The sequence below is a fragment of the Rhinopithecus roxellana genome, chromosome 21 (assembly GCF_007565055.1).
Source record: "Rhinopithecus roxellana isolate Shanxi Qingling chromosome 21, ASM756505v1, whole genome shotgun sequence".
Taxonomy (NCBI): Eukaryota; Metazoa; Chordata; class Mammalia; order Primates; family Cercopithecidae; genus Rhinopithecus; species Rhinopithecus roxellana.
The window spans coordinates 69,764,071-69,836,159 of NC_044569.1; positions in this window are offsets into that span (position 1 = coordinate 69,764,071).

Here is a 72,089-nt window from a genome sequence, read left to right on the forward strand (position 1 = left end):
AGTGTTCAGTGGATGGCTCTGGTAATCATAGATGGCTGCAAAACCACCTTTCCCTCCAGGTAGCAAGTGAACCATCAGAAGTGTCTTTCAACTACAAGCAGCATGTTTAAAAGATAAACTCAAGTGTGACTCAAAGCTAATATAAATCAATCACCATTAAAACTTTTTGAAATACATCTCTCTTTTTCCTTGGCTCTTTTATGTCAATACCAATGAGCATATTATAATTTCTCAAAACCTTAAGAGGATGAAGATATCAGTAGCCATTTAGATAAGCACAGGCACAGAAATGCTACTAAAATGGCTGGAAACAAATCCTAACCAAATGGTAAGTATTTTAAAACATCTTTAAACATTTCCCAGAGGTAAATCATATAATCACTCACTTAATAAATGCATTGATAGCTTTGGGAGGAAGAGAGCAGATTAAGTGATAAGGAGTGTTGGGAGAAATGAAATGTTTTCTATGCTGAGAACAGTAGCTTTGAGATTCAATAGGGCTGAAAAAAAACAGGAAGGCAATTCTAGTAACAGGCACCTGCTGAACAATGGACTCAATTGCAAACTGGAGACTTCATAGAAAGTGTGGGGAGTTTTCTAATATGGAGGGAATTCATATAAAATAAAGTTTAATTTAGACTTAGAAAATGTACCTAGTGTGGGAATAATTCCCTGATAATGCAGAAAACTACAGAAAATGTGTTAAAATAATTTATAGGGTCCAGTTGTACTGGATCAGATGATTAATGCTATTCCATCTGCTTTCTAAATATTCCCACCTTCCACTAATTCCTCTGAAATTTTGCCATTTCGGTCAGGCTGAAATTTATTAGCACCCACTTACTGTGATTTACATTCAGAATGATTTGCATGCCTCTTGCCTGGGCTCCTGCATGGCTTTATTAGGAATGCATCTTATTTGGGGTCTCATGTGATTTATAAGCATTTGGCAAGTCTGCCCTTCTATTCTTTTTTTCCCCTTTTGATTTATGCAAGTGCAGAGTTATATTCCTGGGGCTCATTCATTTCCTAGGAAATTAATTTTTTTAAACTGAAATCTCCCCATTTGGTTAAAACCAAATGTGACAAATTAGATTCAAGATCCTTTTCTTGGTTAGAACAAAAACATTAGTTAGAATTAGGACTTCTCTTTGGTAAAATTTTGAATTAGGTGAAGCTTGTATACAGTGGCTGTGGGGTCACCATTCAATGACTACGTTCTCTCCCTATTAACCAACCCTGTTTTTATACTTTATCTCAAAATTACATTTTCTTGTTTTCCTATATGAAGTGCCCTCCCCTCACATTGTCTGTCAACTACCTTTTACACCCTAACAGGACCATTGTTCACTGGCTTGCCCTCAACTGTCAAGAAAAAAAAAAAATCTAATAAAATTATACCACCAGAATGAGAATCCTGCCCGCCTCCACGAGACAGCTGGGATTTGAAATGGGACACTTAGAGAAACAATGCCTTAATTATAACTTCATAATTTATAATGAGCCATTCACATACATTATCTAATTTGATCTTTAAAACATTCTTCAAGATAATTCTTATACATACATCAGTATTACATGTAGAGAAACTATGGCTCGGGAAAAAGAGGAAATTTAGGGTAAGACAGTGGGCAGGGGGTGTCCCAAGCCTAGTCACATACCAATGAATTCTATTTGTTCCCCACTCCTCCACTGGCTCCTTTGTACTAAGAGCCAATCTATTTAACAGAGTTTTGGTTTCTGGAACAGGCTGTGAGATGCGTTTTCCTTTGGGCTGGAAAGGTTTCTTATATCTTTTAAGTCAAATTACCTAGGTAGTTTCCCATTCTGCCTAAAAGTAAAAAAGAGCAGGAAAAAACACGGTTTAAGAAAAGTTTGGGTGAAACCACTGAGGAATTTTTAATTTAGGAGACTATCTCATGAGACTGAATGCAACATAAAACAGTCCACAGAGATCATTCTTGTCAGGTTCTTCAATCAACCTATTTCCATTTTTAGTCTATCATTGTTTAGTGACCTTATCCTATAGCATAGTCAGACAATATTACAAGAGAAACGTGAACAGTGCTAGCCTAATTAGACCATTATATATTTATTTCCCCCCTAGAGAGTCTAAGGCTTTCCTAAGAGCCAAATAAGGAGTGACTGGCGGGAAAATCATTTTGAAAGATTGTCTGACTTCAAGACACAAAACTTATCCATATATGACATAGGCAATTATCAGCTGAGCTGCACTAGTAGATGTTGTGAGAAAAATAAAATTACAGAAGACATATAAAATTTATAAAATTGTAACCAGATTTGGAAATTTATAATCAAATCTGTTTCATTTGGCAAGTTCATTTTATCAGTGGATGCCACGTCACACCTGGAATGTATCCAAACATTTTCTTATTTGAGCAAGTCATCATCAGGACTGTCTCCTATTTTCTACCTGTGCTAATTTTACTCTTTTATGGTATTAGTGAATAAGAGATGGTAGGAAAAAGTAAGCCTTCTAAGGAAAGTGAGGGAAAGAAGAGAGAGAGAAAGAGAGAAAAGAAAGATATTACATCATACAAAGAGAATGGAGTCCAGTATTGTATTTGTCTGTCTTAAAAACTGGCCAATTTGTTAGTTGCCCAAGTTGTCTTTTTTTGATAGTGCTAGCTTGTGCTACCATTTATAGGAAGGTTGGTGAACTTTTCTTGTAAAAGTCTAGGTAGTAAATATATATTTAAGCTTTGTAGACCACATACTCTATCCCAATTCTCAACTCAATTCTGCAGTTCTAGCATAAAAACAGCCTTATAAACTATGCAAATGAATGAATGTGGCTGTATTTCAAGAAAACGTTATTTACAGGAAAAAGCAAAAGGCTGTATATGGCTCACAGATTGTATTTTGCCAACCCCTGTCCTATATAGTTCACAGGGCATGAACAGCATGGTAATATATTTTAGAAGATAGACAAGTTAGTGTTTTTTCCAATGTCTCCATTATCAAAATGATTGTAATAAACTAATTAAAAGACTTTAATAAGTTTACTATTTTCATAGTAACCTTGAAATTTAGTATGAAATGCCTCATTAAAGTAATGTTAAAAACAATCATTTTGCTGAGCAAATGTCAAATGTCAAGCATCTTTAAGAAAATCAAAGAAAAAGCCCGAATTTTATTTTTCCTTCAGTGTCAATTCAATTGATGAAAGTTAATAAAAATTTGGGCCCCAAAATGCATTTCTGAGATTATAACCAAGCACAAAATTTGCTTTTTTCTTGTACCCTGTACACACTTGACTTTTGTTTATGTTATGCTTCTGTTCTTCAGCAGTTCCTTCCACCTAGGCTACACCTTCCTGTCTGCTATTAGGTTGGTGCAATGGTAATTGCAGTTAAAAGTGATGGCAAAAACTGTAACTACTATTGCACCGACCTAATAGACCCATTGCAATCTTTCAAGGTCAATTTATGTCCCATAATTTTCCATAATGCATAGTTAGTGTCCCCTACTGGCCTTTTCTTTTCTTTCCTTTTCTCTGCTTTTCTTTTTTTCTTTTTTTCTTTCCTTCTTTCTTTCTTTCTTTCTTTCTTTATTTCTTTCTTTCTTTCTTTCTTTCTTTTCTTTTTGGTTGTTATACTTGAAGTTCTAGGGTACATGTGCACAACGTGCAAGTTTGTTACATAGGTATACATGTGCTATGCTGGTTTGCTACACCCATTAACTCATCATTTACATTAGGTGTTTCTCCTAATGCAATCCCTCCCCTTTACCCCCACCCCACGACAGGCCCTGATATGTGATGTTCCCCACCCTGCGTCCAAATGTTCTCATTGTTCAATTCCCACTTATGAGTGAGCATATATGGTGTTTGGTTTTCTGTCTTTGTGATAGTTTGCTCAGAATGATGGTTTCCAGCTTCATCCATGTCCTGACAAAGGACATGGACTCATTCTTTTTTATGGCTGCGTAGTATTCCATAGTGTATATGTGCCACATTTTCTTAATCCAGTCTATCATTAATGGATATTTGGGTTGGTTCCAAGTCTTTGCTGTTGTAAATAGTGCCGCGATAAATATATGTGTGCATGTGTCTTTATAGTAACATGATTTATAATCCTTTGTGTATATCCCCAGTAATGGGATCGCTGGGTCAAATGGTATTTCTAGTTCTAGATCCTTGAGGAATCACCGCACTGTCTTCCACAATGGTTGAACTGGTTTATACTCCCACCAACAATGTAAAAGCGTTCCTATTTCTCCACATCCTCTCCAATGTCTGTTGTTTCCTGACATTTTAATGATCGCCATTCTAACTGGTGTGAGATGGCATTGTGGTTTTGATTTGCATTTCTCTGATGACTAATGATGATGAGCATTTTTTCATGTGTCTGTTGGCTGCATAAATGTCTTCTTTTGAGAAGTATCTGTTCATATCCTTTGCCCACTTTTTGATGGGGTTGTTTTTTTCTTGTAAATTTGTTTGAGTTCTTTGTAGATTCTGGATATTAGTCCTTTGTCAGATGGGTAGATTGCAAAAATTTTCTCCCATTCTGTAGGTTTCCTGTTCACTCTGATGGTAGTTTTTTTGCTGTGCAGAAGCTCTTTAGTTTAATTAGATCCCATTTGTCTATTTTGGTTTTTGTTGCCATTGCTTTTGGTGTTTTAGTCATGAAGTCCTTGCCCATGCCTATGTCCTGAACGGTATTGCCTAGGTTTTTTTCTAGGGTCTTTATGGTTTTAGGTCTAACATTTAAGTGTTTAATCCATCTTGAATTAATTTTTGTATAAGGTGTAAGGAGGGGATCCAGTTTCAGCTTTCTACACAGGACTAGCCAGTTTTCCCAGCACCATTTATTAAATAGGGAATCCTTTCCCCATTTCTTGTTTTTGTCAGGTTTGTCAAAGATCAGGTGGTTGTAGATGTGTGGTGTTATTTCTGAGGGCTCTGTTCTGTTCCACTGGCCATTTCTTTTTATGTCTTCTCTACCACGTCTGTAAGCCTTCAAATCTAGTTCTATTGTCTCATGTTCTCATGATCTGAGGGTGGACACGTGTCTTTGCATGTTCTCAGAAGCAACTTTTTGCAGAAAGAAGGACTTGCGGCCGGGTGCGGTGGCTCACGCCTGTAATCCCAGTACTTTGGGAGGCTGAGGCGGGCGGATCACGAGGTCAGGAGATCGAGACCATCCTGCCTAACACGGTGAAACCCCGTCTCTACTAAAAACACAAAAAATTAGACGGGCACCTGTAGTCCCAGCTACTCGGGAGGCTGAGGCTGGAGAATGGCGTGAACCTGGGGGGTGGAGCTTGCAGTGAGCCAAGATGGTCCTACTGCACTCCAGCCTGGGAGACAGAGGGAGACTCTGTCTCAAAAAAAAAAAAAAAAAAAAAAAAAAAAAAAAAAAAAAAAAAGCACTTGCATTTTAAATCATTTATTCCCCGTTGTAAGGGTGGATTCTACAGAATAGCCATACTACCAATTGTATTGCATGAAACAATAGGCATCTATGAGATGGCTGGATGAAATATAAGACAAAATTTGGAGACTTACATACTTGTTGTCATGTTTTTTATAGTATATTTAAACTTTTTATATCAGTTAACCCACATGAAGGGTAAAACCATAATTTTCATCTCATTGTACAATATTCTAATCATCTCCTCTAATCCCTATCCTTGAGAGTGAGCTTGGGTATATAAAAAGCCTGAATATTATTTCTACCTTGCAAATAAATATAGAAGCCAAGAAATTTAAGGTGACTCACCCTATATGGCATAGTTGTAACTCTTGTTATGGACTACCTACAACATTATACAATCAGTCAAATGGAGTTTTTCATGATATTTTGCCTTTTTGAGGACAATACAACCCTAATTACCAGAATTAAATGATCAAAGATAAAATTGCTTCCTAGAAACAATTTGAAACAAGCAAAAAGAAATGAACAAAAGCCTGAAAACATTTTTGCAGTAAAAAATGTAAGCAGAACAGGTGCTTTCTCATGGGCACTTTGCAAAAACACAGCCTATTTGAAAATGCTCATTACATTCTCTTAATTTCTCTACCCTCGTTCCTTAATAATTAAGGAATCAAATGCATGGTGATGGTAACAGGACCCCATGCCTTAAGTGACCATCCCCATCTGCTCCTCATTCCCCACCTGAAGCTATCATCTTCCTTTTAGGCCATCGCCTGGGACAGCTGGAAAGCTGAGAGCAAGCTCATAAATATGAGGTTTCGAAATGCAGCCAGACGGTTGCAAAAACCATAATGGACTTGGGGTTTCTAACTCCTGGGGTATTGGCTTTCTTTCCTTTAGTAAAGATGCCTTTTTATGTTTGGTGCTCCCACCACTTCTTCAAAAGAGTGCGGTATAGTTTCCCCATTGAGGATGAAGAGATGTCAGATTTCCTTCTACTTACAATATTCTTCCTAAGCCTGAATAATGAAGGAAGGTTTGGGTCTCTTTCATTTTATTCTGTTGGTAAAAAAAATGCACACACACACACACACACACACACACACACACGTATTCCTAAAAATGCAGCATAGGATTATCTGTTTTCATGTTTAATGACTAAGATCAAGTGTCTAATTTAAAAATCCCACGTTTGCTACTAAAAGAAAAGGGGGAAAAGGAAAAATTCAAAGTATATTTTTGAGCCTGGTATCAAGGAGGTGAGGGAGAGATGGACTCAGGAAATACGTAACGTTGATGTCCTGACATAAAATATAAAAGGAAAAGAGGAAAGACATATAAAAGGGAAAACATTATGACAAGAGAAGAAAAGCAAGCCAGTGGAAGTTATTGATATAACTGTAGAAGAAAGGCACCTTGATTGAGTAGACAATGCCCCTGTTTGTAAATCTCTAGCCAACAAGCTATGTAGACTTTGGCAAGTATATGAAACAGTTCAGAGGTTTGCTATACTCATCTGTCCTGCAGGATTAGCAATAATATCCCACGTTTGAGCACCAAGCAGGAAGATTCTTGGCCAGACACTGTTGGTTACATCCTAAGAGTCATTCCACCTAGCTTCCTCCTTGCTAAAGATTTCTAACCTTGTTTAATATTGGATGATTGTATCCTCCTTGGCTCTTTCTTCTGCTCTGTGATGAAAGCTAATTAGTCTAAGCATTCATGACCATTTATTCAGCTTTGTCTGCTCTGAGTTCACTCAAGGACATATGTCACAGCCAAATCTCACCAATGATGTGGAAGGAGACTTCTGCTGGAGAGATTCAGGAAAAGCAACTTGCCCAAGGTTAACAAAGTTGTAGGCAGCTGAGCCAAGATTCAAACACAGGAAGTCTGACTTTGTCTTATTTTGAGAAATACATATGAGAGACCAAGAGTTCATGTCTGATTCTACAGTGAACATTCTCAGATTGTAACATGAAAAATAATATTTTGCAGAGCTTGTTAAGTACATATTCCAAATTCCACCTTAATTTTATTATCAAACTCCCTTGTCAGGTTACTGTGTTTCAGATGAACTTGAGAACACAGCATGAGATGAGGGTTTACTGATTTTTGTTTTGTAAATGGTATTGAGAAATAGACAGTTCCTTATCTTTGTTGTGTACAGTGGCTTATTTAGTGGGGCAATTACACTGATTATTCCCTAGACTCAGGGACATAAGTGTATGATTTTTAAATGTCTTGTGTTTGGTGATAAATGCTAGATTTCAGTCCCTTGATTAGACAGAACAGATACCAATTGCTTATTATTTATAACACTCTGTGTTTGATATGATTACTGGGGGAGTCATTGAGGATGGTAAATTTATTGGCTTATTTTTCTAGAAAAGTGCTGTCCAACAGAACTTTGGAAAATGGTGGAAATGTTCTGTATCTGTGAGTGGCCTTCCCTCATACATGGCTATCACAAACTTAAAATGACTGGTGCAACTGAGGAAATAAATGAATAGTTTAATTTAATTTTTATTTATTTATATTTTAATAGTCACTGTGATTAGTGTCTAAACTATGTGGCTTTCAAATAATAGGTACCCGTGTACACACAGACATTTTAAAAAGCTGAACAGTTATTTTCTTATTGGTAAGTCTGATTTGTAGAATGGTCTATGCCAAGAAGTTCACTTCTGTTGAGAAATTAACACGTGGCTTTAATTCTTTATGTTTGTTGGGGCAAAGTATGTGTCTTCACAGCCTTGCCATTCCCAGGCCTCCCCACCCCCGTCCCACCTTTGTTGGGCAATGTAACCTCAATGTCAGACACATTCATGGGGGCTGGCCTCACAGAAACCTAACAAACAATAGACTGGCATCCTGACGAGTTGCCACAGTGCTCCCAGGACAGGAACCACCTTTGCAGAGAGACTGACTCATTCATTATTCTGAAAGATTAAGTACCAAATACCTCATTAGAGAAACTGCAAGCTGAAAAACAGATAACAGCTGGAGAAAAGGAAAAAAGCCATTTGCAGATGAGAAAGTGGTGAGGGTAGAACTAATTGGTTCTTCACCGAATAGGTCTGGCTTTCTTTCCCAATCACCCAGGGCCACATTTTGCCCAGAACCGATGCCCATGAGCTTCTGGGTTCCTGCTGCAGTTGCCAGGTAATTCTTACCATTAAAGTCCTAATGGAATTAGTAGAAATGACAGATTGTTTAATAAATCACACACTAGTCTCCTCCATTTGAATTAGAATTGACTGGCACAAATGATTGATTAACGTTGACAAAGCCATATGGGTTCAAATCATATTCCTTTTGTTCATATTTTCAAACAATTTAAATTGTATTCTTCTTGAAGTTCCATCATTAAGATTTTGTTTGTTTGTTTGTTTTGTTTTTTTTCCAGAGAGCATAGGGGAAAGGAAAGTTGGATTAATTCTCAGGCCTAACTTGCACTGGCTGTGTGATCTGGGGAAAAACAGTTAACCTTTAAGCCTCTGGTTCCTCATCTGTAAAATAGTTTATTCCTTAAAGGTGTAACACTCAGCAGAGTCTAGCTTTCAAGAATGGAGTCTTCATCAAGACAGTTTCTTCAAATCCTTCAAACATTTCCAGCCTCACACAGACACAATATATTTTGGCCTTCATGATGGTTAATTTTACGTATGAACTTCACTGAATTAAGGAATGTCCAGACAGCTGGTAAAATATTATTTCTGGATGTGTCTGCAAGAGTGTTCAGAAGAGACTGGCTCTTGAATAGGTAGATTAAATAAACAAGTCTTCCCTTACCGAAGTGGGTGGGCATCATCCAATCAGTTGAGAGCCCAGATTCTGGGGGCGGCAGGGAAGCAAAGCAATGGAAGAGCAAATTTGCTTTCTCTTTGTTTGAGCTGGGACATCCATCTTCTCCCACTCTGGGACATAGATGTTCCTGATTCTTGGGATTGGACTCGAACCAGGACTTACTCCACGACATTCTCCCAACTCATCCACCCTCATCCCCAGTTCTCAGGCTTTCAGACTTAGACTGAATTATACCATCAGCTTTCCTGGTTCTTCTAGCATGCCAGTAGCAGACTGTGGGACTTCTCAGCATCCATTTACACATAAAACCAATTTGCATAATAAACCTCTTATATTTCTCTCTCTCTATGCAACCTATTGATTCTGTTTCTCTAGAAAATCCCAATACAGGCTTTTTGACACATAGTTATAAGGTGTTCTATCAATTCAGTTTTACTTTTACCTTTTAAGTAGACTGAAGGCTCCTAAAAGGCAGGTACAAACTGACACCCTCATCAGCTATCAGTTCAACAGAACACAGCCCACTGTTTGTCTAAACACACAATCTTTTCACCTCAGTCACAGTTATTGATTGAAAGCGTTCAGGGTGCTGGGACTTTTAAGGAAATTGGCTCACTAAGAGCACTTGTCCAATTCAGGTAAGAGTCAGTGAAGGGACTTGAGGTGGAGTGTGGAGTTCAAATAAGGTACATGCTATTCAGTACTGGGAGTTTGTGAAAAGAGCAGTAATCAGTAGAACTTTTCTAGTTGGCAGCAGACTCTATACCCTGGGCTCTGGGGCAGGACCTCTTCTCTATTCACAGGAGGAAAAACGCTTAAGAAGAGTAGGGTTGGTCCCTAAATCAAAGTTTGATTTTGGTGCATAATTCTTTTGATAAGACAACAATAAGAAATCAGTCAAAGTAACTATTTGGAACTCCAAGGTAACAGAAGTCCAATTTTATCAAATGAGGCAAGAGGGAGTGTACAGTCTGATGACAAGGAAGCACAGGTGGATTCCCAGCCAATGTTAGTTTTAGAAACCCTAGGGGTCAAAAAGGGGATCCATGTCTGGCCGGACTCTCAGTTCTAGGTCTAGATGGATAATCTTTTTTTTTTTTTTTTTTTGAGATGGAGTCTTGCTCTGTCGCCAGGCTGGAGTGCAGTGGCGTGATCTCGACTCACTGCAACCTCTGCCTCCCAGGTTCAAGTCATTCTTCTGCCTCAGTCTCCCGAGTAGCTGGGACTACAGGCATGCCACGCCCAGCTAATTTTTGTATTTTTCGTAGAGACAGGTTTCACCATGTTTGCCAGGATGGTCTCAATCTCTTGACCTCATGATCCGCCCGCCTTGGCCTCCCAAAGTGCTGGGATTACAGGCGTGAGCCACCGTGCCAGGCCAATGGATAACTTTTTACAACGTTCCACTAAGTTAGAGGTTGACAAAGAAAGCACAGATCTGGCAGGGTGCTGTGGCTCACGCCTGTAATCCCAGCACTTTGGGAGGCTGAGGCAGGCGGATCACGAGGTCAGGAGATTGAGACCATCCTGGCTAACACGGTGAAACTCCGTCTCTACTAAAAATACAAAAAAAATGGCCGGGCGTGGTGGCGGGCACCTGTAGTCCCAGCTATTCGGGAGGCTGAGGCAGGAGAATGGCGTGAACTCGGGAGGTGGAGCTTCCAGTGAGCCAAGATCGCGCCACTGAACTCCAGCCTGGGCAACAAAGCAAGACTCTGTCTCAAAAAAAAAAAAAAAAAAAAAAAAAAAAAAAAAAAAAAAGGAAAAGAAAAGAAAGCACAGATCTGACACTGGATGAATGTTATGTTTCATCAGGATACAGACCTGATGAAGGATAGAGCCCAGAGGTGGAAAACTTCCTTGGTCTTTCTTGATCTCAGCTGTGAGTTGCAGGCAAAGCAGATTCAGAAGAATTCAGTTTGTGAAAAGTGCATGATATTCTTAAGAAATGAATATGCATCTCCTGGGCACCCATCACCTGTCCTTTTGCTGACCTTTTCCTGTTACAAAGAAAGATTAGCTAAGGTCTAGTTAGCTGTCCATATCTGGAACACTGATAAACGACCAGTGGGTGGAACTGGGCTGTAACACAGCTACTCAAGTTGTAACCATAGGAATAAAAGAAAAAATTTGGGACCAGGAAACCAGTCATCATTAGAACGCTGGTGAGGCTGATAGCTGGATAGCAGTCACTGCAGGCTTTGTGCCAAATGGCCTGGTTTCCCATGTACCACGGGCATCCTCGAGACTGTTTCACAGCACTTTAGTCTGCCCTCAGTCCTATCTCCAAACAGCCTGGTCTTCAGTTTAGTTTCTATCTTGGGTAAACTCTCATTCTCAGTGTGTTTGGATTCTGTTTGCTTTCTTCCTCCGCCCCTACATGTACCTCTAGGACAAGAGGAGTTTTGAAAAGAAGTCTGCCTTTTTTCTTTTTAATCAACTTTTGTTCCCAAGTGCTGAAATGTGCTAAATTCCCTATTCCTTTCTAGCTGGCAGTGTCAGAGCATGCTCTGACCCTCTCACTCACTCACAGACACACACACACATAGAGGGCCATCTTTCTCAGACACAGCTGAACTACATGGATGCTTCCCTTTTTAATATTGTATTTTAAGTAGCACTTTGTATGTTTTGAAGTGATTAGGAACACAGATTCTGGAGTTTGACAACCCTTGAACAAAAAGATGGCTCCACTTCTTATGATTTGGAGCTTAAATTAAGCAAATTATTAAATCGATTGAAGCATTTGATTCTTTCAATCTATAATGAAGAAAAAAGCAACCTATGTCATTATGAAGCTTAGCTTTCCCTAATACTTAATAGCCACTCAGTTAATGTTGTCTCAGTTATTAGTATTATTAGCATTATAAAATGTCACTTGTTGTATCCATTTTAAGGTGCCAGATATAATCCCTAGTTCAAACTTGTCCTCAGTGCTAATTAATTTTCATCTTTAAAAAATTGCTTCACCTCTATAAAGCTAAGGTTAAAAAAATAAATCAACCAACCAACCAGCAACAACAAATACAAGCTCAGTCTTTCTTCCCCCAATGATTCTTGGAAATGATCACTGTCTAATGAAATAATGCTTATCATTTAGGGTAAGCAATGTATTAGCCACACATTTTATAAACATGTTTTCCTAGATTGTTCATCTCTTTCACTCATGTAGTCAGAATGTATAAGTTAGTCATTTACATATCAGGAAATGGAAACATGGTAGTGCAGTTTTTGCCTATGAGAAAACAATATGAGAATGTAGGCATGATGAAAAGGTCATGTCTTAACCAGGTTTGTTACCCACTAATCACTAGATTTCAAGAGCTTGTTATTGTTATGGTTCACGATACATAACCTGTATAAACCATTTCTTTGAGTAGGGGGATAGAAAAAAACATTTGCTCAATAGTGAATAAGAAACTGAAGAAGCTTAGATAATACAATGGGTTTCAGTTAAAAGTGATGCCATCCAAATGAAGCAGTGGTTCGTTCTTTCCTCTGTATTTCACACACCAGCCTCGAGCCAGGTTGCCACACGTTCTCTCAGCTATATCCCTTCCCCTCTTTGCCCTGTCTAATAACCTCAGCCAGACTAATTTCCTCAAACTTGTCTTCAAGACTTTGGAGTCTTCCTTTTTATTGCAATGTTCACTAGTGTTTGATTGGGGAGCTTCCAGGCAACAGAACTTCCCACTGATATGTTTGGGTAGGCTGTACAGTTTCCATACCAGTCATTTCCGTTTCTCTCTAACATTCTACATTCTCTTTTCTGTTTTCTACTGCAGCTCCTCACACAATCCATCCTCCCATTCTCCGTTTCCTGGGCCAGCTCTCCCTATGTATTCTTGCTGAAGTCTTCTTTCCTTACTATTATACATCTCTGAGCTCATAAAATCTTTGTCATTTGACCTGAAAGACAGAGCTTATTTATTTATTTATTTATTTATTTATTTTTGAGACAGAGTTTTGCATTTTTGCCCAGGCTAGAGTGCAGTGGTATAATCATGGCTCAAGACTCATTGCAGCCTTGAATTCCTGGGCTCAAGCAATCCCCCTGCCTCAACCTCCCAAGCAGCTAGGACTGCATCAGCACACCTGGCCAATTTTTCTTTTTGCTCTAGAGATGGAGTATCACTATGTAACTCCTGGCCTGAAGCAGTCCTCCTGCCTCAGCTTGTGAAAATGTTGAGATTGAAGACATTGGCCACCGCACCTGGCCATAAACTCTTTTTATTAGAAGGTCTGGAATATTCTACTATTTCCTTTGTTTTTATTTTCATTGTAATTGTTATTTGAATCAATAGCATCTGAGAGCCACCTGAGAGCATAGATCATATTGCACAAATCTTCCATTTGTATTACTCATTGATGCTAGTTGAGAGAAACTTGAAAGATAATTTGAGTGGTTTCTCAATATTTTAAAATGGCAGCCCTTTGGTTCCAACATAGAAGCCTAGGGTTAGAACAGACTAGAGCTCTGTAAACCACTTATCCCAACCTACTCACTTTATCTTGATTGACATTTGTGTAGAGAATCCTCAGAACTCTGAGAGTTAGGAAGTCACTGAAGTACAGTTTCGCGTCATTAATGAGGAGGTAGGGGTTGTGGATGAGTTCAGATTACCAGCCCAAGGTCACAGAGCTGACATCTTGCACAGGGCTGGGCAATCAGTCAACTCAGGGTCAGTACTAGTTGAATTAAATGTGTTAGTTGGTTGCCAGTTGTTGAGTAGCAATTTACCTAAGCTTCACTTAATGATCATTTCTATGAGGAGAAAACATGTAGCATAATGGTTAAGAGACATTGTGTGATATATGTTTGTGTCTGCTAAGATTTTAAGATGCTTGGAATATAAGGCAATTCATGACTAGTTATTGCCCACAAAGCACCTGGGGAAAGTTAAGAAGCTCAATGAGCTGAGGTCATCTTAGAGTCTTCCTTGCTTGTTGCTGACTTAAATGCTCTCTATTTGAATCACTCTTTCAATGAGCGAGTTAACCAAAGATGAACACTGGCCTGGCAAATGGAAATCACATCATTCCTTTGAGGTCAACAGCATTTTGAAGGGGTCTTTTGACTCTCAATCAAGCAGAACTCTTGTGGAAATATTCTGTCTTTGTGCAATGCCCCTGAAGAGATTGAAGATACATAGCTGCACGGCGTTCATTATTATCAACTCAGTCCTTAGGTAAACTAAGCAATTTGCAACAAGAGCCTTAATATTTCATAAAATAAGACACGAGTTTTTTCTTCTCTCATTCATTCATTTAACAAACTTCTTTTGATTGAGAGGATTGTTTGCCTTAGTTAGGTACCGCCTTTGCAAACTGCAAGCCTGGTGGGTTTAAGAGGCTTCAAATGTGGATCTTAGGCATATTGATTTTCAGCCTCTGTGAAGTAGTAATTAATACATGAAATTTAGGAATCTCTTAATTAATATCATGAAACAATTTCTCACGTGGGTGTAGAACTAAGGAAATTACATTTTCAAGGTGACTCAGGACTCCACACTGCAAGCCATAATCTGGAGTTTACTACCTATTTAATAGCTTATCACCTCCCTTTTCCTGACTTGAAAAGGAAAGAAGCCAATATGTGTGAAGCAATGTACCTGGAGGGCAAACTTGTATCTTTTGAAAGATGATCCACATTCATGTGGTACAATAGTCTATACGTACTCTGCAATATTGACTACTCTAATGTGGAATAATGTTCTGCTTTCATATACCATATGTGTCTCTCTAATAATGTTCTCTCTGATTTTCTTTTCTGTGATATTCCCTTGTGTTGATCTAGTTCCTCTGTGACCTTTAGTGTTTCCTCAATATAAACACATCCCTCACTAACCTCTATTCATTGACTTAATCTCATTGAAAAACTGTAAAACTACATACAATTTACCCCTTTGAGTATGTGTGCCAACCACCATTCAGTTGTTAAATTGACAGAGAAGCAAAACTGTAGGTTTACTTGCAAGGCAAGTTTAATCTGATAGTTACACTTTTTCATAGTTAATACAGAATAACAGTGCTGGACTATCTCAAATTTCAGAGTGGTATATGTGAACCTGAGACCTTGCTGGAACTAAGTACCCTTCTATCCAGCAAAGCATCCATCCCTGATGATTTGTGTGTCCCTGATCATCCAGCTGTTTATCCTCTGAGGAAGATTTCAGTAGGTGTTTACACTCTCAGTCAGTCAGCGTTCAACCCAAGCTTATTTTTCAAGGCCCACTGATTTGGGACATGATACTTACCATCCTTTAGTTTGTCTAACAGATGTGGATGCTCCTTAAATGCCCACTTGAGATATTTATTTCCCTGGTACCCCATGATGATCTTCTAGTCCTGGTGGCTCCAACAAACTTCATAACACCTTAAGACAAAATTGAGAATTACCTTTAAGTGTTTGGAAAGAAAAATAATTTTTGAAACTATCAAATGCTTAGACACTGAGTGAGGTAATTTAATGTAAGCTTTTTATTTTAATTTTAGAATTCCAATCTTATTTTTCTTGTTATTAGTTGGCTTATTTTGCTGTTTATTCAATGTTGTATTTGACATATCACTACAATGCATTTCAAAGTTTCTGTATGCTAAATATTTCTAAGAATTACTTATAATTCTATCTCATTTACTCAGGCTGAAGTTAAGGAAAAGAAAAAGAAATGAAGCATACTTCAAACAAATGCAGTAAAATTATAATAGCAAAATAGCAATAGTCTCGACCACCCATATAATGAGACTTCAGCTCCCCGAGAACATGGCACAACACATGTGTCAGTGTCAACCTAAGGCTGAGATCTAATTAGGGCACATTCAGCCCATCTGATTATATGTTTCTTGTTTGGTGACAAATCCGGTCATTTTGCAACAACATTTCCGCAAACGTCCAACAATTTGTTTCAGAGCCTCAAGCAGATTTTTAAAGTATATAATTTTATGAAGTGGTGAATAAGAGTGTTCCTCAGCAAATAACCATTCACATATAATCTGTTTTTCTGACCCTTTAGATGAAATTGCCAAGCCTGGTGAATGAATTGTCGAATTCTATCAATTAATATTTTTGAATACTAATTTTTTTTTTAAACTGAAGACAATTAACTGGTGGAAGATTTAGCAGATTTAATTTAGCTGAGTATGTCAGTTGTGTATGTGGATTGTGTGTGGTTTTCAAAGACCAAACATGTCAGGGAAACATCTTTAAATAGTAGAAATACACTGGATGCTTGATCTGGGTTTTGTTGCAAATTTGTGTTGTGATTCTGGCAAAGTCACCATTCCTAAGGTTTGTAAATCAGACTCTTGTAAAGGAAGCTAGACAGGAAGTCAAGAGTTCTAGAATTCTAGTCTTTGCCCTGTCTACTCAGGGCCTACTTCTCTTCACATAAAATATGACAAATTTATATCAGTGTCTTCTGAAGGTAGCAAACCCAAATTTTAGGCTTCTGTCCCATAAGCCATCAATTATTTCAGGCAGTGGTTCTTGGGCAGTGACATCACAGGCTCTCTTGACCTTCAGAAGAATGTTTCAGAATGGAGTCCTTTACATTTTGGTGATTGTAAATAAAGGCATCGCTGTGTGTAAACATACACACTGATTTCTATATGGAGTAAAACTGGTGCTGAGCTATATTAGGGAGAAAAAGTACTCCTCACTAAACACAACTTGCTGATATGGAATATTTCACGGTTTTTTGTTTTGCTTTCTTTTGCTTTGTTCTTTGGAGTGGTGTGTAGATGTGTGCCGGAGAGGAGGGAAGCGTCACGTACAACATTAGCATACGTTGGCAGGAATTGCTTTGTAAATGACCCCTAAAGTGAATGTCTTTATATATACACCACACACATACACACATACACACATATACACATACACACATACACACATACACACGCACACACACAATGAACAAAAGAAAATTTAAAATAAAACTTGTTGCTTGTAATGTGAACCCATGCGAAGGCAAGCATTCAGTTTGTACCTATGTATTTTTATTTTGGATTTTCTGAAGCTGTATGTATATTCTGAGTGATTCTTACACTCTCTTTCTCTCTCTCTCTCTCTCTATATATATATATAATTGCCCAAGTATGAAGGCTTCTTTTTCTTTGTAATATTTATAGAGCCTTGACATTGAGACTTAACCATTAGAATAACATTGACAGTAATGATGCTAGACAAAAGAAATCACTCTTGTACCGGTAACAAAAATCACTGATTACTAAAAATGGAGTAATAGTGCCTTGGTTTATAACATTAAGATACTCAGAGGAAACAAAACAGTCAGTGAAACTGGATGTTTGGTGCCACTTGTGAAATTCAACATGGGAAAATCCAAATTTGCAACCTTTTCAAGTAGTATTTTTCTTTGTCATAGGCAATGGCTTACATATTATTTTTCCCCCAATCAATGTGTCTATACATTTGCAAGCTAAATTTAAGTTGGTTATTTTTTTGCTGACAGCTCTAACCTCTTTTATTGGATTTTTATTTTTTTCCTCTCTCACTAGTACTTGCAACACCTTCCAATTGAGTGTTGCTTAATGGATTCATTAGTATGTGATTCCCTCCCTCTTTCAGCTCATTAATAAAGGTATTAAATAAAGCTGGCTCCTCTAACTGCTGATGTTCTCTCCACAGTGCCTCCCTCAAACTGGACACATTTCCATTCATTAGTGCTCTCAGCTTACCATGATCCAAGCAGGCAATGTAACTATACTCTTTTCCACGTATATTTGGACTATATTCCATACATGTATTTTTATTACTCGTGGGACCTGATGTTTTTCTCCACTCTATATGGATCATTACTAAAATCAAACTTAGGCAAAACTAGTGGGATGTCAGGGAAAGGAACCCACCAGTTTAAAAAGTGTTGGTATAATGGCTTTTTTGTTGTTGTTGTTATGGTTGAGGAAGTCTGAAACCAAAAAGACTGATGCAGTTTGCATGTCAGATACAGCAGATAATCTGTAGGACTGGAACAATCACTTCCTATTCCTATAGGCCAGAAAAATGCATCAATGAATAAACAGACATGTTTGTTATTCCCAATAAATGCTCTGGGTCTGACAATTTTTCTTAGTTTAATGTATGAATTTCATTTCGTAACAGCAATAAGATACTCCAGGCTGTGCATTTGTTAGGGATTATTGCACTTCTTGGGTGGTTTCAGTCATACTGCCTTTAGTCTTTTGCCATATAATATGACCCAAGGCACCTTATAAATAGCAGAGCAATGCACTGCCTGTCATGTGTTATAGCTTGAATAGCCTTGTAAAGGGACATGGATTATAGAGGTATGATAATAACTATAAAACAGGAGTGGAAATTTAAGTGCCTGCGTTAGATAATCTGTATGATTAGTATTTTTTTTTTTTAACATTTTGATCTTTTGTGTTTCATTGTGCTTAGAATTTTCATTCTGTTGAACACAGAAATCAGTGTTCAACAATACAACAAGCTAATGGCGTTGAAGGTAATTCAAGACCTAATTTAATATTTCAAACCTTCTCATAGTTTTGTTTACCAATTAGCTGTCAGAGGTTAGGCTGGAATTAGTTGACTTACACAGCAGCCTCATTGGGTCAGAAATCACAGATAATCATCATAAGTTACAGCAAATACTCTAAGGATTGAATTCTTAAACTCCAAGCAAAAGTAATATCACAGAGATAATGCCTTGCAATTTCAATATCACAACCGAAAGGGCAACTGAGCACTACTTATGTTATAAAACTAAAGTTGGAAATTTATGACATATAACATTTAGCCAAATGGGGATTTGACATTTTGTAAGCCAGCATCTTATGATATCAAATGCATTTTTTTTTTAGTTTTGTTATTTTTATTTTTATTTTTGGTGGTGTTACATCCAGATGTTTGACATAATGGTGACCAAATGTATCCACGTTTTGTTTCCAAGTCATTTATTATAAAAGGAATAATAAGGACAATTTTAATTATCATGAGGCTGGCCGGTGCTTAATGAGGAAAAAGAGATGAATAAATATGTCAATTCAGGTCTACAGGTTTCTAATTCTTCTGCATTAGCTGACTTGAACCAAACAATCACCTGCAAGTCAGCATGTAACATTTTTCCCTATCACTTGAGTGGGAAAACTATCATGTTAATGTGTACTTAGAAGGTGGACAATAGATGTATATTTATGATGCATATAATTTTCTTGTTGCGCTATAACCATGATACACAAAGTGTTGTGGAAATGACCCATCACCACACACCTCTCATACTGACTGTCCCCTATGCCACTCAACTGTCATTCCATTTCAGGCCAAATATTCATTTTAACATCTTCTCATCTTGCATAAAATTACATGGCTGTATCATAGAATTACTCAATCATAGAATAGATTAAGAGCTTTCAAAAACAAGCTTTTACCCATGAAGAAATTCTTAGTACAGCATCCTAAGTGAGTGGTCATTCTCTCCTGTAATGGATTTACACGGATGGAAGCTACTATTACAATTTTTTCAAGTTATATCAAAATAGACCTCTTCATAACCTCTAAACCTTGGTCAAGGTCTGGCTTTTTATGTCAACATAAAAATTAATACCATTTAGCTTCTGATTCTAAATTTCTATGAAGAGAAAACACTCACTTTCAATCCTAAATAGGAAGTTCTAGAAGGCACATCACGAATTGTAGCCTGTACGCTTAATGATGAAATTCTGTTGTGACTGTAGAATGTTCTGCAAAGAAATTTATAGATTAAATTTTGCCGTGCTTCATTCAGTGAAAGGAGAAGAAAGACAGATAACACTGACAATAGCCTCCATTTAAATTCATGTAATATATCTAATATGGTACTTTGTAGCATTTTGCAGAGCTGTTCTTTTTATTTTATCAGGATAGGAGCAGTTACTTTTTAACAAAAGAATAGGGTTGAAAGAATATAATAAAAAAGAAAAAGTACCTCAATATTGATTGTTATATTTCACCCTAGTAACGTATAGATTATCATGCGTATTATTGGTTCGAAATTTTTTTCTCCCTTTATCACTCTTTGGAATTGTAAGTTTGCTGAGGGCCAAAATCAAGCCTGACCACTTCTCTTTGCAACTACAATAAGTCTGCCAAGAAAAAAGATATTCTATCAAGGATAGATAAAATTAGTTACTGAAAAAGAAAGTTGACAAGGCACAATGCCTCATGCCCGTAATCCTAGCATTTTAGGAGGCTGAGACAGAAGAATCATTTAAGCCCAGGAGTTCAAGAGTAACCTGGGCAAGATAGCGAGACCCTATCTCTACAATTTTTTTTTTTTCAAAAATTAGCCAGACATGATGGCAAGCACCTGTAGTCTCAGCTACTAGGGAGCCTGACGCAGGAGGATTGCTTGAGCCTAGGAACTCAAGGCAATAATGGTCTAGATCAAGCCACGGCACTCCAGTCTGGGCAACAAAGTTTATATTTCCTTAGAAAATAAACAAAAAATTAAAAATTAAAAATTAAAAACTAAAAATTAAAAAAAGAAATTTTCTTCTATAGGATCCTTAACCCCCAACTGATATATTATCCCCACTTTACCTCTTAGCCACACTTTCTTTCCATCAAAGCTTTTCAGTTCACTATAGCCTACAGTCATTGCTCCTTCTTCGTCTGGGTAATAATCAATAGACCATTGTTACCACTTCATCATATGTTGAATTGTGAAATTAATTGCATTGTCAAATTGAGCTTTTTTATGTTTTATATGATTATTTCATGTTTTACATATTTGTCTTTGTTGACCAATGGGACTTGATGCTATCAAATAGTAGGACTACTTTCCCACATCACTGCATTTTGCATTTCCTCAGCACATTGCATTGAGCTAGGCACATAGTAAAAACTCAAAACATGTTTGCACATGTTTTATCAGATACTTAGCTAGCTTCTTTAATTATTTCCAGCACCCAGGTCATCTGACCTTACTGGGGGAATGTAAATGGTAGAAAAATTGCAGTTCCTATTCAGTGTCTCATGTGGTTAGAACTGAGCATCAATGAGGTGAGGTAGAATGTGCTTCATCATTAATGTCTCCCTTCAGAAACTGCACAATGACAGCCTAAAGTTTTTTTTTTTTTTCTTTCTTTCCCCCACATATATATTTGAATGCTCAGAAAAGATAAGAAAGCCTGAAGAAGAACAGACGTGTTAGAAGTGTGAAATGGATTAACATCAAAGCCCCCTGGGAAAAATCTGAAACATGAAATGCAGGCTCCTGACTGACAAGAGCTATTCAGAGAGCGTTCAAAGCCCGGCAGTGCATTTCGGGCTGTGTCTCTTCCTGAGCTGTGAGAGGCCTGTGTGGCAGGTAGAGATGCTGGGGGAAAAAAATCCCTTTCTGAACTTTGGGGAAATGTAGCCTCTGTGTGTAGGAGAAGGGAAAGGCAAGGCACTTTTTTTTAACCATGAAAAGACACAGACTGTTTCATATATAGGCAGAGAAACAAGCCACTGATGTATTTGATACGAACGGTAGTGGGAAGCACCCCATGCATAAAATCCTGCTTACCCATCACAGTGACTCTAATGTTCAGTATTCATGAATAATTCTTCCGGTCTTTACAGGCTAGAAGCAGTAACTACCCAATATCCATTGTCATCCTACCATGATCTCATAGATTTTAAAGAATCAGTAAAAACTGGTTATTTATTTTCATTCCTTAGTAGTACAAGGCCAGAGACTATAAACTACATTATCTTTCACAATAATTTCACAATAGTTATTTTTAACTTATAGTATTTTTAGAAAGTTTATTTTATTTTGACACATAAACTTAGCTGTTTTTCAAAGCTGAGGGGTAAATTCAGTGACAGCTTAGATCTGGAAACCCTGAATGTGATTTGATAAAGACAAATATAATAAGACAAAAAGTGGGAGAGATCCCTTTGGAATTACAGTGAGGATTCTAATTAGAGAATGTGCCCCACCCATTATTATAGATCTTAAGACTGAGCTATCCCCTCACTTTATGACCATGCTTTCAATGGTTAGACTTTTATATTGTGACTGCAAAGCAATTAGACCTTTGATTCTTCTTTTCAAAGCCTCAATGAAACATCTATAAACAAAACGGTCCTCAGGCACTTAACCTTGCAGCCCCAATGGGGATATATTCAAAGTGATAATACCTTCTTTATGAAGGTGAGATTGATGGTGGAGGAAAGTCAAAAGACATTAAAATTTTACCTGCCAAAAAAGGTGATTCTACTTTTCATAAACTAACCCCAGAAGCCATTTTTTGTCTCTTAGGAAAGTTAGAAGATAGTGGAAAATGTCTATTTACTTGCAACCAAGAATCATGAATATCCCAACCCATCTCCTATCAAACTTACACCCAATAAGGAAAACACACCTCTGTTCCAAACTTTTATACACATTTTAAAGTATCAATTAATTAACTGACTGAGTCAACAAATATTTATTAGGAGTGTCTGATGTTCTAGGCAATGTTGTGGGAATACGAGTGAGAACAAAAACTTTTGATTATGATTGATGCATCTCACACTGTGTAATTATTTATGTAAATCAACCATGTGGTGTTTGTCATGTCTGCTGTTTTATTGTTGACTATATTATTATTATTAATATTATTTTTTTTTTTTTTGAGACAGAGTCTCGCTCTGTCGCCCGGGCTGGAGTGCAGTGGCCGGATCTCAGCTCACTGCAAGCTCCGCCTTCCGGGTTTAGCCATTCTCCTGCCTCAGCCTCCGCAGTAGCTGGGACTACAGGCGCCCGCCACCTCGCCCGGATAGATTTTTGTATTTTTTTAGTAGAGACGGGGTTTCACCGTGTTAGCCAGGATGGTCTCGATCTCCTGACCTCGTGATCCGCCCGTATCGGCCTCCCAAAGTGCTGGGATTACAGGCTTGAGCCACCGCGCCCGGCCTATTATTTCTTTTCATGTTACCCATCTCCCCACCAATTTTTAACTTCATTGAATGTTATTGTAATATTATTGAAGTAAATATCGTGTTGTAGTTCATGATTCATCTGCAGAGTCAAGTTCTTGTGGGTTTAATTCCTACACTCTTCATTTAATGACTTTGGCAACATTTAGCAATGTCTTTGTTCCTCCATTGCTAATGTCTCCAATAGTCTTTTTTAACAATTGCAAAATGTGAAAACAAAAAAAGAAAAGAGTGCTTCACTGATGTTGTGATTCAACAAGTGTAATAGACATAAAGAACTTAGCATGATGCATTGACAAAGATGCTCAATAGTGTCATTGATGAGGGTAGACAACATAGCTTCTCTCTCCACTCAGTCCGCTGGAAAGCCTTGTGCATTACCTAGTAAGGTTGATGCCTAATGCAGGTACACTGATTGATTTTGATGACTCTGTTACTAAAATGTTTAATGTTTTGTCAAAGAAAAATTGTCTTACCACTTACAAATATGTAAAGCTGGCTCTATATGTGTGGCTGTCAGTGTGATACAATTTGAGATTCATGAAGAAGTACAAGGCCCTAGCTCCATTGATATGTGTTTGCTTCCTATAATCTTCTGATAATTAAAAACATTTTTAAGATAAGTAGTATCTTTTATTGCAGACCATTTTTGAAATGTAGATATCACAAAGATGGGTAGCATAAAAAATTTATTAAATTTTTATAACTTAATCATCGAAATAAATATCTAAATTTTAAAAACATCACTCATGGATCCCTCAGTTACAGAAAATATCTCATTCATCTTTGTATTCACAGTACATAGAAAAGTAGATAGTAGAGAGTTGGCACTTTATTTTATTCAAATAGATCAATGCATGGATCATATCCATGCATGGATAAGAAGGACTGTTCTTTCATAAGCATGCTAGTGTGTATTTAGTTTCATATTTGTGTTGGTGGGGGGTGATTGGTAGGTACAGGCTACTGAGCTGTTAATGGTATAGAAATTTAAGTGACTAAAGCAGAGAACACTGAAAAATATTTTTTCTACCTTATAATTTTCCGTCTTTTCTCTGGTGACATCAAACAGCCATTTGGCTAGACTATGACTTAAAGTCTGTCACACTCTACAGAGGACAATCGTGGGCTTACTCATGTGGAGAACTGGGGCAGAATTCCTGCCCTGGGCCAGAGAGGTTCTTTTCCACCAGGGGCATTATTGTGAAGCTGCTAAGGGGGCTTTGACTGCTCATTTCCTCTAAGGTGGTTTTGTTTTTGTTTTTGTTTGTTTGTTTGTTTAAAAAAAGGAAAAAACAGAAAAACAAGAAACCAATAGAGGTGAGTTATTACCTAACTACAGATATTATCTGAGGGTAAAATCGGGAGCTGTAGAGAATACTTGATCTTAAATCTTTATCTCAAACTTTTGAAGAAGAAAACAGAAATCTGAACAGCATAGGTACTTATTTCTGTCAAAAAAATTTTTTTTTTTGTGAGAAGATTACAATCAAAACATTTTCCCTTTTACTAAACTTGGATGTCTGCTTGAGGCTATTGTGTGGTGTTTAGCTAGTATCTTCTAAATTGTTTATGAGTTTTCCATCAACTAGTTCTTCATATGGGAAGTTATCATTTGAAAAAGAAAAACTTGAGTTACAATTGTATCCTTTGCTGTCCCGGCTGGAGTAGACTGGGTAGTGGGGTGAAGTGTCTGCCTCTAATTATGGAGAGAGAAATACTGACACAGGGAGGGAGAGCACCATCGAGAGCTTCCTCTCTAAGAGTTGAAATCACTATCATGACTTACATTACAGGGTTCACATAGTAGGAAATTATCACTAGCATTTGAATATATGAAATCGGAAAAATGTATGGATATAGTTTTATTCTTGCTATTAAGGAATTATTATTGAGTTGATAAAAGCAAAGAAAGAAGCAAGAAGCAGTACTAGAGATGAGTCGGTAACAACTTGGGCCGGAAAATGATGACTAGATACATCCACCAGAATAGAAGCCCAGAAAATATGAAAGGTGTCAATAGAAGGAAACTCAAGTGATTAGGTGTCAACATCAGAGAGATATCATGCAAGCAGTGGGAAAATAGTTCAACATCTAGATGAAGAAAATAATTTGAAAAGTTTGGTGAGAGGTAGTAAGTAGATATTTAAATAAATACATGGTTGGAACCAGGGAGACCTCATGGTGGAAAAGAGAGACCAGAACCCAGCCATGCCCTGTTCTTTAGGAAATTATCAATGTCACTTAGGACACGGAGTTCAAACCCAAAGTTAGTGTCAAACGGGGAAACTACTGAAAATTTGACCCACAGTAGGAGTTGTTATGAGATGTAAGACAAAAAAAATCAGTTTCCAAAATCTAAGCATGACTAACAACCTGCTGATTAAATGATGATTCTCCAGGCTGCAGATACATCATTTTTTTATTTCATCTATTTTTGTATTTTTAATTTTTCTTTTTTTTTTTTACTGAGACAGAGTCTCGCTCTGTCACCCAGGCTGGAGTGGAGTGGCTCGATCTCAGCTCACTGCAACCTCCACCTCCTGGATTCAAGAGATTCTCCTGCCTCGGCCTCCTGAGCATCTAGGATTACAGGCACAAGCCACCACACCCAACTAATTTTTGTATTTTTAGTAGAGACTGGGTTTCATCATGTTGGTCAGGCTGGTCTCAAACTCCTGACTCATGATCCATCTGCCTCAGCCATATTTCATCTTTTTGTGAACCAACAGGCCCTGCTGTCTGCAATGGATTTAGCTTGTAGTTAAGGATTCAAGGTTTTCTTGGGTAAAGATCCATGTGAATCATCAAAATACTTATGACAATGACAAGTGTCTCACAACAACCTAGAGAACAGCCCTTAACAGGAGACTATTGAACAGGCTCTACATTCACAAAGTAACTGTAAAGAAATTCGTGAAACCATGACTTTTATTTAAAAAGTAGATTTTAAAAAATTATATATATATATTTGTCATCAATTGTTCCATTCAAGATAAGAATTAATCTATGTACAAATAGGGTATGTTTGTGAGAGGAGTAGGTGGACAGACGTAAAGGGGACATTATTAAAGAATGTGATCTAAAAGCAGCAACTGACAGCTATCAAGAGCACTAGACAGGAGATTGTACTGTCGCACAAAACAATAATAAATGATGTTGATTTTATTCTATTTTCTTTGCTTTAAAAAGCAGGGAAACTTACAAAACTGCCTAGAAAGTTTCCCAGACAACATAGTTACATATTGTGAACTGGGGTTGGGAAAGCTATCGTAAGCATTAATTACCTGAAAAAACCACTTGAGTGTAATGCTTTCTTTTTAGGTGATTTTGGATGCATAAGAGGAATACCACAATTAATGAGAGAAACTAAAAAAAAATAAAACTTAACCTTATTCAGAAAACACGGAAGTGACATCACTAGCACTATTGCTCAATATGCCCTTTCTGAACTAAAAATGAATAATAAAAGAGTATATAACAATTTCTGGACATGTAATCTTCAGTTTCCAACCTAATGACTGAAAGTCTAGAAGTCTTCTCTGTAGAAGTAGCTGCTCAGCAGAGATTCACTTAAGTCTTGGATATTAGAGGCTTTATCTGTTTATTTGATGATTGGAATTTTCTGCCCATTATTGATCCCTGCCACTCTTATGAACAACTTAAGTGTCTGACACAAGTGAGTTGATAAAATAGACTGTATTTTTTATCCATTAACTGGCACTTCATATATTGTCCAAAATCTGTCATGAGCTTTGCAACATTTCCACAGCAATAGCACCTGCCTATTCAGGGATCATATATCAAGGTGCATCCAGTTCATCTGCCACAACAGAAATTGGCTGCTGCTGTTTATATTTTTACCCCCAACTCTTGTCATGAAGTTACCCCTTACCTTTACTTGTGAAAAAAATGGGACATACTTCTAGGATTATTTTCTTCGATATTTCTCTATCTAACAAAGACATGTGTTTTATGATTTTTGATATGTTAGGTTACATACATTTACCTGCTTGAGGAAATATATGAAAATATATATTTAAACTTGATAGATGTCAGTAATGCTACCTAAAAGTGTTCAAGGCACGTAAAATCGACCCCATCTCTAAAATATGGGAGAGAGACAATCCAGTTTTTTTTGTTTTTTTGTTTTGGTTTGTTTTTTGTGTTTTTTTGTTTTTGCTTTTGTTTTTACAGAGTCTCAATCTGTCGCCCAGACTGGAGTGCAGTGGCGCAATATCTGCTCACTGCAACCTCTGCCTCCCGGGTTCAAGCGATTCTCCTGCCTCAGCCCCTCGAGGAGCCAGGACTACTGGCGTGTGCCATCACACTGGGCTAATTTTTTGTATTTTTAGTAGAAACAGGGTTTCAACATGTTGGCCAGGCTGGTCTCAAACTCCTGACCTCAGGTGATTGGCCCACCTCAGCCTCCCAAAGTGCTGTGATTACAGACGTGAGCCACCTTGGCCTGCCCAGATCCAGCTTTTAAATGCCAATGCAATACCAGATGTTTTTTACATGCATTATTTCTTTCAACACTCACAGAAATCCTGTGTGGCGCCATTGATTTTGATTTTTACTGTTGAGGAAATGTCAAAGTGCACTGGTGTTATATTCAGTGGTTTGCGGGACCAGGAAAAGAAGTCAATTCATGGATCTTTAACACCCAGTCTATTTCAATTACACCAATGACATTGCAATATCCCAGCACATATGTGCTCAGAAGTACATAATAATGCTGACAGCTATAGCATAATAACCAAACTAATATTTGGTTAATAGCTAAATTAACCAAAGATAATATTTATTGATATTTACCATGTCATAGGTTCTTTTTAGGTATAGTTTCATTGAATCAACAAAACAGCTCTTTGGAAAAAGAAAAGTGTAGTTATTCTTATTTTAAAAATAAAAAATGTGCCTTAAGACCAGGAGTTCTCTACCAGACACGGGAACATGACAAGACTCTGTCTGTACAACTAATAATAATAAAAGACTGAGCCTGGCAGCACATTCCTGTAGTTCCAGTGACTTAGAAGGCTAAGGCAGGAGGAAAACCTGAGCCCAGAAGTTCAAGACTGTAGTGAACTTGATAACATGACTGCACTACAGCTTAGATGACAGAGCAAGACACTGTCTCAAAAAATAATATAAATTAAACATCAAGACAATGAAAAGGAATGTAATTTGCTCAAGTTTGCATAAAAGGTAGTTATGGACAGGTATTTAACCCATGCCTGACTCCAAAGTTCATAGTCACAATAACTCTAAGTGCTTAAATATGGTAAGTGCTTCCACATTCATTATTTTATTTGAGCCTATAAAACTTTATGAGAGGGGTACAGCAAGCATCCACTCACTTTACAGGCAATGAAATGGAGGGTCAGACTTGCATAGAGCTGGTAAGTAGCAAGGCAATGTCTTAAGCTTGGGTATTCTGACTCCAGTGTACACATTTGCTCTTATACCCTACAGGATGTCCACGATGCTTATATAATGCAGAGAAAACAGAGTGCAACTCTTTGTGAAAGAAGAAATGAATTTCCATGTTCCTCCTTAACTTGTACATACAAGGGACACTGGACTTCCTTAAAAGTGTATAGAAAGTTTGAAACAAGTCTTTTCATCTCCTTGAACTTATTTTCTCAGCTATCTAGTAATAGCCTCACAAATCTCTTGTTAAGGACAAACATTGTGTGTGAATGTTCACCTCCTTCCTTTACAATAAACAAAATACAACTTTTGCCCTCAAGTAGGTTGCAGTCAGTTTATGAGGATAAGGATATACATCATAAAACAATGACCAAAAAAAAGTGTGTGGTGTATGCTGTAGATATTTAACAAAATAGAAAATTAGTGAGGGATGATAGTATCAGGCCAACCTTGTGTAGAGCTGCTGAGCTGAATATTCAAGGATCAACTTTCCAAGAGAGGGGTCGGATTCCAGGGAAAGGCAATAATGTGACTCTCCATGATAATCTGTGTCGTTTTCTTTAATCAGCCACTTTGGAAAACGTCTTTGGGCCGCATTCTTTTATGGTTCCTCAAAAGTGTTTTAGGCATAGAGTAGCTGGTTCCCTGCTTACTGTCTGTAGTTCACCATTCATCATTAATTTTTGAGTTCATTATTCAGACCTCTAGGAATCTCCTGAAAAAAGCACACAAACTCCCAGAAAGGGCAATAATGCAAATTTTCCCCTAACATTGCATCTGTACGTATATGCACTTCTTAGACTGTTATTCTGCCGAAGAGCTAACTGAACGCAAAAGACTAAGGGATGAAAATGTTGAAAAGAAATAATGAGGGGACACAACAGAGGAATTCTAACCCTGGTTGGAAGTTCTAATATGGCTTCTGATAGCTCTGGGTAGTAGGAGGGCATTGAGTACCCTGGGGAAAGGAAACCTAAAAGTCTTTTGGTGGCCACATAACAATCTCTTTTTTCCCAGCTTACGTTTGAGCCCATCAACCAACCTGTTTAGGGAGACACAATATTTGCTTAGAAAATATACGGAGGCTGAGAGACAAAAAATAACAGATGCAGTTCTCCTAAGTCCTGTTTTCCTGCCAGCCACAAACATTTCCACTATTTTCATATCCCAATCAATCCCCATTTATATTAGTACCTCTTTGAAGTACTAAGTAAGGAGAAATTATGTAGCATGAATTTGCCAGCACCTCAAAAGCAGAAAGCTTTCTTTCTACTACCAAAGCACAGTGAGAGAGGTTGTTGGTACCAAAGGCTCATATTCCCTCGACACTCCAACACTTTTGCAAGCAAGCGGAACAGATTTGGACTAAAAGCCGCAGCACCTCTTGGCCTTAGGGTTTTCTCTGCCCACAGGTGCCTGGTCAGCCATGTGAGCAAGGTGGGTCAGAGGTGCAGGAGAGTTAATATCTCCTGTGAGATGCCCTTAACTAAGCGCCAACAGGAATTTGTGGATAAATATCCTAGTTGTCACTTTGGGTGGATACCTCTGGTACGAATCTTTTAAGCTGCCTCCCAGTGATTGCTTGTGGAATACAGCTCTTGTTGCCCAAAGTAGTAACACGGTTAATAACACACCATTGATTAGTTTCCTCTTCTTTTTTTTTTTTTTTTTTTTCTGAGATGGAGTCTTGCTGTATCACCCAGGCTGGAGTGCAGTGGTACGATGTCAGCTCCGCCTCCCGGGTTCACGCCATTCTCCCGCCTCAGCCTTCCGAGTAGCTGGGACTACAGGCGCCTGCCACTATGCCTGGCTAATTTTTTGTATTTTTAGTAGAGACGGGGTTTCACTGTGTTAACCAGGATGGTCTCGATCTCCTGACCTCGTTATCCACCTGCCTCGGACTCCCAAAGTGCTGGTTCTTTCTGGCTTATTTCTTCACTCTCTTAGTGGCATTTCCCTGCGTCACCTACCAGATGAGCTATTTGCACTGGAATCATTGCATCAGGAAAGTATCCTACTCATGATGATAGATTTTTCACTTAAGTAAAATGCATACCATTGGCTCCCCTTTAAGTCCTGGCACTCTCATTGCAAAACATAACACAACTTTATTGCATTTTACAGCTAAAAAAAAAAATCTTTAAAGCCACTTTAAATAGCATCTCCATTTCTACCCAAAGAAGCCAAGTAAGAAACCCATTAATAGCAATGCTTTGCTCTTGTTCATAATTTTGCACTTTTTAAAGCACTTTCCCATATTTAATCGTATTTGATCCTCATGACAAGCATGTACAAAATGTAGGGCAATGCTAGCTTGAGGGACAATGTGGAGTGGTGGAAAGAGCTCTCTAAACTGGGAGTCTAGAGACCTGATTCTGTCAGTAATTAGGAATGCAACCACAGACAAGGCCTTAACCCTCTCTGGGCCTCAGTGTCCTCATCACTGCATGAGGGGCCAGTCTATGAAATGTTTAAGACTGTTTCAGCTGGTAATTTTCTATGAGACCCAAAGACAGAGATGGAGGGTAGAACATGTGGGTGTGAAATGGCTTCCCTAAGGTTAGACAACGATGATTACCAGAACCAGAATTAACATCAAAATCTACCAATTTTAGAGCAAAGATGCATTAAGTAGAAAATTACATCAAGCATTGATGGAAAAGCTCTCATGCAAGCCATAGAGAACACATTGTATACCACATATTACCATCAATCCTGAAAATATCCTGTAAGGTATCTTTTATTGTCAATCTACAGATGAAGAACCTTAGATTCCAACTACTTGTGTTACTAGGCTTAGGTCACGAGCTATCAATGGAACTTCAGATATCTTCAGATATTCAGATACCAGATAAACCCATATGTATGATCCCCAAACCATCCTCTTTTATTAAACAAGTGGGTTTTGTTCTGGCACATCTCACTTCTAATATGACATATTAGAAGTTGGATATATTTGGGTTGCAATCTTGGCTCCTACCCTGATTATATTTTCTTATCTATAAAATGGACAAAAGCTTCCCTTAAGGTTATTGACAGGATTAGAAGTGATGAAGAATTCATTTTTTGCAAATTGGTTTTTGCTGACTATATCTTACTCTTCTTTTCTACTTTGTCAATTTTTCTGCCAAACTAGCAAAACTAGCCCACACTGGCAGTTTCATAAAGCTAAATCCTGCCTTTCTTCTGCAGACACACACATGGGTAAGGCTGGAAGGCTGCATAGTATGTGGAAAACTGCAAATATATATATATATGTATACACACACACACACACACACACACAAATATATATATATATAGAGAGAGAGAGAGAGAGAGAAAAAGAGAGAGAGAGAGAGAGAGAGAGAGAGATGGGGTATCACTTTGTTGCCTATGGTGGAGTGCAGTGGTATGATCATAACTCATTGCAAACACAAACTCCTGGGCTCAAGTGATCCTCAGGCCTCAGCTTCCTGAGTAGCAGGGACTGCAGACATGCACCACCATGCCTGACAAATTATTTTTATTTTTTGTGTAGACAGGGTCTTCCTTTGTTGCCCAGGCTGGTTTCAAAGTTCTGGGCTCAAGCTATTCTTCCCCCTTCACCTTCCAAAGTGTGGAATTACTGGCATGATCCACAACATCAGGCCAGAAAACTATGAATATCTTATAAATTTATTTTTCATTTGTTCTGTCTCTGTCCTGATACCAGTCTATGAGATTTGTGAAAAAGTCTACCTCCACCTATGATCCCAGTATTCTTATTATATTTACTTATTCTGCATTGCTTATTCTTCTCAACATTTTACTGGTGAGCCTGTGTGTGTCCATCCACATACATGCATGTGTTGGAAGTGAGTATAGAGGAGAATCTTCCACTCCTTTTCAGATTCTGCTAGCAAGCAATAAATAACTAATGGACTATGACTATACCATAAGGCTAGAAGGACATATTACATATACCAGGGAAATTGCACAATAATTATATTTTAGCTTAAATAAAAGCAGAGAAAGTTTAATTAAGACTTGTAATTAATAGTTGAAAGATTAATCAATCAATAATTACAGTAATGATTATAGGGTATAATTGAGTTTAATTGGTGGGGGCTGATTAATGATCAGAATAAACCTTTCAGATTCCCTGTCTTACAAATATTAAAAAATGATAGATTTTGGCTCACACAATTAAAAAGAAATGCGAGAATCACAGATCATGGGTCTTTGGCAACTAGACTATGAAAGGGAAAACACATGACTCAAGTAAAGACATTGTTCTATTGTTCAGCCTGTATATCACTATACTGCTAGTCTGTACAAATTTGCGAGTAATGGAGGAAAATATGCGTCTAAGGAAGTCTACAGAAAAAACAATTACTTGAGACAGATTCTTTGGAAGCTCATTTCTCAGGGGTACTCTTTTGATCTCCAAGGGCAAAATGGTTGTATGAATTCAAATGACATTCTTATCAGTTCATCATAAGAATAGATTCAGTAGAGGATCAGATATCTCAAGGACACAGTTCCAGTTGATAAGATGAAGACCCTCTCCATTCTGCCTGATCTGTTCTAATCAAATCCAAGTGGCTACTGGGACCAATGTCAATTCTACCTGAAGAATTGATTCAGTTCTCTTTGGAGAATTGGTAGGTGATCTCATTTCTGTGTCCTCTCACTGATGAGAATGAATCCCACAATGCACTGCTCAGATGGAGACATACATGCTCAGGGGTTGAGTGAGTGTTCTTTTGGTTTTCCCAAGTAAACAGCACCGTATTCTTGATCCTGCACACCATTCTCAGAAAATAATGCAAATGTAGTCTCAACATTTATGAATATATAAACAAGATTAGTCATATAAGAAGATAACCTCACAAAGTACTTTTAAAAGTCTTTCAGCTCATCAGAAAATCAATTTTAGCTACAAATTGGAAATCGACTGCTCCCACATTTACTAATGACTTACACCCATTTCCTCTTGTCTCCCTCTAACTTACACGTGTTCTCTCAACCTAAATGCAATAACTGTCATGGCAAGGATTCTCTATGCAAAAGCATTTAACTAAGCAGTTCATGAACTCAATCAATGTTTTTATTGATTATCTACTCTATTTGTCCAAACATATACTGGTCACTGTGGTAGATGTAAGTATAGGGAAAGATTGTGTATCCCTGCCCTTAAAGTCTGTGCGCTACCACATATTACTGATTGAGAGCATAATGTAGTGATAAACAATGGAATTAAAGCAGAGCATTAATTTTTGACCCATTTATATTTGCTGTATGGTTTTGGACAAATTATCTAAACTCTCTTGTCTTCAGTTACTTCATCTGTTAAAATAAATCTGATTGTGGCCGGGTAAGGTGGCTCACACCTATGATCTCAGCACTTTGGGAGGCCGAGGAGGGCAGATCACGAGGTCAGGAGTTCGAGACCAGCCTGGCCAACATGGTGAAATCCCATCTCTACTAAAGATACAAAAAAAAAAAAAAAAAAAAAAAATTAGCTGGGCATAGTGGCACATGCCTGTAATCCCAGCTACTCGGGAGGCTGAGGCAGGAGAATCGCTTGAACCTGGGAGGTGGAGGTTTCAGTGAGCTGAGATTGCACCGTTGCATTCCAGCCTGGGTGACAGTGTAAGACTCCGTCTCAAAAAAAAGAAGAAAATCTGATTTTTTCATAGTTCATCATTTATCACTCCCACTGCCATACTCCAATGCAAGTCTGACACTAAGTATCAGAGTTATCCCAGACTTCATAAATGAAAGTACAGTCGTCACTAAGTTTACCCTTAGTTCAGAAGCTAATCACCAGTTCCAGTGGTCCCAGACTACCCAGCTTTTGACAAACTGGCTGCAAATTTTGCCATTCCCACTACCACCTTAGTTTTGATAATTTATTACAATGATTCACAGAACTCAGGAAAGTAAGATACTTTTGATGACAGCTTTATTTTAATCATTGGCCAAGTGATTAACTCAGTCATCATCCTCCCTCTTCCCTCCCTGGGGGTTGGGCTGATATCATAAGATTTAAAGCCCCAACTCTCTAATTTCCTGAATGGATTTTCTAGTATGGCAGTCCCCATCCAAAAACCATCAAGATGATCACATGAGACACCTTGTTAGCATCAACTCAGGTGTGATCTCAGGGTTCCACCACAAATAACTAAGATGCTGCATCATTTGGGACGTTCTAAGGAGTTTCCCACCTAGTAACCTGGGAAAATTACCAAGTTCTTTGTTACGTAACACCCAACGATTCTTTGTTGTTGTTGGTGGTGGTGAAAAAGATAACATAGTTCCGAGTGTTTTATTGTTTAAAATTATTAAGCAAAAGTAACATGTCATAATTTTATTAGAGAATAAGAGAACCATACAATTTCTATTTTGTTAACTGTAATAAGATACTACTCATGATTTCAGTACAAAGAAATGTCAATGTCGACTTCAGCAGTCAAAATAATATTAGGCTGGGGGCGGTGGCTCACACCTGTAATCCCAGCACTTTGGGAGGACGAGGCAGGCGGATCACAAGGTCAGGAGATGGAGACCATCCAGCTAACATGATGAAACCCTGTTTCTATTAAAAATACAAAAATTAGCCAGGCATGGTGGCACGCGCCTGAAGTTCCAGCTACTAGGGAGGCTGAGGCAGGAGAATCGCTTGAACCTGGAAGGCAGAGGTTGCAATGAGCCCAAGTAGTGCCACTGCCCTCCAGCCTGGGTGACAGAGTGAGACTCCATCTCAAAAAATAAAATAATAATAATAATAATAATTTTTATGGCTTACATAGAACTAAAGCTAGGTTCTGCAGGATAAGTGTAATTTGTTAGGCAAAAAAACTTGTATATTTCATATAAGCTATCATTGTATTCACAATAATTTAACAAATAATAAATACAGGTTTGTCGATAGTTTTTTTTCACATTTTATATATTAATGGTTTTGAGAAAAAAAATAGCTCAGAGCAGTCTGAGCTATGTGAGGTTTGCAAACTGTATAATGTCCAGAGAGATGGGAGTTTGGGACTTCACCTCTTCCCAACCCAAGCACTCATGCCTGGGGCAACGGGGTTTTTTTTTTCTGTTTTTTGAGATGGAGTCTTGCTCTGTTGCCCAGGCTGGAGTACAGTGGGCGGATCTCAGCTCACTGCAAGCTCCGCCTCCCGGGTTTACGCCATTCTCCTGCCTCAGCCTCCCGAGTAGCTGGGACTACAGGCGCCCACCACCTGGGGCAACTGTTTAAAAAACAATTTGTTTCTGATGAGTTCCCTTGCCCATATATTCAAGTTTCTGGATTTTGTGATACAAAGAAAGGTGTATAGATAATCAATAATTTCTGTTATTTTGATGTAAATTATTGGCAATTAACTTAGAAACTGCCTATTTTTCTTTCTTTAAAAATCCACATGTAACTACTGCTAATCTGAGTGTATATTCAGGGGAATTTGAATTTATACTCCTGGATGACCATTCTCAAGCTTAGGGCTCAAATAAACTCTATACTGAATATTTTTTCTGGATCGTATTATTTAAGGTTGATTGTAAAGACCCAGCTCAAGGGAACCTCAGTATTTTCATCACATGGTCATGAAAATCAGCTTACAAAGGAAGTAAAGGAGGAACAGCCCTTATGTTGAGTTTCTATTTCCCTTTTCTGTATATAACCGGGTATAGGAAAAATCAACCAGTCTGGTACTTCGATCATGAAGCAAGAACCTGGTTCCATTCTAATCTCTGTCAATTTCTAGCTTGGTCAGTTTACACAAAATACTTGACCTCTTAAAAATTTATTTTCTCTACCTGCTGAGAATGGTATCTGGTATGTCTGCCTTGCAAGTTTATTTTAAGACCCAAAGGTGCTTTATAAATTTAGCAAGCTATCTTGTTTTATAATTAAACTTAAAGGTAGAAATTAAGTAAAAGTTCAAAATAGTCAATATATTCTTCAATAGCATTATTGCCCCTTCCTGCCACCCCTCTTAACTGTTTAGCACTATTTTCCTATACCCTCAGGTATAGTTCTATTATTTTGATTAATTGCCCAGCCATTGCTCAGGAAGTTCTAAGAAATATATTGTGATATCTTTCCCAGTTAGTTTCATAGCAAATGAGAGAGGCAGAGTAAATAATAGATATACAATTTCATGAACAGAAAATAAAACATCTTCTGCCAGACATTGAGAATGAGTGATCCTGTATGCATAGAACTACGTTTTGATCCTGGAAATCATGATAAAGAATGGAGGCAGGGATGTACACAAATTACCGGAGTGCAATTCCTACCAGAGTGCATACTTCAAGAATGTATGCTGAAAGTGCCATGGATTTTTTAAATACTAGAAAAATTAATTGTAATTGAGAAGAAGGTCAGGTTATGCTTCAGAAAAGAGATGTTTCTTCCACTTCTTGAGAGTCGAAGAAGGAGTTGTGTGAGCATTTCAAATGTAAACTCTAGCATGAGCTAAAGGCAGAGTGGGTGGAAGAGCAGGGTATGTTCTAGGAATGGTGGATGCAGTGTTAAAATCAGAATGTGGAAAGCTTTGGAGAAAACATTTAGAAGATCCACCACAGCTGAGAAGTGCATAGCAGAGTGGCGGTGGGGAGGGAGTTTGATTACATCTTTGTTTTAGAAATACCACTCTTGCTCTGGTGAGAAGAGTTGATTGGTTCCACAGGATAAACTGCAGTCTAGGAAACATCTCAGATATTGACCCTAACAGATGACTTTTTGAGGGCTTAATATGTGCCATACAACATTCAAAACCATTCAATATGTCAATACATCTAACTCTTAAAATAATTTTATAAAGTAAATCCTCTTGTTTTCTCCTTTTCATACACAAGGAAACAGGGAGCCCAGGGATTTAAGTGAACCCAACAAGTAGTATCAGACCATTTGGTTCCAGATGAATGTTTCTTCATCACCACAAGTTGAACAGGGTCCAGACGAAAGCATCAAATACAAAACAGAGAAAGAAAAAAGATTTTTGCTTGACTGAGAGAAATTTCAGAGATAAAATCCTTTGGTTTTTGAGACCTGGTAACTGGCGAGGCCAAAGGGGTGGAAGTAGCAGGGAAGATAGAGTATGGCTTTTAACTCTATGAGTTTGGGGCCTCTGTAGGATTTTTATAGATGTGTAAGAGTCATTAACTTCTCAATGAAAGTTGAAACCATGGAAATTCATGAACTTTCCAACATGGAGAATGTATCACAAAAGGAAAAGAGAAATTAATTACATGAAGAATTTTAGGTCAATGGAGGATATGTGGAGCAAAAGGTCTGGACACCTCTCCGATTTTGATAGCGACTTCCTTCCTGGCAGGGTTGTGTTGGTTTGGTGGTTGTCATCTGCTCTCACTTCAGTTCTGAGCCATCACAACTGCTTCTCACAGAGTTTGCCACCATAAATGAGAGTGAGAGTCCATGACCAAAAGCCTAAGACTGTTGGGAGACATTTAATTACTTTAAAATCTCTGCAGCCGGGAAAACATAATGGTTAATGGGGTAATAAGATGAAAGGTATGGAATTTTAAATAGTAGAGACTGTGTCACTAGAGTAGATTGTCACTCCCTTGGAGATGATAAAACTCTAGTGCATAAATGGCGACAGGAGCATACCTTCAGCACTCATAAATCAATAATTGTTAAAATGTACTCGTGTATAACTAAGTAGATTTTTATATGGTGGGTCAAATAAACTGATCAGAGTATACTGCAAGACTCAGGGAAATTATGGGTCAGGTTTTATTTATAGGTATCCCTAGATTTTTAAAACTGTGAGCTACATAGCTTAGGCGTAAATTAAAAAGACACTATGGCTAGGTCACAGGGAGGACTATCGATTAGGCTGAGAAAATTTTTTCAGGGCCCCCAGAATTAAGCAAATTTTTGAAGGTAAAGGGCTTTCTGCTTTTTGGAGAACAAAGCTGTATTTCCTGGCAAAAGAAAAAAAAAAAAGAAAGAGAAGAACTTATAAGGCTAGCCTACAGAAGCAGATTGACCAAGAGTAGGGCTTGTGATTTTGGAAATCTTGAAATAAAGGAGACTATGAGAATTGTTAAGTCTGTAATGGGCTTTTTGATTATACTTCCTGTTGTCTATTTACTTTGTGTTGCCCTAGATAAAATATCGTGTCATTATTGGTATGTTAACAAGTGTCATAATAGAGATGTTTTATAGGGCAAGCACTGGCAAGCCCTTCGAGTTCAAGGGGAAGAGGATGGTGTGATGTCATATTGCTGGTCATTGCACCTTAGTCTTCTGGAATATGTGAAGACTTCTTCTAGACTACACAAAACTCACTTTTGAAAAATGAGGTACTTACAAGACACCCCTCCTGAACTATTCTGTTATTATCTATGCTTATGTCCTATATGAAGTTTTTCCCAACTACATCAATGGATAAACATATCTTATGTGCTGAATCCTGGTATCACAAGATCCTCAAATGTTTGTGTACAAAGGAGAGCTTAGAGAATATATAATTTAAACATCATTTTCTAGATTCAGAAGCTGAAAATGAGATACTTGAAAGCCCTTTATCAAACTTAACCCATCTGTTAGTCTGAAGATATAGCTCCTCAACAAACATGAACAATTGGGAAGAATGCATGACTGGGCAGGAGTACACAGAGAAAGTGATGAGGATATGCCAGAGCCAGCAGAATGTGAGAAGACTGGCGTGACTTACTAAGGAACAAGCACCACACAGGTGGTAGAGAACATGAACAACCCCTAAGTAACTGGATAAAACTTGGTTGGTTACACATTTTGGAAGGTATTTCTAGTGACAGTGGGATAAATGGGATCAGAGGGTTTAGATAATGAAGACAACAAAATATTCTTGGTGAGTAATATGGTATGGTTTGGGTGTGTCCCTACTCAAAATCTCATTTTGAATTGTAATAATCAGCACATGTCAAGGGTGGGACCAGGTGTACATAATCGAATCATGGGGCAGTATCCCTCATACTGTTCTCATGATAGTGAGTGAGTTCTCACAAGATCTGACGGTTTTATAAGGGACTTACCCCTTTGCTTGGTTCTCATTCTCCTTCCTGCCACCATGTGAAAAAGGACATGTTTCCTTCCCCTTCTGCCATGATTGTAAGTTTCTTGAGGCCTCCCCAGCCCTGAAGAACTATGAGTCAATTAAACGTCTTTCCTTTATAAATTACCCAGTCTCCAGTATTTTTTAATGGCATCATGAAAATGGACTAATACATAATAAAAGTTTTGAACTGTAAAAGAAATTATTCTATGCTTCTTATTACTAAGTGACTTCTATTATCTCTATCTCGTAATTGAGTTTTATTTCTTGAGTTAGAGCATAAATTCATTCAGGGAAAGAGCATGGTCTTCTTTTTAGCCCACAATTTAGCATAGAATAGGAGTTAATGGAAGATCAATAAATATGTTTTGAACCAAATGTGTGAGTACATACTAGCTTTGGGGAATCATATGGTGGAAATAACTCAAAACTTATTTTAACATACCATATGCAAAATATTATGTAAGTCACTTAAATTAGAAAGACTTCAATTTCCTCAATTATAAAATATAAGAACTACATTTGATAAACTGTAAATTCCTTTCCAACTTCAATATTTTGTCATTTTCGTACTCAAATTGTATTGATGCACCTCAAATCCCTTCAAGACATATCGTATTGGTTGACCACTATGTTAGCATCCACCATGGCTTTTGCATCCTTGATTTTACAGCTCTGATAAAGGAAATTTGTATTACTCAAAGGCTTTAAGGTTCAAAGGGAGTCATATTTTCTGGATTGCCCTAAATACTGTAGAGTCACAAGTGACTTCTTTGTATTCTAAAATGATATGTCTATATAATTAACACATTTATAGGTCTTGAGTTGTATGTAGCATGCTAAGAAAATCGTGGAAATGTCATTTAATTTTTGTGTTCTTGAACTCTCATTCAATATATTTGGAGTACGTCAGACTATCTGCAAAGTGAAGAAAGTGAGTTATAGCGATGTATCTATTTCTGCATGTAATTTGTATATTTTGTAATTACTGTCACTTGTCAGAGTCAAGATGCTTCTTTCTGAATACTGGAGGCAAAAGAAAGCAAATTTCTGGAGGAAAGGAAGGAATATTTCCCCTTTTCTGTTATTTAGCAGGCTTAGGATGCTTTGCACAACCATTTTTGTTCACATTTTCTTCTTATTATATACTCTAGAAAAGAAACAGATACAACTGGAGATCCCTATTTTATTGTGACATGTTTACTTTCCAAGGGAAAGCTGTTTAGGTGAAAAACCAACAGGACTCAGATGTCCAAATTTATAGGAAGTTATATATTTCTTCTGAGACTTGATTGATAGACAACACTTGTCAATCATATATCTTAGGATCAATACTTGAAGGATACCCCAGAATGTGCCGGGCACAGTGGCTTATACCTATAATCTCAACACCTTGGGAGGCCAAGGAGAGCAGATCACTCAAGTCTAGGAGTTTGAGACCAGGCCGGGCCACATGGCAAAACTCCATCTCTACTAAAAGTTTTACAAAATATTAGCCAGATGTGGTGGCACGTGCCTGTAGTCCCAGCTACTCAGGAGGCTAACACTCCAGCCTGGGTGACAAGAGTTAGGCCCTGTTTAAAAAAAAAAAAAAAAAAAAAAAAAAAACAGAGAGAGAGAAAAGAAAAGAAAGAAAGAAAAAACAAGAAAATAACAAAGAATACTCCAGAATTTTTCTTGCCTTCTGTTTTTTTCTCTCAACATTTAACAAATTATTTATTAGTGGAAATATAATGAATTACAGAAGATAACATCTATGTGTGAGTAAATGATAGAAATCAAAAATATATAATTGCAGTTAGATCTTGGTGTATTAAAAATGAGATTCTGCTGTTGTTGATGAGGCTGGAAAATGAGAGGTGATCTGCCTGGTTGGTAGTTCCCAGGGAGAAAATTTAGTGGGAGTAAGAAATACTTAGCTGAACAGGGTTGGGCAAATCGTTTTTATTCTCTCAGCTTTCATTCCATAATAAATGATAGAAGTTGAGTGATATTCCTTTGGCTGTAATATGGAAATATATTTTTATGTACATGTAATGTTAGCAGTAGGCAGAAAAGGGTCCCCAAATGTGTCCATGTCTTATCTTTTGGAACCTGAATTACATTAGGTTACATGACAAAGGGTATTAAATTTTCAGATGGTATTAAGGTTGTTAATCAGCTGACCTTGAGATGTTGAAATTATTCTAGATTACAAGAATGAGCCCAGTGTAATCCCAAGGGTCTTTATAAATGGAAGTGGAAAGGAGAAACGAGAGGACCAGAGAAACACCAGCTTGAGAAGAACCTGACCTGCTGTTTCTGGGTTTGAAGATGAAGGATGAAGACCACAAGGCAAGGAATGCAGGCATCCTTTAAACGCTGAAAAAGATAAAGAAACATATTCTTTTCAGAGCCTCCTGAATGTTACACAGCCCTGCCTACCTATTTTGGTTTCAGACCAGTCAGACCAATTTCAGAATTTTTACTCTCCTAAATTATAAAATAACAAAATGATGTTGTAGTTAAGCCACCACATTTGTGATTAATTGTTACAACACCACCAGGAAACTAATACAATATTAAAGCATCAATCATTTCACACATGTTGAAATAAGTTATTTTAAAAATCAAATAAAAAGTATTTTAATAGTTAACAATTTCTTTACAAGAATAGATTTTATAAAAAACATGATTAGATAGTCAATTATTTATATAACTAAGGATAATTTGATCTGAGATTTTCTATTTTTTCATCAACATAAAAGAATAGCAATTGTAAAAATGTCGTTACTGTAATGCTAAGAAAAAATAAGCACAAAAACCACCTTCTAAAGTCAGCTTACCTATTCCTAAAAATGATGAAATTAATTCATTTGCAGATAGGTTTGTTGCTTTGTTTTAATATATTTTTAAGCTCTAAATTTTGTATAGGTATCTAATCAACAAAGTAATGATTCAAATAAACTTTTAATACTAACTAAATTAATGAATCCATCTTTTTCCCACATTGATTTTCGTCTTTGAGACATCGTTATCGTCAATAATGACACATTCAGTGTCCTTGACCAAGACACAACTGCTTCTCAGACAGGGTTTTACAGGGTCAAATGCTTATGCCCTTGCTGTCTTCCTAATATTCACTCAGCATCGACTTAGGCTACTGTGTGAAAAAAAAAAAATTGTGCCAGGAAGAATGAGTCTATGTAGATAGCAGGCTCAAGGCTTTCCAAGGAGCTCACAAAAGAACCTTCCAATTTGAGCTGCATATCAGTTCTGTGAGGCCAGTGGGAAAGGAATCCCTCTTTCCATTTCATGACAGCATTAGATCTAGCAGAATGTTATACACCTAGCCAAGGACACAGTTGTCTTAGGCCTACTGTCTAAAATTAGAATCACAGTCTTAAGCATTAGCCCTAAGATTTTACTTGTATTTGCTTACCTATCTTGTCACGAGGATAAAATGACTCTTCTTCCAATTCACAGAATTATTGTTGCCAAGATCAATTGAAATAAGTCATTAAGCAACCTTCCAATTTACAATAGCATAAAATAAATAAAATACAGTATTAGGAATATATTTAACCAAGGAGGAAATATCTTGTACACTGAAAACTAAAAAACATTGCTGAAAGATATTAAAGACATAAGTGAATAGAAAATCATGTTTTCATGGATTGGACAACTTAATGTTGTTAAGATAACAGTACTACCCAAAGTGATCTGCAGGTTTCATAAAATCCTTGTCAAAATCCCAATATATATATATTTTTTTTTGTATAGAAAAACCTAAAATTTGTGTGGAATCTCAAGCGACCTCAAATAGTCAAAATAATCTTTAAAAAAGAAGAACAAAGTTGGAAACTCACACTCCCTGAATTTAGAAGGTAATCTAAAGCTATGGTAATCAAAACAGTGAGATACTTGCATAATGACAGACATAGAGACAAATAGAATAGAACTGAAAGTCAGGAAAAAAGCCCTTAAATATATAGCTGATTGTTTTTGTATAAGGATACCATGACCATTAAGTGAGAAAAGGGCAATCTTTTCAAAAAATGGTGCTGGGAAAATGGGATAGCTATTAGCAAAAACACAAAATTGTATCCCTGCCTAACACCATAGAGAAAAATTAACTCAAAATGAATCAAAGACCTAAATGAAAGGCATAAAGCTACAAAACTATTAGAAGAAAAAATGGGGAAAACATTTCATGATATTGGATTTGGTGATGATGCCTTGGATAGGGCACCAAAAGCATAGGCAACAACAAAAAAATAGATAAATTAGACTTCAACAAAATTTTAAAAATCTGTGCATCAAGACACTAGCAAAAGCCTAAAAAGACACCCATAGAATTGGAGAAAATATTTACAAGTAATGTATTGATAAGGGATTAATATCAGAATACGTAAAGAACTACTACAACTCAACAACAGAAAAACAAATAACACATTTCAAAAATGAGGAAAGGTTTGGAAAGACATTCCTCCAAAGAAAATACACAAATGCCAGGAAGCATCTGGGAAAATATTCAACTTCTTTAGTTATTAGGATGTTTATTAATTTAAAAAATAACAAGGATTAGCAAGAATGTGGAAAAATTGGAACCCTTGTGCACTATTGGTGGGAATGTAAAATGGTGTGGTTACTGTTCCAAACAGTTTGCTGTCTCCTCCAAAAGTTAAATATGAAATTCCCATGTGAGCCAGCAATTCCACTTCTAGGTATCTACCCAAAAAATTTGAAACAAGGACTCACATTCATGTTGGTATACCCGTGTTTATAGCAGTATTTTTCACAAAGGCCAACAGCTAGAAATATCTAAGTGTCGATGAATGTACGAATACATAAACAAAACTTCAATAATAATAATGAAATATTCAGTCATATGAAGAGCAATATTCTGATGCATGCTATGACTTGTGTGAATCTTGAAAACATTATGCTAATGGAAGTAAGACACAAAAGGAAAAATGTTGTATGATTTTGCTTATAAGAGATACCTAATAGCTACAGAGCCAAAAGGTAGCATAAAGATTGCCAGCTGTTAGCAGGGCAGAGAAAAGAGGAGTTACTGTTTAACAACTACAGGGTTTCTGTTTGGGATGATGAAGAATTTCCAGTAATGGATAGTGGTGATGGTTGTACACATTGCAAATGAATGTAAATGGTTAAAATGATAAATTTTATGTATATTTTAGCACAATAAAAATAAAATTGCAAAAACATTTTGAAACCTCTAAATAATAGTAATAATAATAAAGTGCGAAAACAGTTTGAAACCTATAAATAGTAATAATAATAATAAAGTGCAAAAACAGTTTGAAACCTACAAATAATAACAATAATAGATTAGCTAAGATTTTCATGCTTTTAATTTATGCTATGCATGTTCTGACTGCTTTACTTGTAATAATTACTTTAATCTTCAAAATATCAGTATGCAGAAAAATTTATTATTATTCCCATTTAGAAAATGTAAAAACAACGGTTTAATAACTTGTCTAAGGTTACGTAGTAAGCAGGGGTGGATCTTAGATCTGAATAAAAAATAATCTGGCTCCAGAGCCATGTTCTCCTTTTGTGCCAAAATCTTTATATCGCTTCCTCAATTATTGCACAATTGTAAAAAAAAAAAAATTCAAATGCATTAAGTTTCATGATTCAGTGTATACTTAATATGCTATTTTGAGAAACCAGGGTTTTAGCTGTATATATTGGAGACTCATTTTAGGGTTCAGGGTCTCAATTCAGTAACTAACCGGGAAAATCAGCTATGAATCTCCAGCATCATTTTCTACCCTCCCGTCTGGCAAGGTCTTTGCTGAGGGTATGGGGGTCACAGTAAATATAGGATCAATGCACCTGGGGAGGGTGAGAAACTGGATAATTTTCCCTTTTACCTCCCATCTGCATCCCAACGACCTGGGACTCCTAAGCCCTTTCAAACCTGTCTCACATCAGGGATGACTCTCTGGATATTTCAGACATATTTGAGTTCAGATTTGTATGCCTTTAAAACTTGTCTCATCAGCACTTCTGGAAAAGTGGTTTCTAAAAGCAATTGCCTGTAAGACTCTGCGTTCTCTAAAATAATTAGCAAATTTTTGCATGGTGACTTTCTTCCTGGGGGAGTCACTTCTTTATTTTATAGTGAGAAATCTGACTTCTTTAGAAATCTTATTTTGTAATCCAAAGCTTTTGATTCCGTGACCCACACATGACTTCAGAAAGTGATGACCCTTCTTAAGAACAGACATGTGCCATCTCTGTCTTACAGATGGCTCCTGCATCCTGTGCCATTTGATATTTTTCTCTGTTCTGCAGTTAGGTGGCTCAGATTCTTAATTAAAAGATTCATTTTTATGGCAGCTTTTATAAAGCAAATATCCGCACATGAAGGAAGAGGAAAAAGAACAGAAGGAGGAGGGAACACGGCCTGCTTTCCACCAGATACTGAAACGTTCCACTAATCTTTTTCGCACCTTGTGGAGTTTCAATTTTCCTTTTAAAATGTGGATTAAACAAAGTTGCCAAAAAACATATGCTTTCATGTCAAACATTTCACTTATTTGGGAGGCTGAAAGCAGCTTGAGAGCGCTCACTGACTCTGCCTGAGGAAATGGAGCAGGGTTGTTTGGGCTTTTAACTGAAAACGTTCTCCTTGAAAACTGAAGGGTGAACATGGAAGCTGTGATGAGGATCTGGTCACCGGTGGACTGTAAGACCATCCCAGCTATTCCCTCTTAGAGGAAGAAGAATTAGACCAAGTTGCCAACCTAGATGCTGGCCTTATCTTTTTGGCTTGTGACTTGATTACATTTCACAGCTAATTAGGGTTGAGACAAGTCAATACTAACACACGAGATCTGTAGGGCAAACCCATTTACTGTAAGCTTCCTGAAGTACTCACCAGAAGCAGATGCTGACCTTATGTTTTGTGTGAAGCCTGCAGAACCATGAGCCAAATAAACCTATTTACTTTATAAATTACCCAGTCTCAGGCATTTCTTTACAGCAACACAAATGGGCACACACAGCAGGTAGTTACAGGGTATTACTATTTTCTAAGCTATGAGCTAGGGTTTTTGGACCAACTGTCTCACATAATCTTTCCTCCTTAATGTGAATAAGATAATATTGTTCGCATTTTACAGAGGAAGAAGCCAAGGCTTCCTGACACCTAAATATTTTTTGCCAGGTTGAACCACTAGTACTTAGTAAAAAAGACTTAAAACTCAGTTATTTCTCCTATTCCATTGGTTTATATTTCTGTTCTTATGCCAGAATCACACTATTTTGTTTACTGTAGCTTTGCAGTAACTTTTAAATTCAGGGAGTGTGAGTCTCCAAATTTTTTCTTCCTTTTCCATGTTGTCCTCTAGAATTAACAACAGAGTGATGTTCTGCTTAATCCTTACTCCCTAGGCTATTTTTCATATTATATTTACAAGTCATTTGAATATAGTGTGAATCAAAATGTCCCCTCTTGACCCCCCTTTGTGCCAAAATATTTCATAAATTCATGAATTAAAAGTAATATTAAATAATCTGAAACTCACGAAGCACTGTCAGCTTTTCTATCTTGCCTTTGCTATATATTACTTACTTTAATAAATGTTTATTAATAAATCCATTCATTCCAGAAACAATTAGAGGATAGTATCTTGAGTTAGATTTACTTAGACTGAGTCCCAGCTCCAAAATTGCAAACTTTGTCTCAGTCATTCAACCTTTTTGTGACTAAGTATACTCATCAGCAAATTGGAAAAATATAGTACTTTAGAGTTACTGTTGAGGGTAAAATGACTACTATAAGTCTTAGAACAGTGTCTACTATTTAGTGAAAGCTATAGAGGTTATGCCTCATAGGCATTAATGGGTTGAGATCTGCCTTTGTGGTATGATTGTGATGGGCATATTTGTTAAATTTCCATGCTAGACTTCCTATAAATAGCAGCTATTATTGACTACTCCAGCCTGAAAAAAAACTATTTGTTTTTCATGATATTATGTCATTAGAGATTTATTCTCTTTTCTGGAAGACTTCTTAATCTTCCAGATTCCCAGTAGATAGGTTGATAAGGAACTGAGTTACATAAAAAATTTCTAATAACATTAGTTCCGAAAAAGATGTATAGAGATGGCAAGTTGATTGGAGGTAAGGTAATTAAAGAGGCTGTGGTCAGGCAGAAGCACATAGCTGTAAGTTGTGACCATGTGAAACAAACCCTGCTTTCTCTAAACATTTGCTTCTGATTAGTTTTAGGGACACAGCCAGTGTCATGGTGAGTCATAGTATGATCATCTATATTTAAAGGCACAGATGTCCATCTCTCCAGTCCTTTCCTTTTTTCCTGCACTCTGGATTCTGGTTTCCAACCTCTTCTTGGATGTCTCTCATGGTCACATCAAATTGCACAATTCCAAGCATGAACTAATGACAACCATCCTCAAACTCACTTCTCCTGCATTTCTCTCCCAGAGAATGGCACGACCCTTCTTTGTAACACCAGCCAGAATCTTGGGTGTCACTTGAACTTCTCCCTCAGACTCTTCTGTTTGATAAATTTATATTTGATAAATATTTGCCTTTTTATCCCTTTGTCTCCATTCCTGTTCCTTCAGAAGTTCATATCTCATTTGGATTATTGCAGCAGATTCCAAACTCCTCTTCTGTTGAGCCAATGCCAATTTCAGCATTGTCATCAAAACAGACCTTCTGAATATTGAATCTAATTATGTCATTGCCCTGTTTGGACCCTGAATGATTTTTCAGAGTAGCTTTAGGTTGACAGTAAAATTGAGCAAACGGTGCAAAGTTTTCCCAAATACTCCCTGTTTGTACACATGCATAGCCTCCCCTGTTATGAACATTCCCCACCAGAGTGGTACATTAGTTACCATTTATGAACTTACATTGACACATCATTATCATCTAAAGCTCACAATTTACAGTAAGTTTCACTCTTGGTGTTGTACATTCTATGGGTTTGAACAAATGTATGATGACATATGTCCCCTCTTATAGTAGCAGACAGAATATTTCATTGGCCTAACAATCTTCTGCCTATTTACCTCTCCTTTTCTCCTAAACCCTGGTAACCACTGATCTTTGTACATTCTCCACAGTTTTGCCTTTTCCAGAATATCATATAGTTGGAATCATACAATATGCAGCTTTTTAAGATCAGCTTCTTTCACATGGTCATATGCATTTAAATTTCCTCCGTGTCTTTTCATGGCAATAGCTCATTTCTTTTTAGGGCTGAGTAATATTCCGTTGTCAGGATGCACCATAGTTATGTCCTTCGTAACTGAAGGACACCTTGGTTGCTTCCAAGTTTTGGCACTTCTGAATAAGGCTGTTATAAACATCCTTTGCAAGTTATTTACACTGAATAACTGTAAGGTTGAAATGTCATAATATTGGCCACAAAGCTTCCCAAGGCCTATTTTCTGCCTGTCTACACCACTTTCTCTCAGTGCAGCACAAAAACTAAACAAAATTTAGTTCCAAATACTCAAGGTGGTTTTTTTGTTTGTTTTGTTTGTTTGTTTGTTTGTTTGGTTTTTGCCTCTGACCCTTTGCACCTGCTGTGTTCACTCTGAGGAATGCTTTGCCTCCAGGCTCTGCATGTCCCTCTCCTTCCAGTATGTACTGTTTGGCTGAGGAGACATCTCTTCTGCTCAGAAGACTATCCCATGTTGTTGGCAGAAGTCTGAGTACCTCATTCTCCTTTCGGTTTGATCCTTTCCCATACTGGACCAAAAAGTTTCTTGAGGACAGAGATGAGGTATATCTTTACTTTGTATTCTATACACTTAACACAATGTCTATTTTCAAATACATGTTGATTAATGAATAAACAGGTATCATATGAGAGTGAGCTGTGAGCTGGCTTTGGCTACATCATCTACCAGAGAGAGGTTTCAGGCAAAAATATTCTTTGCTTCCTAACAAGGTGAATTTAAAACAGGCAGAAAACATCTATCCATGGGAATAAATACACTGTATTGAATATATTGAATGTCATTTCAAATTCCTGTATAGGGCAAAAAATATAGGTAAGGATCTGCTATGGTGACAAGCAGTAGGGCATTGGGAAAGGATTCATGAAGAAGATCTAAGTAGTCGATTTTTCTTCTCTTCCTAGCTCAAATAGCATGTAACGTTAGGGAACCCCACTGCTCATGAGGACCTTTCATTTGTCTTTTAAAGATGCATGGGTTTACAGTAGTTTAGAGTAGTCCACATTCCTTGCAGCTCTACAGTTCTCTAAATTGTTGGCAAAAGTTACTCTATACTTTATCTCTATATCTCTATATCTCTATAACTTGAGTATTTGAGTTTACAACAGATATTAAGATATAATTTCAGAGATGTTGTGATGCTGGGGAACATGGCATTTGACGATTAAAATATAAGTTAAATCATTGAGCATTTATTGGGTACTTAGTAGGAGCACTATAGTATTTTAGATATAGTGAACATTGCAAAAAAAGAAAAAAAACAGGATGAAACAGCAGTCATAAATGGCTCTAAAATGTAACTGTGGAAGCAAAATTTAAAACAAGAAGGAGAAGAGAGAAGATGTTCTAGGATACTGACCTTGCTCACTAGCTACAAAGTAGTCTGAAACATGTGAAATGTCAGGGTTGCTGAGGAAGGCCTGAGAGTAAAATTATGGATGTATCTGGGCCTTTAAAGCCTTCCAAAAGTGATGGTAAGGGGGAATATAGGATGTAAGCAAACACAAAGCCAAGGACATTGCCAAGCATGTCCTGGGGATTGGAAGGCAGGGGGGAGGGATGTGGGTCATTGTGTGGGAGAACTGCCTAGAGGGAGAATGGGATAGAAGCAGGGACTGTATTTGTTGACAGCTGAGAATGGAGCTGGGTAGCAAACACCACTAAACAGAGACACTCCAGAGTCTGAGCAGGGCCACAAATGAAAAAGCGAGATCTGCCTCAAGGGGAATGGAAAACATGAAGGGACCCCTCTGCAGGTATCACAATATTCTAGAGTTTAATCCAGGGTGGCAGTGTTCCTCCCACCTTGAGTGACCTCCCATATAGGAGAGCACAAACTGGAACAAATCCACATTTAAACAATACGAACCAGACTTGCATTTTCATATCATGTCTGGTGCTTCATCTGTGTTGTGAACTCCCCAACTGTCTGCCTGCAAGGCTCTCTGCCTGTAAATCAATTAATAAAGAGTTCTACCTTTTTGTACTGTTGTGTGTTTATTCTAGAACCAATGAGCTTTTCAGTGTAAATGTTGGTACCTTAATCTTTGCTTTCCTGGCTGGTATCATATTCCCGTATTTCTTTGTTCTAGAAGCTATGTCACTAAGCAGGCAGCCCCCACTTCTGAGGAGAGACAGTTTCTTGCTCAGCAAGCAATGCTTTCTTCCCAGCAGGGGATTAGATGGGTGCATATATTTTGTTTTTTTGCAGCCAAAATATCAAGGTTCTAGAGGCAAAATTCAAAGAAATGAAACACTCATCTTATCTGTCTATGGTTATACTGATTTACTCACCCACTAAAATTTAGATTTATCTAAATTAGATTCACTTAAATTATCTTGTCTGTCATCCCTGTTAGAAAACATGAAGATTTTCTTTCTTGTTGATGAAGGAGCTGAGACTCAATTTGTAGCCTGTTTATTCTTTTTCTCTGTCTCTCTGTCCCCACCCTCTCCACACACATACCCCTGCTCATTGACACACTCACGTATATTCTCATAGGAAAGGGCCCAGCCCCAGCTGAGAGAGAGCTTAGAGGGAGGTATATGCAGCTTCAGCTCCAGATTAATGAGCTATTTGACTGGGACATGACGCTGGTTTAACAGTAGTTTTTCTCAAATGTGGTGTGATCAGGAATTTGCAGAAGTTTATTCTTAGCTCTTTCTTTTGGCTTCTGCAACATGTTAACAGCTTGTGCATTTTGTAATGCCTTTTTTCATTACCATGGTAACCATTAAAACTTAAGGTATATGTGACTGAAGATCTGGCCAAGCTATTGGTTGCTGGCGTGCTGGAAGGCAGTGCAAATGAAAACCACGTCTAGTAGGCAGCTTTTTACAGGTGTGTCTTTCCTTAATTAACCTGGCATGTGAGATTTCTGAATAACAAAGTAATAGGAGATAGTTATTCACTTCAGAGAGAATTGACAAATTCACTTTCATATAGCTAACTCCTTACTTCATTTTAAAATAGGATTATTTTGACCACATGTTGATTTCTTTTCAGAGTGAATATGTAAACCTTGGGTTATTAAATATTAGAGGAGAGTCATGAATTTGATTTTAGAGCCAGGTTTAATTGGTAGACAAACACCGTGCCTAGATCTCCCCACATGTCTTGTTTAGTTTTGTTTTGTTTTAAACGTTGTAGGATCTGCTCTGTCAAGAATAGTATGGCAATTAATTAACTATGATCATGTTTAGTTCACGTTGTCAGTGTTAAGCAAATCCAGGCAAGTATGTCAAGCACAACAAAAACAAAAACAAACAAGCTAACAAACCTAATAGGAATAACAGAAAACAAACAAAACCAAACAAAAACGCAATGACAACAAAAATTACTATCCCAACTATGAAAAGGTCAATGGCTGTTTAATGTAACTGGTTGCTATTTTAATTTTATTTCCCAGTTCGGCAAAGCTTTATTCTCTTCACCACTATACTGGGCATCGTAGGAAGTACTAAAAACTTGTGAGCAAAGTTCCTATTTTCAATGATTTTGGCAAACTATTCGGAAATAAGACTTGCATAAAGGAAATAGAGATAAAACACAGTTATGTGTGAAAATAAATACCCCCAGAAATAGGCCCTGAGAAAGTGGAAGACACTGTCGACTTGATAGTCAGAAAAGTCTTTATTTAGGAGGAGCAACTTGGGCTCCACGTTGAACGATTACATGAAATTGGCTAGCCAGACAGCAAGACTAGGAGCATGGTATTTCTGAAGAAATATTTTTTCATAATAGGATGCATCAGTGTTATAAACATGGTTGCTTGCAAGCATAGGACAGTGAATACTGGATGAGAAGATGATTCATCCTCAGGTGAAAATAACATTTTGCTTAAAATATTGAAATTCTTATGAAATATGAGAATATTTTCTCATAGTTAAAATGAAGGTGACAGCCTTTCCCTAAATAAGAGGAAGATGACAAATTCGTGCTGAACACAATGTTTGATGAACTCTTATCCAAGGCTGTAACACATTTTAGGCAGAGAAAAAAATTTTAAAAATAAAAATTTGATGAAATTCATAGATATTATAATAGTACTATGCAAGCCAGAAATTTTTTATTTTTTATTTTTTGAGATTAAGTTACATTCTTGTTGCCAAGGCTGAAGTGCAGTGGCACAATCTTGGCTCACTGCAACCTCCGCCTCCCGGGTTCAAGTGATTCTCCTGCATCAGCTTTCCAGGTAGCTGGGATTCTAGGCAACCGCCACCACGCCCAGCTAATTTTTGTATTTTTGGTAGAGACAGGGTTTCACTATATTGGCCAGGCTGGTCTCGAACTCCTGACCTTAGGTGATCTGCCTTCCCTGGCCTCCCAAGGTGCTGGGATTACAAGTGTGAGCCACCGTGCCCAGCCAAAAGTATCTCTCTTAATACAGATTTTGGGGTACTGTGTTTCTTCTCCTTCTCACCCAATTCATCTACAATGATTAAAATTTGAATTGTGGTCATAGATGAAATAACAGATACAACCACCCAACATCTACCTGCTTAATAAAAGTAGATCTGGAAAAAAAAAAAAAAAACCCTCTACAGTTGTTGCTTTTCACAAAGATAGCATCTAATATTGCCTGCTTCCACACTCAATTATTGGCACAGGCTTGTTTCATCAGAAATCTCATTCATGACAGGCACCCAAAGACAGAGCATTGCGCAAAACGTCTTGATGCCAAAACTGGCAGAAGTGTCCTGGATTCTATTATCTCTACTAAAACTAGGATACATTTTAGCATTTTATTTGTGATTCCAAGATTCTCTAACTGACCAGAGCACTTCCTGCTTTGAGCATCTCTGCCCGCCCTGTTGTTCGTAGCAATAGAACTATATGAAAACCTCCCCGTCAAAATAGTAGTTACCCATTAACCAGTAAGTTAGTTGATAGAAGAGCTGACTACATAAGAAGTTAAAAAAGTAGGAACCCCCCACCGCATGATTAAATGATCAAGAAAAAGGTTTTGGAATTTCCTTTGTTTGTCATACTCTTACTTGATAAGTGACCTCAAACTGCCATCTGCTCTGCTGTTACAAGCATCAGGACCAAAGAACAAGTCATTACACACACACACACACACACACACACACACACACTTGCCCACCTTTCTCCTTCTGCTCTAACAAGGAAGTCTATGGTAAGAGTGTCATCTCCCTTTTAGTTTAGTGTATTCATTTCTGTGAAAATAGTAATACCATTACAAGTTTAGGAAATTGTCCTTAAAATGTAATCAGTCACTGGCGGCTCAGTGTGAGTGACTTTATTACCATTCAAAAGAAGCAGTTACCTTGGATGAAAATGCACAAATACCTGGAGATACTTGGAAATCTGCAGAGTGAGAGCAAACACCAAAAAGTGGGCGAAGGGCCTGATGGTAAGTTAAAAGCTAAGGTGTAGTTTGTTTAGGAGTGTGGAAAACTATATTTTTATTCTGGCTTTAAATGGCAAAGCCCAGTGAGTTAGACTCACTAATTTTGTTGAGTGTCTGTTTGTTTATGTGCCATATAAAACTATTGAACTAAATGCCTCTAATTTATAATCTAAAGTTATATTTTTATGGTTATAATCACAAATTCACCAGTGATCTGTCCTTCTCTAGTGGACGATTGCTAATAGATAAAACACAATAGATTAATGACTAGTCTCATCAAATTGTTTTGTTTTGTTTTGCTTTGAGATGGAGTCTCGCTCTGTCACCAGGCTGGAGTGCAGTGGTGCAATCTCAGCCTGCTGTAGCCTCCACCTCCTGGGTTCCAGAGATTCTCCTGCCTCAGCCCCCTGAGTAGCTGGGACCACAGGCATGCACCACCACATCCAGCTAATTTTTGTATTTTTTAGTAGAGACAGGGTATTTCCACATTGGTCAGGCTTGTTGAACTCCTGACCTCATGATCCTCCCACCTCAGTCTCCCAAAGTGCTGGGATTACAGGGATGAGCCACCACGCCTGGCCATCAAATAGTTTTTAAAAATCCTATATAATTAATGAAATAAAATAACCCTGCATTATTAATGCTGATCTTTCCTATTTTCGCTAGAGCCCTGTTTTAGGCAGAATTCTAAGAAGATTCCCAAATTCCTGTTTCTTTATGTGCACATCTTATAGAATTCCTTCTTCTTGATTATAGGAAGAGCATGTGAATATGAAGAGATCTCTGTTCCCTTGATTAGATTATGTTATTGAAGACTGTATTGGCCTGTTTCACAGGCAGAGGTCAGTGAGACACAGTCCTACTGGGCTGGAAGAAAGCAAGCAACCATGTTGTAAGATGCCTATGGGGTTCATGTGACAAGGAACTGTGGATGACCTCTAGCAGCTGAGAACAGTCCCTGGTTATTTGATAGCTAACAGAGGAACAGGGACCTCAGTCATACAACTGTAAGGAAGTGAATTCTGCCAACAACAGGTGAGTTGGGAAGAGATCCCAGAGCCTCAGATGAAATTCACAGCCCTAGCTGACACCTTTATTACCACTTGGTAAAACCCCAGGAGAAGATCCAGCTAACCCAGACTAAGACTTCTGACCCACACAAACTGTGAAATAATATATCTGGGTTATTTTAGGTTGCTAAGTTTGTGGTAATTTGTCATACAGCGAAGAAAACTTATACCACCCCCTTCTACCACCACTAATTTTGGAAGACTGAGTTCATGTAAGCAAATGCAAATATCTGAATTGAGTGGACATTTGAAAAATATTCACCCACAAATTTGACAAAGAATTAAAGGGACTCTGTAGGCAAAACTGACCATGTGAAGGTAGGTTTTCCTTGGGTCATTGTGGTCTCATTTAAGACTTGGGCGTTCAGACCAATGCTCACCTCTATGTCTCTCTAGTCCATTGTGTATGCCTGCTTTGGTAATAGTACAAGTACATGTTGTATGTTTATATTTATTTGGTAATGAATCACATCAGATATTTTAGGGGTAGGTGTTAAATCTCTTATATTGGGCATAACTGTGCAAGCCTGCCATTGGGGAAATTTTCTCCTGACCTCAGCTGGTGATCAGCTTATGCCCCTGAAGCATGAGAATTGATAGGCCTTATAATTTTACCCAACCTAATGTAACAGCAGCTGCTGTCCTTGGTGCTTGCTATCTGATTAAATTCCCAAATTAGGAATCGCCTTTAGTAACCTGAATTCTGTCATGATGGTAAAATCTGACAATAACTGCTCTCATTTTTACCTCTCCCATTATAGAGTGTTTCTTCAATAACACATCAACCATCTCAGACCATCACATATTACTCTGGCATTTTATTAGAATTTGGGAATTTTGTAATCCTACTCAAAATGAGATTGCATGCTTTCTAATGTAAGAAAGGAGAGAGAGAGGCCAATTCAGCTCTAAAACTGCAATTGTTTGCCTTCCTCCAGGGACACATCTCACAGATTGCCATGAAAATAAATTGGAAAGTTTACAATTCCAAATCATTGCCTACCATGTATTACTTCACAGACAAAAACAAACACTACCACCACCATCATCACCACCAAGAATATAAGAAAATATATCCGTGAACTTTCATCTCTTCAAGAGGAAAAATGCATTACAATTAGATTAGACTATAACCATTCAGCAAGTGTGTTGGTTTTCTGCTTCTCTTAAAATGATTTATTATTTATTACTATTTTTTTCAAGATTATCTTCTTTAGCCCTTTAGGAAAGGAGCAGTTTGGCTCTCTGTGATTACCAAAGCAGAGCGAAAGCCTTCAACTACGGACCACTGCAATTTCCACCATAACAGGCAACCCAGCAATTAGAACCGTTTGTTACAGTGACAGCAGAGAGAACCATTTTCAAGTAACAAGGCACAGGAGCAGGAGCTGGAGGAAGAGAGAGCCTGTTCATTTGAAGGGGACTAACGCCACACAGCAGCTAATCCTGGAATGGCAGGCAGTTTTGGGAACTGCCTATCTCGCAAAGGCTGAGATATTCACATACATTCTTGAACTTTTGGAAACGGTCTAATCTTGCTTTTTCTGATCAGGAATACAATTGGATCATAAAATTTGGCGTATGGGAAGAGACAAAGGTTTATCTTTAGTCCACTGCATAATTTAATTTCTTACTTCAACATTAAAAATGAAAGCATAAAGGTAGGCACTTTTTCTTTTTTCAAATTCTGGATTTTAGATCGTGTTTCGGTGCTCAGAAAACATCTCACAATTGAAACTTTGCAAACAGAGTCATATTTGTTTACAACAAAAGTATTTGAAATAAAACTACAGCATCTTATTCCGTTGCCACTTTGTCATTTATCTTCATTTTCATATCTTTTCAATTATGTTACAAATTTATTGATAGTTTGGGAGAAAATGCCAATTTTGATACCTTTTTTCTTTCTTTTTCTTGCTATTCTTTCTCCTTTCTTCTCCTGTTTCTCTCTTTCTTTTTAATACACTATTATTTTGTTACCATTGCATTTAGTCCTTGGTATCAGCAATGACAAACTACCTATCTCCAGCACTTGTCAGGTTATCTTTGGATTTTATTTCTCCCTGTCTCACATGAAGCAATAATACTATTCACTTCCCACAAAGAAACCATCTGAGAATTAATAAAATAATATGGAATGTTTGATCTTCTCAGAGCAAGATACTTTTTCCTCCTTTGTTCAAGAGCTATTATTCAGAGACTGAATGAATAAATAGCCACATGCAGATCATTCTTAGACAGTGAATAAGCATCTTCCTAGATATTTTTGTGGCAGATATTTGAATATATCGCCTTCTCTATTATTTAATAAAAAGTCATGCTATGAAGCAAAAGTCTATGAATATGCATCTTTTCTAAGAGAAAGCCTACACCAGACTGAATGGTTTACAAGGAAGTTTGAGGGAATGTTTTAGTTACTGTTTTCCAGTCTGGTGTTTTAGAAGCAGGTATTGCTAATGCAGAAAAAAATGTTGGTAATCTTTCTCTTTTGTTTTGTTTTAAAAAGAATGAGGCTTTGTTTTCTTCCTGTTATTCATTTTGCAACTGTACAACTACTGCTCCGGCACTGCAGCTGCTTCTGCCAGAGTCAGAGGTGAGGTCATGCTTGACTGAAGAAATCTAAGATCAATTTGTTGTCTCATATTTCAACATTAAATGCAGCTTGAAATATAATTGTTAGTCCATGCACTCTCTGCTTTAAGGAAGTGTTCCAGCACCTCAGAACAGGGAGTGTGGTTATCAGTGATAAACCACAACGTGTACCCTAAACCACGGCTAACCAGAAGTTTTAGGCTGAGAGAGAGTGTGTGAGAGAGAGGGGCAGAAAGGAGACTGGAGAGGGAAAAGACAAAAAAAGACAGAGCTTTTGGGAGTCAAAACACTGAATGGTTTGAAAAGCAATTGGAACAATTTGAAAATTTGCAAATAAAATTTCAAATAAAATATTTCATTTTTAAATTATTTTGTTTTCTCCTTGTCCCTACTTAAAAGGCCCCTCCTTTCCTGGTACAGCTTCATGGATCTTGCTGTGGAGGGGAGATCTGTGATACCACTCAGGGTAAGGGATTTCTGGTTTCCCCTTTTAGGAATATTTGCATGCTGACAGACAGCTGCTGGGGAGGACAGACTGTGTTTTTTGGGGGGGTGCTAGGGAGGGGGCAGGTAGATTGATGGTCCTGAGCTGGGTAGCTAAAGATTTTTCAGATACTGTTTGAAGCAAAGCTTGTTAAATATCCCTGCATTGAATTTAGTAAAAGAGAAAAAGATGTAATCACCAAATCCTGGTTTGTGGTTCCACAATGAGAGTTAACATTGAGTCATGAGCTTATGGTTCTGATTTCAGGTCAGATACATGGTGTGTGAGTCTTCTATAAAGGGGTGGTTCCTTAGATGAAAGAAAAATGAATCCACTTAATTGAACATAGAACTGTCTAGGACTTACTTGATGATGCAATCTTCCAGGAGTCCTGAAGGAGCCATCCTGGAGGTGTCCTTTCCATCATTCTGGGTAGAGAGACAAAGACATGTGTGTTCTGTCTGTCTAAGAGAGTAAGACACAATGTTTTGACTTACTTGTTAATGAAAGTATTTCCTTAGCCGAGAGGCAGCTTGGAGTCCTGGAGAGGGCAGGATTCCACCACCAGACAGGTGAAAATGTGTGTTCCCATCCCATCATTTACTACCTCTGTGACCATAGACAATTTACTCAGGCTCCAGGACCAGTTTTCTCATTAGTACAAAGGACACAGTTGTATTTGCCCTGAAGGACTTGAAAGATGATGATCATAACAGTTACCCTTTCATAGGTACCTATTTGTGTCAAACTTAGCAAACAGCATCTATCTATCTATCTATCTATCTATCTATCTATCTATCTATCTATCTCATTGTGTTTAATCTTCACAATCTGAAATAATGAGCATTATTCCCATTTTGAGGGTGAGAACCAAAAAGTGCTACAGTAATGTTCTCAAGGGCGCACAGCTATTAAGTGAGAGAAAGATATTCAAACTCAGGTTTGTTTGCCTCTAAAACCTTTGTTCTTCTGTCTATTGAAAGAAATCTCAGTCTTTCTGTAACATTTACTTTGCTGACTCTGCACATCTTTGATGACATCCTGTTCTGTGTCTTTGGGCCAGCAGAGTCAGGCAAGACAGACTGCTCAAATGAGTATCTGCACAATCCTGTGTCCTGGATTTCAGAACAAGGTTGACTTTTTTTTTCATTTTTAAATCCCTTAAATCATTTGAAGATGATACTCATGGTCCCTCAAGACTTCTCTTTTCCGAGCTAAATGCTTACAATCCCTCAAGTATTTTTCTGAGGATCTGGCTTCCAGAATGCTCCAAATCTTAGTTATTTTTGAGTTAATTATTTTCTTCCCTTATCCACATGAAATATAACAATTTTACTATGAAGAAGAAAAGGTACAATCCAGCCTCTTGGAAGAATACTTAATCAATTCTGTTTTCATAAAAATCCATTTTGGGTTTATTTTATTCTTTCTTTTTTTTTATTCTTTCATTTTTCTCTTCAAGATTTCTCCAGCAATGATAGGAAATTACAGATGCTTTTCTAGTCAAATTACCTTTGTTATCTCCTATGTGGGATTTATCATGACAGCTTGAATTGTGGCGTGTGGGCTGCACCTTGGCCAAGGAGTCTCTAGTTCTGGGTAATATCAGGTTGGTGCAAATGTAATTGCAGTTTTTGCTATTAAAAGTAATTGCAAAAAACACAGTTCCATTTGCACCAACCTAATATTAACCCAGTGGCCTGGTCCAGCCACTTAGGTCTTCACTGAGGCACATAGAGGTGGGTGTTAGTCTCTATATCAACTCCAAAGGGAACTTCAATATTAGTCTGGGCTTCGGAAACCTAAATTTAAGAGAAGATATTATATATACAAGAACAGCATTGAAAACAACATGGACTTTTTTTTTTTTTTAATTTCAAATCCATGTATGTCACTTATGTCCTGTGACTGTCACCAGAGCATATCCTATGAAAAACATAAGGAAAGTATTATGCTTATGTTATTTATGAGGATATTGAGGTTCAGAACATTTAAAGCATTGCCCAAAAATTCAGCCTTGTTTTGATGATGGAAGGTGCTCAGTGCAAGTTTTTGAGAACCTACACCAGTCAATGGGCTGAGTGATATTGACTAAGAGAAACAGAGATGGTCTTGCCAAGCAACCAGGAACCAAATAAGGATTTCTGGAAAGACCTTTATTTAAATGCACAGTCACTACCTATTTCTAACACAGGATAATCTCACCAGTGGCCTGAATTTTTTAACATGAAGTAGAGAAGGGGAGTATTACAACATGATGGAAGAAAAATGGGAGCCACAGAGGTGGAAATGTGTTTTTTGGAGTAATCCACAATGCTATAATTGAGGATGAAGGGTGAAAGAGGCACAATTGTTTTTCTGTGTGAACTTGTGAGTCAGACATTGGCTAGGACATAGAAGATTTGGATTCAGAATCTGACTCTGTCATGCCAAAGTTAACAGACAGCTCACTTAAGTGCTCCAGATCAGTTTCATCATCTGTCAAGGAAAGGATCAAATTAACTATAAGGACCCATTGAGCTCCAAAATTGTGTAATTCCATGTCTTATTCCCTTGGAAGACATCAAGATTACAGTAGATTTGGCATACTTAGATTAACAGCCAGAAAGTATGCAAATGACTCTAATTCTTAGATAATTATTTTGACTTTGTGTCACATTTATAGAATTACCCTTCAGGGGTATTTGCAAACATAAATATAATTTCCCTGCAGTTCATGTTGACTACCGTTGCATTGATATTTATGATCAGGTGTGGGTCACAGTATGGATTCTAGAACTGTAAACATGGCCCAGGCAGCTCTTTCCTCAAGTGCATTACAAAGTAGTAGAAAAGATAGTAATAGACAGATTATTTTAATAAAGGAAGGTCACCAGGTCTAAGACGGATGGCATATGCATTTAGCCAGACAAACAAGCATGGCCAGGACAAGCTAAAGTTTGTAGGTAAGAAGAGTTATACTCACCAGGTTCAGAGACAAAAACAGACTGTGTTTCAGATCAGGTTTCTGGTAAACAAAAGCATTATTCTTGCTCTTTTTAAAAGATCTGGGATGTTATTTTTATATACGGTAAGTAAAATCTAATGTAATATTGGAGTCCCCAGATTTCAAGTATCTGAGGTCTTCTTTTTCATTAATATTGAACAGGCATAATCTACGGTATTCTTTTATATGTATATAGGCAGCAGGTTTCATTTCCTGGATATCCCAAGAACACAGGCATAGCTGAACTTCTCCTGTATGTCACCCTCTGAACCACAGCTCCTGGTGACTCCCGGATGTCTGAGCACTCTTGAAAGCAAAGTTCTCCTCAAGCTCCACCTACCATCAAGTTGTTCAACACCTTTCTCAGCATCTCTTTGCTATACGCTTTAAAACCCATTGGGAAAATTCCCAAATCGGAAAGCATCAAAGAATTACCCAAAGAAGACAATCCTTGACCTTTATCATTCACTATCTCATGCTCCTAGCACAGTGCAGAATAGCTAAATGGTTAGGAGCAGAGTCACTGCAGAGTTGCTACCCAGGTTTCAGTCCTGGCTGTCATATTTACTGGAATGTGACTTAGCTTCTGTGTCACCATGAAGATTACATTCATTATACTTACACTGTTGCCACACAAGTTGACCATGGAAAGCACTTGGATCTCTACCTGGCACATACTAAGCATAATATTTCTTTAACTATCATCAGTCATATTATGATGACCCAGCCCCAGTAAAGTATTTCTTTTTCAGAAAAAAAGCACAATCTTTTCCCAAAGATAAATACTACACCCACTTGGAGATTGTGGTAATTGCTACAGTTTTTTTCAAAAACTATGTATCTTTTGTTCTTGCTATTCTAGCCTGAATTAAAAAATATATATATATTGTTCTTTCCAGAAAATTTTTGTGAAATAGGCAATGCATTAGTCAGAATTCTCCCAAGAAAGAGAACCAGTAGGACACCCCCTGCCCCCCACAATACACACACAATAGAAATTGGCTCTCATGATTATAGGGGCTGAGAATTTCTATGATCTCTTGTCTGCAAGCTGGAGACCCAGAAAAGCTGGTAGAGTAATTTGGTCTAAGATGGAAAGCCTGAGAACAAGGGAAGCCAATAGTGTAAGTCCTGTTCCAGTTCATAGGCCCCCTGGTCCATGAGTGCTGATGTGTGAGGGAAGGTAAAGATGGATGTCCCAGCTCAAGAAAAGAGAACAAAGTCACCTTTCCTGTGCCTTTTTGTTTTATTCAGGTCCTGATGAATTGGATGATGCCCATCCACATTCTTTTTTTCTAGATGGAGTCTTGCTCTGTCACCCAGGCTGGAGTGCAGTGGTACGATCTCGGCTCACTGCAACCTCTGCCTCCTGGGTTCAAGCGATTCTCCTGCCTCAGCCTCCTGAGTAGCTGGGATTACAGGTGCCCACCATCACCCCCAGCTAATTTTTTGTATTTTTAGTAGAGATGGGGTTTCACTGTGTTAGCCAGGATGGTCTTAATCTTCTGACTTTGTGATCCGCCTGCCTCAGCCTCCCAAAGTGCTGAGGTTACAGGTGTGAGCCACTGCAACTGGTCCCCACATTCTTAAGAGAAAGATCTCAGCCTACTTAATTCAAATGCTAATTTCTTCTGGAAACATCCTACAGACATACCCAGAAATAGTATTTTATTAGCTACCTAGGCATCCCTTAGCCCAGTCAAGTTGTCACATAAAATTAACCATCACAGGCAATATCTGTGTTGGGAGGGGAACAGCATCTTAGAGAGTTTTAATTTTGGGAAAATCATAAAAATCTACATTACAAAAGAACTTCAACCATCACCTTGCCATTGTTTAACCATATACCTTTATCAAGCAGATCAGAATACAAGGCCCAGGGAGTCTTTTCCAAGGTCACCAAGGTCATGCAGGAGATTTACAGCTAATGTTCATGCTTCCTGACTTCCAGTTTAATCTCACCTCTTAGGTGATGGCCTCTTCAGACCACTTCTACGAGTAAGAGCTATGGCTGAGACCCCCAAACTTTCCGACCCTGCAGGCTGTCTACCACCTAGTGCAATCACCACTCTCCCACTACAAATACTTTTTCCCACAATGACATACATGAACATGCATGCCATACACATGTACTTTTATACACACTCACATACATGTACACTCGCAGATCCACATACATTCACAAACAGCCACGCACTTGCATGAACACACATACACAGATCTCACTCAAATATAGTCATGCACACACACATTCATACATGGACATATGCACCCTCATATACAGGCACAGACACTGTTCCTATTGGTTCCTATTCCTATATATTTATTGGCATAAAATATATTCTTTTTTCATTCTTAGACCTGGAAAATTCATATTCAGTCTTAAAAATTTGATTCTGGGAGTCCCACTTCTCTGACCACTCCCCTGGGATGGACCATTCATCTTCTGTGTTACTCAAGACACTTAATAAGTTTCTCTTATTTCATGCATTATAGTGCATCATTTTGTGCAATTCCTTTTTTGTAGCACCATGTACAGTATAACTGCCTTCTGGAAAAGCAACATATTTTGTTTTCTTTTGTTTTTTTTGTAACCTACCGGAGTACTTGTCATGATAAGTGTTTCTTAAACTGAAATAAACTACTGATTCTGTGTTATAAGTAATAGAGAAGAAAGTATTCTAGGAGATGAGGCAATACACGTGACCCTGCTTCTTGAGCTACGTCCCTTCACCTTGCATTCATGCCTAACTTTGCAGCAGAATTGCTGCAACTCACTCACTCATTTAAAGAATGCCTCAATCGTTGTGTGATAGACAATGTGTCAAGTGCACTGAGGGTAACAAATCTCAGTGTCAAATATCTTGTCTTCAAAAAGGATGCCATCTGGGTTGAGGGTGGGATGGAGACAGAGGAATACAGCAATTCATGAATACTGCCATAAAAACAGAGAGCTCAGTGAATAAGAAAGGAGCCCTAAGGGTATCCAGAGAAAAGGAAAGGATAATCTGGGAACTCTAGGCCAGCCTCCTGCCTCTGTTCTTGGTATTTGCCAGCCTCCAGTTTCCACCCCAGCACTGGATCTTTAATCTAGTCTTAGAAGAAAAGAGGCTCCCTACATCCCAAGTCCTAGAGAAGACCTCACTCACAGGAGACTAATACGACCTGCCCATTACCACTGAATCTCACCATATGCAATTCCACTTCAATTCTGGCACAATTTTACATTGCAGAATACAAATCAGGTTAAAATAATTTCATATGCTGAATCTCTTGTTCAATATTCTAGGAAAAGGCATACCAAAGAAAGATCTAAATACCAGACATACTGGAAAACCCAATCAGCTCAAGCTATTAAAAAAAAAAAAAGATAGATTCATGCCTGAAAGCCTAGTACAAAGAGAGGAGAAAGCAGTGAAGAAATGAAAATAATGGTTTTTGACAGAAAGGAATTAGAAGATAAATTGAGCCATAGGCATAGAGGAAAACAAGAGCAAGGAAACACTTGAGAAAATTCTCCTGCCACCTTCCTCCACGAGTCTTCAGGGCCTGCAGGGGCAGCAGAGACTGGTGTTTATGGTTTTCTATGCCAACAGAATCTGAATGTTCTCTTAGCTCTTATTTCTCTCTGCAGGGCTCTCTGTCTCCTTGAAAGAAAGGATGGCTGCAGTTTAGGAAAAACAAAACAGGCCTAGATGGGTGTCAGAAACACTGGGAAAGCATAGACATGCCCACTGTCTCTCCAAATCTCACTACCGTCCTTACCGCTTTATAGCCAACACCCTAGCTGACCTCTGTGCCTGGATTGTGGTGCCATGAAGGAAAGTTCACTATTCAAGCTTAAGGAAAGTTACCAGCACGTGAAACACGGGAGAAGGAATGCAGCATCTTAACAGCTCTCTGGAAGACAAAAGCCCATCATGATACTCTCCAGGAAGCAGAATATGGTCACGGGAAGTGATTAGGCTCAAGAGGGGCCAGGTCATTGTGAGGAAATTTGTTATGGGGGAAAAAAAGGAATATCAAAATAAAACAGAAAAGAGCCACAGAGATCAATTTAATCTGTACCTTTAAAGTCCATCCCCTTCTCCTCCACCAAACCCTTCTCTGCATAATGTCCCCATGTCTACTCGTTTGTTGCAATAATCAGAAGTCTTTCTTCAGAAATACTCATGCTACTGAATCCAAAATGCTGACTTTGTTCTTGTTGATACATTATTACGGCTATATGTTCTCTCCTTGGTGCCTGTGTATACAGACACAAACACTCCCCTCTCCCACACATACTTGCCTTGCAGATTGATGACGTGGATTAAAGAAATGTTTGCCAATTGTTTTTGTGACTTCTAAGCATTTTCATGAACATGCCCAGGAAAGTCTCACACAATAGGCATGGGCATTATTATTGTCACTGTATCACACATAAGGAAACCGGGTCATGGAAAAGAGTTAAGTCGGTCAATAACAACACAACAGTGAGTAAGTGAAAGAGTTTGTATTTACTCCTTTAATCTCATATTCCATTTGTTCCAACATGTAAGTTTGCCTTTGATGTTATCTTACCAGGTTATCATGGCCTTAGGTCAATTTTTTTTCATGATGTCTTTCTGAATAAATCAATCTATGCAATAATCTTCTTTAAAGCATGCTATGATGATAATAATAGTTTTAGATATTATATAGTCTGATTATCTTTTGCAGTATATAACATGGCAATATATAATCACTTACAAAAATTATACAGTTTTACTTAAGAGATGCTGAGTGTTAACCATATAAGTCAAATTATTTCCTGGCAACATGCTTATTACCTCCAAACAGAATTTCTTGTCTACCAAACTTTGAGGCACAAAGCACACTTCCAGGGAGTGTTTATCATTTTCTAGTTAATCCAAATAAATATTTTATTTCACCAACTGTATCATAAGCTTTGGAAGACAAAAAATATCCTTTATATTTCCTGTATTCTTGCATAATCCACTCCATCCTTATCTCTGTAGAAGCTAGGCACATAGTATGTGTACAATTAAATCCAGCTACATGAGTCATAACAAGTTAAGTATAAGTCATTAGCCTTATTAGTGCCTTCTGCTGTTGTTTTTGTGGTTACTGCATCTCAATTTCAGTGTTTTTCTATTTCTCAAATGATTAGAAAATGCCAAGCCTTCCAACTCCCAGGATTTTGGCAGATCTGCATTTGTGCCAGTTTTTAAGAGAGGCTGAGAAAGCTTATTGTGAAGAATAATTTCTAGTTCTATTTTTTTTAACTGGTAATGTTGCAGCTTCAGCCAAAACATGAACAACATCCCACCAGCCATATTGTATTACATTATGAAATTGAGAATTGCATTAACAAGATCATCTCAAAGGTGTTTCCGAGACAGGAGAAATGTGCACAATCATTTTCTAAAGGGCAAGGAGAAAATGGCATCCAATTGAACAGCAGTTGACACCGGAAAAGAAGAGTCCAGCCCAAGCGAGAGTCTGGGCTCCTTTCTGTGACAGACGTCACCCTCTCAGCCAGCCTGCCAGTGCCTCAGCAACATATGCTGTAATCTGGAAGATCTGGTTTCTAGTTACCAATCCGCTATCTCTCTGCAGCATGAAAATGAAGTTATTAATTTCAGGTGAATATAAAATTTTCCTGGAAAGGTTTGCCTTTAACAGAAGTTGACAGCTTTTTGTTATGTTACATAAACCAAGTTTAAGAAAGTTTGTATTTCTTGGTATGAGTTATTGCTATTAAACTATCTCCAACTTTCTGAGAAGAAAAGAAAAATGATTTTAATTCCTCCATTGACTTTGGCATTTTTTAAGGTCAGAAATACCTGGGTGGTTTGAGAAGTCAGTAGTAGGAGTAAACCTCCATACTTTTTTCCAGGCCTTACCTAAATCACCAAAAAGATAGTAGAGTGGAGAGTGGGGACAGGTGTTTATCAACACCAGATCTAAATCTTTGCATGTGTCATGTGATGAGACCAAATCAAAGGAAGATGGTAAGGCATACACAGGGCCATTCCTCTGTGAGTGAATCTTAGTAATGAAAATTAGGGAGAAGGGCTGATGGCATGAGTAGATTATGGGAGACATGAGTCTGCCCCTTAGAAAACCTCTTCCCTATAGATTCCTCTACCTTTCCCATGCCCATATTGATTAGTAGTACCTGAAACCTAGTGGAAGATAAGCTATGGGAAAGCGTGGGACTGTACTAACAGGAGACATTTTTTATGATGATATTTTAACCACAGCTCAGCCAAGATGAGACTCCACAATCAGCATTTTAAGGGTATTGAAATATTTTAAAAATTGGTGACTCAGAGACTAAGTATGGTCTTAGCCTGTATTGGGAGGCTAAGGTGGGAGAATCACTTGAGCCCAGGAGTTCAAGACAACCTAAGCAATATAGGGTGACCCCCATCTCTACAAAGAAAACAAAAAACAAAACACTTGACAACTCACCATAGTGCATTCCAGAACCAGACTACAACTCTCCACCGCCTCCACACAGAGTAGAAAAAAATTTTTTTGGACATAATATTATGAAATAATCATACTGTGAAACAGTTAAAATGATTGGGGATAACAAAAACAAGAAAAGAGATATTTGTAGACAGCGATTTCTTTGTTCTTAAAAAATGTACTGAATAATGGGATGATAAAAGAATAGGCTCATGATGAGGGGGGTGGCTAATTTGAAAGATGAATCCAAGCACATCATCCAAGCAGATAATCATAGCACAGACAGAAAAGGTGCATTGAGAAGTCATGATCAGAAATGAAATAGCAGAAATCAAATAAATTATGTGTAGACAGGCTTGAGGACACTCTAATCACAGAAAAGAAGAACAGTTAGGTAGGTGAAAGAAAAAAATAAAGATGACAGAGAAGAAGGATACCAGTGGAGGTTATCTTGGGAAAACTGGTGCTCCTAAAGAGAATAAGCCAAATGAAACAGAAAAAGTAATCACAAATATGATAGAAGAACTAATAATTTAACTGACAGAGGACTTGCTCCTATAGATGGAAAGATTTAAATGTATACCATGCAAAATTAAGTCACAGGATCTAAACATATCCTAGTGAAATAATGGAATCTAAAGAGCAAAGATAGAATCTTACAGGTATATTCAAAGAACAAAATGCCATATATTCCCAATTACATGAAAATCTATGATGGCTCTGAATAGAAAACAGTCCTGTATTCACTTAATGAAACAGTTAAAAATATAGCTCCAACTTGGAAATATAATTCAAATTCTACTTCTAATAATTAATTTTTGCTGGTTTAGAATCATTTAACCTATCAGGTTAAACCATAGGAAATTATCAACTTTCAACTTTTTACTTACAGAAAACAAGCAAACAAGATAAAAAAAAAACAGGCAAACAAACAAACAAAAAAATTGCCTATGATTCAGTCTGAAACTCTTACCAAGTTCAATATCTTTTGTGTAAACTTGGTAAGTAATGACTCTTTTGAAATTTTATATGCACCTGAAAGTTTTCATTTTAATATCAGGGAAGTTTAAAAAAATCCTAAAGATTGTTTTTAGCAATGTAACTACACACCCTAATGCTTTAAAAAATAATTTTCCAGTGGCTAATTTATAATGAAGCACAACACTTACAGGCATAAGGCAGCGCCCCCAGGAATAATTAAGAAAACTCAGTTAAAATCCTTTGTCTGCTGAATTTCATCGGATGAGTTTTGTGAGCCTCCAAAATTAGCCCTGATTGGGTGGTTTCAATCTAACGTGTCTCTGCAACAGAGTTCTGTATTCCTTATAGGAGAGTTGCCTTAAGAACTTGGCAAAAGTCAACCGTCTCTGTGCTGAGGCTGGCTTCAGATTTCTCTCTTGTATCATGAGAAATTAGAACTGAAAAAAAGAAAGATTCAAGGTGTTCAAATGACATATCCAGCCAAGAAGTGATAACGCTTGTGAAGACTGAAAGACTGCCTGACTTGAGAAGAATAACATTCATGAACACTGTCTGAAACAAACTTAATAGATGACATATAGCTATTCTATGAAATCAGGCTCTAAATGTTATAATTTTTAGAAAAAGTTATATTTCATGTGGCAATAAGTAATTTACCTAAAATAGACTTCAATCGAAAATAGGAGTTTGGACCTGGGAGTGAAAACTGTGGACATTTAATATTGCATTGCTCCTGTATTCATAACAGCTAGTAGCGTAAAGTGATTAAAAGCCTAGATTTTTTTTTTTTTTTTTTTTTTTTTTTTTTTTTTTGAGACAGATTCTCACTCTGTCGCCCAGGTTGGAAAGCAGTGGCGCGATCTCTGCTCACTGCAAGCTCCGCCCCCGGGAGCACCATTCTCCTGCTTCAGCCTTCCGAGTAGCTGGAACTACAAGCGCCCAACACCACGCACGGCTAATTTTTTGTATATTTAGTAGAGACGGCGTTTCACCTTGGTAGCCAAGATGGTCTCTATCTCCTGACCCCGTGATCCACCAGCCTTGGCCTCCCAAAGTGCTGGGATTACAGGCGTAAGCCACCGGGCGCGGCCACCGGCCATAAAAGCCTAGATTTAATCCCATTTTAGTATTGGTACATCCGTGATCCTGAGTGCATTACTAACAACTCTGTGGTAGGATTCCTTATTTATATTGAATAATACTTGAATCTGCCTCATGTGATTGCCATGACAGTGAGACATATTCCTTCATGTGAAGTTCTGAGAACAGGGTCTGGTTACACCAACAGTAACTATGATTATTGTTACCGCTGCACGTACTAGGAATCAACGGAGAATATTGCATTCTCCGGGATTATTACTCAAGAAATAAGGGCTTGACAGTGGGATTTGTTGTAATTTTTATTCAAAATAGTTTTCCTACTTATACTGTTTAACTTCTTTGTGAAGTTAATATATATTTTCTTAGCTAATTTTAACTATAGAGCAATTAAAACAAATGCCAGTAACTACGAAATTAATTTTAAACATCATCTTAAATTTTTCATAAAATAGTTTGTGTTCAATCATTTGTTCAAAATCAATACTCCTCATCCTGGGGATTATGTGTGGTAAATTACTTAAAAGTCCTGTGTTCAGGATTATTGCATACCAAGAAATCAGAGAAATTAGAAAAAGAAAAGAAAACTTATCCCAATCAAAAGACATATTGAATACCAGAATAAATATAGTTTTTAAATCTCTCTGTATTACAATGTTGTAAATTTTACACAGTGTTTATTTGCCTGGTAATCTTTCTTAGTGATTGAGAGGTTTTATTTGGTAGATGATAAACCTATGGACGTAGTGTATCTCAAAAGGGCAGCAGTGCTAGTTGCCATTGAGGCCAACACTCTACTGTCTTTTTGGTATTCAATCAGCTTGGCATTAATGTCCCACATGGAGTCAGGACACATACAAATTCTGAACAGAAACCATATTCAACATTTGAGGACATGTATTAAGCAAATATCAATATCAGTTGAAATACTTCAGTGTTCTCATCAATAATAAGCCGTGTGATAAACAAGATTAATGCTAGGGAAATAAATTGGTTTTAAGAAAAAGTCTTCCAAATTTAATATAGGTGACAACATTTGGAGGTCCTACACAAATATTCCTCCACATATATTAGTAGAATTCCAAGCCTCAAGTGAACATGTTATATGCTAAACTTTCTACCTAGATCACAAATCCCTTAGAGCATTTATTTCACTGTTCTATACTGAAGAACCATTTGATAAGGTGTTGTTTTCAGTGATGATGATGAAAATGAAAATCAAATGACAATGGAGGTGATGCTACAGTCTTAGTAGCACCAAGGTCTTGCTAGAGGGAAAGAAGGAGCTTGAAAAGAGAAGAGATGGAAAACAACATTGGAGAAGACTTACAAGTAATATAAAGATCTGTAAAGCTTCAGTTTTTATAAATTCAGTGAGTAGAATAATAATGCTGTATTTCCAAACACACACAGGAGTCAAAATGAATAGTCTGAAAGGCAGAGATTCGCCCCCCAGCTGTGCAGGGATCATCAGACCATTTCCGAGATGCTTATCCTCTGCAAAAATGGCTTGTGTTGAAATTATTTTTTAAGGGCATCATTTCTTTTAGAAAAACTTTATTACTAATTTGCCAATTGAATATCCCATAAGATATTGGAAGTCATTAGTGAATATAGAGTGAGTATTTTGATTTAAAAAAACATGTGCATCCCCTGTTGTTCAATAATAATGGGGATGAATAACATCTACTTTAGGTTTTCAAATGTAATTTATGGTGATAAGACTTTTAGACAGAGGATGGACGAGCTGATGGATGATATACATAAGAAACTCAGGTAATGACTGTGACATGTTTTGCATTAGGTTATGATAATGTGAAAACAATCAAAGTAATAGTTTTTAAAAAACTGCCAAGAAGAAAAGTGAAATAATAAACTCCATTATATCAAGTGCTCTGATTTTTCAAATGCCTTCAACATCTTCAGTTCTAGTTTAGGAGGTGCTCTCAAAATACAACCAGTTGAAATCTTCAGTGGGGTAGAGGAGGGAGTGATGTTAGGGACATTTTCAGATTTGACATTGAATAACCCATATATCAGCCCTATAAAGAACAGTAATGACAAAAGAAGGTAGGTAAATTAGCTCTTGCATTTTTTTCTTTATACTATTTCTGTATTATCTGATTTTTTTTACTAAAAAAGCAGTTATTCATATAATTAGTTATATAATTAAAAATTATTTTTTAATGGAATAAAAATCAG